Source organism: Hordeum vulgare, chromosome 3H (assembly GCF_904849725.1).
Source record: "Hordeum vulgare subsp. vulgare chromosome 3H, MorexV3_pseudomolecules_assembly, whole genome shotgun sequence".
Taxonomy (NCBI): Eukaryota; Viridiplantae; Streptophyta; class Magnoliopsida; order Poales; family Poaceae; genus Hordeum; species Hordeum vulgare.
The window spans coordinates 387,514,703-387,586,791 of record NC_058520.1 but is presented as its reverse complement, the minus strand read 5'-3'; the positions used below and the strand labels follow the sequence as shown (position 1 = coordinate 387,586,791).

The window sequence follows — 72,089 nt, the reverse complement described above, 5'->3', positions numbered from 1 at the left end:
TACTCACCTCGATCGGAGGAGGGTTGTCCGCGCAGAAATCCCTCACTCGCCGGGACCCTCTGGGGTTCTCGCAGGCGCCTGTGATCTGGAGCACCCACGACGCCACCTTCTCCTCGGTCACGCCCAAGATGTTGGTCCGAGTGGAGTCTTCGGGCCCCGTGTAATGCCACATGGCGTGGTCGCGAGCCTGCAGTGGTTGGATGCGCCGACCGAAGAAAACCTCCAGCAAATCTATGCCGGTGACTCCCCTTCTGACGACATCTACGAGTGCGTCGACAAGAGGCTGGATGTCGATCTTCTCCGCCTTCGTGAGCGCAAGCTGCTTAGGCGGAGCGGGTCGATCTAAGCTAAAAGGAGGCAACCTTGTCGTGGCATTCGGGCAGGCAATGTCCTGGCAGTAGAACCATGTCGACTGCCAGTTCCTAACCGACTCACTCAGCTGAAGAGCAGGATAACTACTTCTACTCTTCTTCTGGAAACCTAAGCCTCCGCAGAGCTGGAGAAGGTGTGTCTAATCATCTGACTGGTGAAGTCGTTTGATAGTTTGGGATCTAGCAGAGAAAATATGTTTGAAAAGCCCCCAATGGGGGGACAGCCAATGAAGCACTCGCACAAGACTATGAAAGCAGAGAGGTGAGCTATAGCATTCGGGGGAAAGTGGTGAAGCTGCGCCCCGAAGTGGTTCATGATGCCTTTGAAGAAAGGATGCGGGGGCAGGGAGAAACCTCGATATACGTGGCTGAGCAGCAGGACGCGCTCCCCCTCCCGGGGCGCCGGCTCGATCTCATTCTCCACCGGCAACCTCCACGACTTGTGCATGATCATCCCGTGCTCCACCAGCTCCAACAGATCCCCCTCTGTCACCGTGGAGGGGAGGAAGTCCCCCCGGATCCACCCCGCTGGCAACGCTCGCTGCCGCCGCTGAGCAGGAGCCGCCGCCTTCCCCTTCTTCTTCTTCGCCTCCAGCTTGCTAGTCTGTCCCTTGGTCATGGCGGAAGCTGCGGGTCCGCGGAGGAGAAGGAAAAGGAAGGAGCTTGGGTGCGCAGGAGGAGGCGAGAGGAGCGGAGCTATCAAAGGCAAGAGATCCTGCGAGCATAACGAGAAAACCCTCGCCGCTGAGGTTTAAGTAAGGTTCCGACTGCGTCACTGGCAGGTGGCCCCGAAACCTTATCCCCCGACCAACGGCGGCAATATTAGTGGAGAAGATGAAGGCACGGGAATCGAGGCGTCAGGCGCTACTCGAGCGCGATGTCGTCATCCCCGCTGAGCTCGGGGTAACCGAAATTCGAGGATCCCGGAAAATCCGCCGCTGTCAGTTGACTGGTCACGTCAGGAGATACCCTGGAAGCACTCGGTTTCCGACAGTTTGTTCCACCAATACTTCCACTCGAATCGTTGGTCAGAAAAGATAAAATGGATCGAGGCAAGCAACGCCAAAGTTACATCCGTTCCAGTCGGATCCAAACTTCAAGCATCGCTTCGTCGTTCCCACCCCAATCCATTCGGGGACTAATGATGGGGTTATAGTCCTAGGGTAGGGTCATAGGCCTGCCCTGAAGGTCCAACCCAAGGACTACCCCTCATAAGGGACAAGGCCCTTAGTCAGTTCCGACTGAACTAAGGAGTTCCCTTCATCCAGTCGGTAACAGATCCTCGATCGTCTAGTCGGAGATTAACATTCGGAGTTTATCAAACTAACCGACTGGATTCCACTCTGTGCATCATAACCCCCCTGGAGGGAAACGGTCATACGTTTCCATGTGCCTTTATTATCATTTAAGACATACGTTACCTGTAACATAGGCATTTATTCGCCACTACTCCACCCCTGTGCACCGAACCGTTGTGGAGGGCAGCGCACTCTATATAAGCCACCCTCCCCCACTAGTGCAGGGGTTAGCAATTCACTGTATTCTATATTCCACTCGACAACAAGCTCCCTGAGCACTGAGACGTAGGGCTATTACCTCCACCGCAGAGGGGCCTGAACTCATACAACCTCGCCGTAGCTAAGGCTCTGCCCATCCTTTCGTACCCTACACATCTACTGTCAGGCGTATACCCACGACAGATTGCCTCAGCAACCTTGATCGAGTATTACAAAGATGTAAAGACACCAATCTTGTCTTGAGTTGGGAGAAGTGCCACTTTATGGTTAATGAAGGCATCGTCTTAGGACATAAAATTTCTGAAAGAGGTATTGAAGTCGATAAGGCTAAGGTTGATGCAATCGAGAAAATGCCATTCCCCACAGATATCAAAGGGATAAGAAGTTTCCTTGGTCATGCTGGTTTCTATAGAAGGCTCATTAAAGACTTCTCTAAGATTTCTAGGCCTCTTACCAATCTCTTGCAAAAGGATATTCCTTTTGTTTTTGACGATAATTGTGAGGAAGCCTTCGAATAACTTAAGAGGGCTTTGATAACTGCACCTATTGTTCAACCACCTGATTGGAACTTACCTTTTGAAATCATGTGTGACGCTAGTGATTATGCTGTTGGTGCTGTTCTAGGGCAAAGAGTTGATAAGAAGTTGAATGTTATTCACTACGCTAGTAAAACTCTAGACAATGCCCAAAGAAACTATGCGACTACGGAGAAGGAGTTTTTGGCAGTCGTGTTTGCATGTGAAAAGTTCAGGTCTTACATAGTTGATTCCAAAGTCACTATTCACACTGATCATGCTGCTATTAAGTACCTTATGGAGAAGAAGGACGCTAAACCTAGACTTATCAGATGGGTTCTCTTGCTACAAGAATTTGATTTGCACGTTGTCGACAGAAAGGGCGCTGGTAACCCAGTAGCAGATAACTTATTTAGGTTGGAGAATGTTCTTGATGACCCACAACCTATTGATGACAGCTTTCTCGGTGAGAAATTGAAGGTCATCAACGCTTCACGTAGTGCACCGTGGTATGTTGATTATGCAAACTATATCGTTGCCAAATACATAGCACCTAGTTTCACGTACCAGCAAAAGAAGAAATTCTTCTTTGACTTGAGACATTACTTTTGGGATTATCCTCACCTTTATAAGGAGTAGATGGTGCTATTAGACATTGTGTACCTGAACATGAACAGGGACAGATCCTACAGAAGTGTCACTCTGAGGCCTACGGAGGACACCATGCGGGAGATAGAACTGCACACAAGGTATTGCAATCAGGTTTCTATTAGCCCACTCTCTTCAAGGATGCCCGTAAGTTTGTCTTGTCTTGTGATGAATGTCAAATAGTAGGTAATATTAGCAAACATCAGGAAATGCCTATGAACTATTCACTTGTCATTGAACCATTTGATGTTTGGGGCTTTGATTATATCGGACCTTTTTACAAAATCCAATGGGTATACTCACATCTTGGTTGCTGTTGATTACGTCACTAAGTGGGTAGAAGCTATCCCCACTAGTAGTGATGATCACAACACCTTTATCAAGATGCTGAAAGAAGTTATCTTCCCTAGATTTGGAGTCCCTAGATATCTGATGACCGACGGTGGTTCACACCTCATTCATGGTGCTTTCCGTAAAACGCTCGCTAAGTACGATGTCAACCATAGAATTGCGTCTCCCTATCATCCTCAGCCCAGTGGTCAAGTAGAGCTAAGTAATAGAGAGATTAAACTGATTCTGTAAAAGACTGTCAACAGGTCTAGAAAGAATTGGTCTAAGAAGCTCGATGATGCACTGTGGGCTTATAGAACTGCCTATAAGAATCCCATGGGCTTGTCTCCGTACGAAATGGTGTATGGGAAAGCATGTCATTTACCTATTGAGCTAGAGCATAAAGCTTATTGGGCAATCAAAGAGCTCAACTTTGATTTCAAACTTGCCGGTGAGAAGAGGTTATTTGATATTAGCTCGCTTGATGAGTGGAGAACTCAGACATATGAGAATGCCAAGCTGTTCAAAGAGAAGGTTAAGAGGTGGCATGATAAGTGGATACAAAAGCGTGAGTTCAATGTAGGTGATTATGTCTTGCTATATAACTCTCGTTTAAGATTCTTTGCAGGCAAGCTTCTCTCTAAATGGGAAGGTCCCTATGTTGTTGAGGGAGTATATCGTTCCGGTGCTATCAAGATCAACAACACGGAAGGTAATTGTCCTAGAGTGGTAAATGGGCAGAGAATCAAGCATTATATCTCAGGTACTCCCATAAATGTTGAAAGCAACATCATCAATACCATAACTCCAGAAGAATACCTAAGGGATATTTATCAGCCTGTTTTAGACTCCGAAAACGAAGAGGTATGTGATTCGGTAAGAAAACAGAGTCCAAAACTTTTCCAGTAGGAAATTTTCTCCGTTTTGGAATATTTGGAAAAATACAAAAATTGGAAATAGTCCGGAAAGTGCGCGAGGAGGCGACAAGCCTGCACGGCGTGGGCCCACCCCCTCGCCGCGCCGTGAGGGCTTGTGGCCACCTCGTGCGCCTCCAGGACTCCGTTTTCGTGCAGGGGACTCCTTCTGGTCTGGAAAAAATCATTATATATACTTCCGTTTGGTCTGACCGCTGCATCACGCAGATTTCCTCTGTTTTTCGTTTCGAGCTTGTTTTCTGCCGCAGATCTAGGTCAAGATGTCGTCCCAAGAATTTGTGGGGAATACAACCTCTGTCAAATCTATGGAGAAGTTCATGCTGATCTAAAAAGGATGGAGGTCATGGAGGCTAAGGAGAGGCTACCTAAAGAAACCAAGGGCAAAGCTAAGGAGAAGGATCAGGCATGGGACGAAGTGCAATCTGTGCTCAACAAGGAAGAAGTTGAAGAAGTGGATTTTCTCCAACCCTACCTCCACCTACTGTCTCCATCTTTGATTGAACTCTTGAGGTTTTGTGAAACAACTCGTGCTCGCAATACTTGTCTCACTCATGAAGTTGTTTTGCTGGAGAAACATATCACATATCTCCAAAGTATAAATCGAAGACTGATGGCCCTCTTGGAATCAAAGGTTGCAACCACTCCTCCACCATCACCACCAAAGGAAGACAACTGAGCATTGGTATGTGCAATCCCCTTGGCTTGTGCCAAGCTTGGGGGAGTTGCCCCGGTATCATATCACCATCACATCGTTTGCCTTTACCTTTCTTTTAGTTTTCCTTTTCAGTTTTCTCTTTCTCTAGTAGTTTAGAAGTCTTAGTGTTTTAGTCTTGAGTTTTGGTTTGTGTCACCCCCAATGTATTCTTGATCATGAGCCATATAATAAAGTGTGTCTTAGTTGAAGGGCTTTGCCTCTTGCCATGATCAAAAGAGTGAGAATAGAACAAAAACATGAAAGATCATGTAATGATCTTATGGGAAGTGATGGCTTCACATATAAAAAGAATGAGGATTGAAACTTGTTGAGGGTAGGCAAATGTAGACCTTGGTCATGGTTGCAATTAATAGGAAGTGATAAACAAGGAGAGGTTCACATATAAATATATCATCTCTGACACCATCTATGATTGTGAACACTCACTAAATTATTACATGGCTAGAAGTAGATGTTGGATAAGGAAGACAACATAATGAATTGTGTTTGCTTGGCTCTGAACAATGTTATATGATTAGAGATCCCTTAGCATGTGACGATTGCTTCCACCTCATATTAGCCAAAACTCCCGCACTAAGTAGAGATACTACTTGTGCATCCATAAACCTTCAAACCAGTTTTGCCATGAGTGTCCACCATACCTACATATTGATTGAATAAGATCCCTCAAGTAAGTTGTCATCGGTGCAAGCAATAAAAAGTGCTCTCTAATATGTATGATCTATTAGTGTGTGGAAAATAATCTTTATACAAACCTGTGATGAGGAAGACATAAAAGCGATAGACTGCATAATAAAGTTCTTTATCACAGGAGGCAATATAAAGTGACGTTCCTCCGCACTAAGAGGACACGCATACAAACCTCAAAAGCGCATGACAACCTCTACTTCCCTCTGCGAAGGGCCTATCTTGTACCTTTACTTTTTGTCCCTGAAAGAGTCATGGTGATCTCCACCAATTCCTTATTTTGCCTTTGTCTTGGCTACCGTCACATGCTTGGGAAAGATCTATATTCATATGTCAACTTGGAGGTAAGTATTCATGAATTATTACTGTTGACATTACCCTTGAGGTAAGCAGTTGGGAGGCAAAACTATAAGCCCCTATCTTTCTCTGTGTCCAGCTGAAACTTTGATCTCATGAGTACCACGTGAGTTGTAGCAATTGTAGAGAACGAAAGAATGATTGAGTATGTGGATTTGCTTTACAAGCTCTTATTGACTCTTTCTGATGTTGTGATAAATTGCAATTGCTTCAATGACTAAAGGCTATCGGTTGTTACTTCTCGGTAAGGTTCTTGATCCATGCTTTACTTTGTGAAGGAAAAATCACTTTAGCATGAGAGATTATATGTTAGTATTGTTGTTCTGATCATGATCATGATGCATGCATGTTCGTATCTTGTTTCGTCGACACCTCTCTCCCTAAACATGTGGACATATTTATTGAGCTCGGCTTTCGCTTGAGGATAAGCGAGGTCTAAGCTTGGGGGAGTTGATACGTCCATTTTGCATCATGTTTTCATGTTGATATGTATCGCTTCTTTGGCTGTTATTTCACTTCACGATACTATTATTTTGCCTTTTCTCTCTTATTTTGCAAGGTTTACATGAAGAGGGAGAATACTGTTGACGTGCAACTATTCCTGACTTGATGCCTCCACGGCAACGGAGCCAGAAAAGAGCTTGTCCCAGTTGCTCAACAATTAGCAATTGTCTTGCAATGGCCCACCAGCGCGTGGGATCGTGGTAGTTTTCGAGGGTAGAGTATTCAACCTAAATTTGCTGGTTCGCGCGATGGGAAGTGAAAGAATATTCTCAAGTATTAGCAGCTGAATGTGTCAGATTCAACCACACCTGAAAGATTAGTGTCTGCAAGCAAAGTATCAGTAGCAAAGTAGTATGATAACAACGGTGCCAGAAACGATCTGTTGACAAGGCAGACTATTCCTAACTGTCATATCAATGGTGCCAATAAGTTACCCGTGGACGGGAAATATTCTTTCCCGGCAACGGTGCTAGAAAAATTATTGTAGCAGGTAGCAGCAGTGTAACGAGTAACAATAGTGGCAAGGACCAGCAGTAGTGAGAGCAGTAGCAAGTAGCAGCAGTAGCAAGTAGCAGCAGTAGCAGAAGCAGTGGGACAAACTCGTAGGCAATGGGTCGGTGATTTGCTTGGATGACATTCATCATGCAACACTTATAACACGGAGAGATATGTGGCTAGCTCCCATTCGTCAATGTGATGTAGGCATGCATTCCGTGTGTAGTCATACGTGCTTAGGGAAAAGAACTTGCATGACATCTATTGTCCATCCCTCCCGTGGCAGCGGGGTCCAAATGGATACTAAGGGATATTAAGGTTCTCCTTTTAATAAAGAACCAGACCAACGCATTAGCACTTGGTGAACACATGAACTCCTCAAACTATGGTCATCATCGGGAGTGGTTCCGGTTATTGTCACTCCGGGGTTGCCGGGTCATAACACATAGTAGGTAACTACAACTTGCAAGATCAGACCTAAAACACACATATATTGGTGACAACATAATAATTTCAGATCTGAAATCATGGCACTCGGGCCCTAGTGACAAGCATTAAGCATGGCAAAGTAGTACTAACATCAATCTCAGAACATAGTGGATACTAGGGATCAATCCCCGTCAAAACTAACTCGATTACATGATAGATCTCATCCTACTCATCACCGCCCAGCGAGCCTACGAATAGATTACTCACGAACGATGAAGAGCTTCATGGAATTGGAGAGGGAAGAAGGTTGATGATGATGATGGCGACGATCTCCTTGATCCGGAGCCCAAAACGGACTCCGGATCTGCCGTCCAGATGAAGAACAGGATGTGGCGGCGCCTCCATGTCGCAAACGCGATCAAATCTTCTCTCCTGATTTTTTTTCGGGACGAAAGGGAATAAATAGAGCTGCAGTTGGGGCGGCAGGGCCACGTGGGCCCCACAAGCTTGGTTGCCGCGGCGACACGGCTGGTGGCCCACTGGCCTGTCCCCTCCGGTGGATCTTTGCGCATGTATTTTTCATATTCTCCAGAAATATTCTCCATAAATTTTCCGGACGTTCCAAGAACTTTCATTTCTGGACAAAAACAACACCATGGCAATTCTGCTGAAATAGCGTCAGTCCGGGTTAGTTCCATTCAAATCATGCAAATTAGAGTCCAAAACAAGGGCAAAAGAGTTTGGAAAAGCAGATACGATGGAGACGTATCAAATACCGGCAACTGGAATTCTGGCCTGAAAGTGGAGCAAAGTTGAGATACCTATTCTGCGCAACTCCAAACACCGTGAAAATCAACGGGGATTTTTTCCCAATTTATCAAAAATACTGGGCCGAAGAAGTGCCAGAAGGGCACCAAGGGGTGCCCACAAGCTTGCACGGCGCGGCCACCCCCCAAGCCGCGCCATGGGGGCTTGTGGGCAGCCCACTGGCCCACTGGCCCCCCTCTTTTGTTCTATCGAGGGTTTCGTCCAGGAAAAAAAATCAAGGAGGAGCTTTATCATGGTTTCGCCGCCGCCACGAGGCGGAACTTGAGCAGAACCAATCTAGAGCTCCGGCACGACAATCCTGCCGGGGAAACTTCCCTCCCGGAGGGGGAAATTGTCGCCATCATCATCACCAACACTCCTCTCATCGGAGGGGACTCATCAGCATCAACATCTTCATCAGCACCATCTCATCTCCAAACCCTAGTTCATCACTTGTAACCAATCTCTGTCTCGCGACTCCGATTGGTACTTGTAAGATTGCTAGTAGTGTTGATTACTCTTTGTAGTTGATGCTAGTTGGATTATTTGGTGGTAGAGTTTATGTTCAGATCCTTGATGCTACTCATTATCTCTCTGAACATGATTATGATTATGCTTTGTGAGTAGTTACTTTTGTTCCTGAGGACATTGGATAAGTCATGCTAATAATAGTCATGTGAATTTGGTATTCGTTCGGTATTTTGATACGTTGTATGTTCTTTTTCCTCTAGTGGTGTTATGTGAACGTCGACTACATAACACTTCACCATTATTTGGGCCTAGAGGAAGGCATTGTAAAGTATTAAGTAGATGACGGGTTGCTAGAGTGACAGAAGCTTAAACCCTAGTTTATGCGTTGCTTCGTAAGGGGCTGATTTGGATCCACTAGTTTAATGCTATGGTTAGACTTTATCTTAATTATTCTTTCATAGTTGTGGATGCTTGCGAGAGGGGTTAATCACAAGTGGGATGCTTGTCCAAGTAAGGGCAGTACCCAAGCGCTGGTCCACCCACATATCAAACTATCAAAGTAACGAACGCGAATCATATGAACATGATGAAACTAGCATGACAGAAATTCCCGTGTGTCCTCGGGAGCGTTTTTCCTCCTATAAGACTTTTTCGAGGCTTGTCCCTTGCTACAAAAGGGATTGGGCCATTTTGTTGCACCGTTGCTACTTTTGTTACTTGTTGCTCGCTATGAATTATCTCACCACACAATCACTTGTTATCGACAATTTCAGTGCTTGCAGATATTTCCTTGTTGAAAACCACTTGTCAGATCCTTCTGCTCCTCGTTGGGTTCTACACTATTACTTATCGAAAGGACTACGATTGATCCCCTATACTTGTGGGTCATCAGTCATCAAGAACATTCTCCAACCTAGACAAGTTATCTGCTACGGGGTTATCAGCACCCTTCCTGTCGGCAACGTGCAAATCAAACTCTTGTAGCAAGAGAACCCATCTGATAAGTCTAGGTTTAGCATCTTTCTTCTCCATGAGGTACTTAATAGCAGCATGATCAGTGTGAATAGTGATTTTGGAATCAACTATGTAAGACCTGAACTTTTCACATGCAAACACGACTGCTAAAAATTCCTTTTCAGTTGTGGCATAGTTTCTTTGGGCACTGTCTAGAGTTTTACTAGCATAGTGAATAACATTCAACTTCTTATCAACTTTTTGCCCTAGGACAGCACCAATAGCATAATCACTAGCATCACACATGATTTCAAAAGGTAAGTTCCAATCAGGTGGTTGAACAATAGGTGCAGTTATCAAGGCCTTCTTAAGTATTTCGAAGGCTTCCTCACAATCATCGTCAAAAACAAAAGGAATATCCTTTTGCAAGAGATTGGTAAGAGGCCTATAAATCTTAGAGAAGTCTTTAATGAACCTCCTATATAAACCAGCATGACCAAGGAAACTTCTTATACCTTTGATATCCGTGGGGTATGGCATTTTCTCGATTGCATCAACCTTAGCCTTATCGACTTCAATACCTCTTTCATGAATTTTATGTCCTAAGACGATGCCTTCATTAACCATAAAGTGGCACTTCTGCCAACTCAAGACAAGATTGGTGTCTTTACATCTTCGTAATACTCAATCAAGGTTGATGAGGCAATCATCAAAGGAAGAGCCATAAACGGAGAAGTCATCCATGAAAACCTCGACAATCTATTCACAAAAGTCACAGAATATAGCCATCATACATCTTGGAAAGGTGGCAGGTGCATTACATAAGCCAAAAGGCATACGTCTATAAGCAAAGGTACTGAAAGGGCAGGTGAAAGTGGTTTTCTCCATATCAGATTGTGCAACAGGTATTTGGGAGAAACCAGAATAACCATCTAGAAAGCAGAAGTGTGTGTGTTTAGATAGTCTTTCTAGCATTTGGTTGATAAAAGGGAAAGGGTAATGATCTTTCCTATAGCCAGTAATAATCCTCTGTGGGATCAATTTATCCTTATCATTAGGGACAACGGTAATACCTCCCTTCTTAGGGACGCAATGCATCGGACTCACCCAATCACTATGAGCAACATGATAGATAATACCTGCTTCGAGGAGCATTAGTATTTCTTCTCTTACTACCACTTTCATCTTAGGATCTAATCTCCGTTGATGATCAGCAACTGGTTTGGAATTAGGATCAGCCTTAATCTTGTGCTGGCATAGAGTGGGACCAATGCCCCTAAGATCATCAAGTGTATATCCAATAGCAGCACGGTGCTTTCTCAAAGTTTTTAGTAACTTATTTTCTTCATGCTCTGAGAGGCTAGCACTAATAATAACAGGATATATCTGTTTTCATCAAGATAAGCATACTTAAGAGTATCAGGCAACTGTTTAAGCTCGAACACGGGATCACCCTTTGCTGGGGGTGGATCCCCAAGCAGTTCAACAGGCAAGTTATTCTTAAGGATAGGATATTGTTCTAAGACAACTCTTCTATCTCATCCCTTTCATCCATATGCATTTCATTTTCATGCTCAAGCAAGTATTGCTCTAAAGGATCAGTAGGAGGCACGGCAATAGAAGCTAAGGCAATAGTTTCATACTTACTAGGCAACTCTTTTTCATGAGGTTGTCTTCCAAACTTGGAGAAATTGAACTCGTGTGACACACCTTCAAAGCCAACAGTGACAGTTTGCTTCTCACAGTCAATATGAGCATTGACTATATTGAGAAAAGGTCTGCCAAATATGATGGGACAAAAGCTATCTTGTGTAGTAGCAAGAACGAGGAAATCAGCAGGATACTTCGTTTTACCACACAAGACTTCAACATCCCTAACAATTCCCACAGGGCAGATAGTATCTCTATTGGCAAGCTGAATAGTGACATCAATAGGCTCTATCTCAACAGGTGCAATCTCGTCTTTGATTTCATCACATAAGGATTGAGGTATTGCACTAACACTAGCACCCACGTCACATAAACCATGATAACAATGATCTCCTATCTTAACAGAAACAACAGGCGTGCCAACAACAGGCCTATGTTTGTCTCTAGCATGTGGTTTAGCAATTCTAGCAGCATCTTCACAGAAGTGAATGTTATGGCTATCAATATTGTCGGACAGGAGATCTTTGATAATAGCAATGCTAGGTTCAACCACCTGATTGGAACTTACCTTTTGAAATCATGTGTGATGCTAGTGATTATGCTATTGGTGCTATCCTAGGGCAAAGAGTTGATAAGAAGTTGAATGTTATTCACTATGCTAGTAAAACTCTAGACAGTGCCCAAAGAAATTATGCCACAACGGAAAAGGAATTTTTAGCAGTCGTGTTTGCATGTGAAAAGTTCAGGTCTTACATAGTTGATTCCAAAATCACTATTCACACTGATCACGCTGCTATTAAGTACCTCATGGAGAAGAAAGATGCTAAACCTAGACTTATCAGATGGGTTCTCTTGCTACAAGAGTTTGATTTGCACGTTGCCGACAGGAAGGGTGCTGATAACCCCGTAGCAGATAACTTGTCTAGGTTGGAGAATGTTCTTGATGACTGATGACCCACAAGTATAGGGGATCTATCGTAGTCCTTCCGATAAGTAAGAGTGTCGAACCCAACGAGGAGCAGAAGGATCTGACAAGTGGTTTTCAGCAAGGTAATATCTGCAAGCACTGAAATTATCGGTAACAAGTAGTTGTGTCGCAAGGTGATTCGTAGCAAGCAACAAGTAACAAAAGTAACAACGATGCAGCAAAGTGGCCCAAACCCTTTTGTAGCAAGGGACAAGCCTCGATAAAGTCTTATAGGAGGAAAAACGCTCCCGAGGACACACGGGAATTTCTATCATGCTAGTTTTCACCATGTTGATATGATTCACGTTCATTACTTTGATAGTTTGATATGTGGGTGGACCAGCGCTTGGGTACTGCCCTTACTTGGACAACATCCCACTTATGATTAACCCCTCTCGCAAGCATCCGCAACTACGAAAGAAGAATTAAGACAAAGTCTAACAATAGCATTAAACTAGTGGATCCAAATCAGCCCCTTACGAAGCAACGCATAAACTAGGGTTTAAGCTTCTGTCACTCTAGCAACCCATCATCTACTTACTACTTCCCAATGCCTTCCTCTAGGCCCAAATAATGGTGAAGTGTTATGTAGTCGACGTTCACATAACACCACTAGAGGAAAAACAACATACAGCACATCAAAATATCAAACGAATACCAAATTCACATGACTACTATTAGCATGACTTATCACATGTCCTCAGGAACAAAAGTAACTACTCACAAAGCATAATCATATTCATGACCACAGAGGTAATGAGTAGCATCAAGGATCTGAACATAAACTCTTCCACCAAGTAATCCAACTAGCATCAACTAAAAAGAGTAATTAACACTACTAGCAACCTTACAAGTACCAATCGGAGTCGCGAGATGGAGATTGGTTACAAGAGATGAACTAGGGTTTGGAGATGAGATGGTGCTGATGAAGATGTTGATGGTGACGAGTCCCCTCCGATGAGAGGAGTGTTGGTGATGACGATGGCGATGATTTCCCACTTCGGGAGGGAAGTTTCCCCGGCAGGATTGTCCTGTCGGAGCTCTAGATTGGTTCTGCTCAAGTTCCGCCTCGTGGCGGCGGCGAATCCTCCGAAAAGCCTCCTCCTGATTTTTTTCCAGACCGAAACCCTTCTTGTAGCAAAAGGGGGGAGCCAGAGGGCCAGCTGGGAGCCCACAAGCCCCCTAGGCGTGGCCAGGGGGTGGCCGCACCTAGCAGGCTTGTGGCCCCCTGCTGGCGCCCCTCCGACACTTCTTCGGCCTACTATTTTTTATAAATCCCAAAAAAAAATCCAAGCTGATTTTCAGGGCTTTTGGAGTTGCGCATAATAGGCATCTCAAACTTGCTCCTTTTTCAGGCCAGAATTCCAACTGCCGGCATTCTCCCTCTTCATGTAAACCTTGCAAAATAAGAGATAAAAGGCATAAGTATTGTACCGTGAAGTGTAATAACAGCCCAAAAAGCGATAAATATCAACATGAAAGCATGATGCAGAATGGACGTATCATGGCGCGATGAGGTCCGGAGGCCGCCCCCTAAGGTTGGCCGCCGGTCAGACTGGCGCTCCTCTCGGGCGGAGCGGTTGGACAAGCGTCGGGATGAAGGGTCCCCCGGGCGTACGTCCCCGGAGCATCGGTCTGTGGAGCCACCTGCGATGCTGGCTCCGGCGAAGAAGAAGAAGAAGCCTAAGAAGAAAAAGTCGGCTGGTGCGACCCCGGGGGGCTGGGTGCCCGGCTCCAACGGGGGTCCCTGAGCAGGCGGCTCCGGTACCCCCGGCTCGGGTCGGTCGTCAGCGTTCTTGCGAGGACACGATGTGCGACAACTGCGGGTGCGCAAGCCACTTTCGCTTGGAGTGTGAGCCCCCCCCCCCCCCCGCGCGCGGTGCCACACGACCCTTGCCTACCTCGTGTACGGCAGCGAGCGGGGGAGCTTATACTATGTGGATGTGGAGATCGAGGAGGAGGTGGCGCGACCACACCTGGCGATGGTCACCCTGGCCCCCGAGCAGGTCCTCCTGTCTGGGCTGGTGATCTCGACGGACCTCATCCAGACTGAGCTAGCCGCCTACATTGGTGACTTCCGAGACTCCGAGTTTGCTTGGGAGGTGACTGAGACGGCCCCCCTCGTCTTCTCGGTCCCATTCCCCTCGGCCGAACTCCTCCGGGTTTGCTCCCACGACTTCATCCGCTGCCCCATCAACAAGTTCCTAATCTCCGTCCATGCTGCGATGGCGGAGCTTGAGCCTGTGCCATCTCTCGAGAAGGTGTGGGTCCTTGTCTACGGCCTCCCGAGGGGAGGCAGGGCGGCACCGCGGGGAGGCAAGCTTACGCACATCCTCAAGGCGATCTCTGAGCTGGTGGGCAAACTGGTCACCGTGGACTTGGCCTCCTTCGAGAATGATGGCCTCGCCCGCATCGAGATCCTCTGCTCTGCCCCGGCGGAGATTGATGGTTTGTCCCTGATTTTCTACTTTGGCTCCAAGGGGAGGCGCCTCACCTTTGAGCTCGAGTCCCCGGCCTCGGTAGACCTGCTCAGACCGGTCCGTGCTGCCACTGATGGGCGCGATGGGGATGGGGGCTCGTCTGACGAGAGCTCTGTAACGACCAAGATGCGGTCCTTTTCGATCTGGGGATCGAGGCCCCGAATAGGAAAGAAGCGCATCTAAGCGTTTCGCAAACAGGTAACACATCACATACATAATAATAAAGATAGACAATCAGGGATTCAATTGCTTTGTCATAAATATCTCAGAGTACATCACACATACAACCAAGGTAGTTCCGCTACGGACTACAAAACATAGAAATGCTATGCTACCCTGCCTGCAGGCCCACGATCACGACCACGCCTCAATCTTCTGGATAGTTCACGTAAAGGCGGTCTGTCTCCTCGTCGTACTGCCACGCCAGCTGAGTGCCGTCGGGATCATCTGTCTCTGGGATACCTGAACCTGTTGGGATTTTGGAGGAATCCGTGAGCCACGGGGACTCAGCAATCTAAGACCTTGGTGCCAGAACTAGTCAAGTTATTACGTAGGATAAGGTCATGTGTTTAAGGTTGCACCATCCTAAGCTTGATTTAGTGGCTAACTTACGTAGAACATGAATGAGAGTGGACTATACTAGCGATCGAGAATACTTGATCACTAAGTGATCCTGAACACCTACCTACGTCATTCATAACCCCAATGTGTTCCCGATCGAAGAGAGATCTTCGAGGGGACAGTCACGGTTATGCACACAGTTGGCAATTTTAGTAGTTTTTGTTTAAGTTATCTAATACCGGATGTTAACAAAATATTCCAAGTTGCCACATAACTGCGGGCACGGCTTTCCGAAAGATTAAACCCTGCAGGGGTGCTACAACTAGTCCATCACAAACGTACACAGGCCGCAAAGTCATCCTCTATCACGAATCTCGTGATCTCGTCGGATTCCATAGAGGAAAACCTAAACTCTGGGGGCAAACCAAAGCTTCACTGGGATTCCTATACGCAAGATATACCGCTAAGGTAAGTCAAGGCTAGCAGGGCCTCCCGACGTGTCGACGACCCTGATAAGAGCCGCGTATCTCAGTCTCAGGACACGCCGGATGAGCACAGCATACAGTGGCCTGATAGACATCTCCCGAGTTGCCCCGGGTTGGCCCCGCACACGACTCTAGTTGGACCAACACTCATGAGGAGCACTGGCCCGGTTTGTTGATTAAATTCCTCGGGGTAGCTATTCCCTATGCAGTTTATTATTAAGTGATTAGCAAAATAACACCAATGTTGGGTCCTGCCGGACAAGCCTTAGCACTACGCGATTTATCGAGGGGGTCCCCATTACAACCCCGAACGTGTTAGGAGCGATCATTATGGAATCAAACACCGGTAACCGGTAACTAAGGCGGCAATAACGGAACAAAGCACCCGGCAAAAGGCTGGGCCTTCCGTCATTTACCAAGTATATAGGTGCATAAATTAAATAACAGCATATAAGATAATGATATCAAGCTCATGTTGTCACATGAGACAAAGCACCTGCATCTAGCAACGCTAACATTAGTAGCTGAGCAAAGCCTACTTAGCCATTCAAGTTTTGCTAGGAACGGATCAGTGTATGAGTTCATGGCATATCAAGAGGCAATTTAATTCAGTGGTAGGCAGCAAGCAATATGACATGGAAACGCAAACTAGCATAACAAGTCTAGAAATGGAATCAAGGTCATATCATCTTGCGTGTGATATCCTCAGCTTGGAATGGTTCTTGTTCGTCCTGCACATACTCTCCCGAATCCACGTACTCGTTCTCCGATCCCGGTGCTACCCAACATAAGAATAACATCCAATGAACAACAGCACCTCAAGATGCAACAAGGACATGATGCATGAGATGAAAAATGAGCATGCATCACTATTTCTATCACTAGCACAAGCAAGAGAAGCTACTACAAGTTTCTGGACAGAAATGTACCCTAAGCTATTTTGACATGCATGATAATGAAATGATCAGATGTGTCTCGTGTAAACGATGTGAAACCATATAAAGAACATTACAATCGGAGCTACGGATCAACGGGAATCAACGAAACAAGATATGAAGCCTTACGTGTCAAAATCAACACCACACACTCAAATGGCACAAATCCGGTATTCCCAGGTTGCCAAGACATATAACAACCCAACAAGAATGGATTGGAGCAAGGAAGAACACCACAACATCAAAAAAATCACCCCCAATCATCAAAATGACAAAACTACATAATCTGCCAAAATCTGCATCTTAGCACTTTGTGAGCTACATGCAACATAGCTACAGCCCTCCAAATATGACAAATAATATATGTGGTTGTAGCCAACAAATAATACTACAAGCACAAGAAAGAATCACACCAAAAGAAATTAAACACAGGAAGATACAAGGATGCAAACTTTCCCAAAACATCAGATCTCAGGGACTGTGAAAATTCCTGTCCCTGACTTTCTGTCTTTGTTCTGAAGCTTTTTGACAGCAACCAAACCACAACCTACAGGATTCCAAATAGGATGAAATTTAACAGGGAGCTCCACAAATATATCAGGTCCAAATTACTAGCACTAAACTAAGGCTAGATCACAACACAATGACCAGCACAACCTCATCTACAGGAGAAGAAAATGTTTCCAGATTCTCAGACTTAGTGAAATTCCAGATTTCACTAAGCTGGAATTTCCAGCCACATGCCCACTTTGTCTAGGAATAACTTGCACACAAGTAACACCAAGTGATAAATGACACCACCATCTACCGCTACTACCACACGATCTACTGCTACTGCACCGCAACTGCACACCGCAACACTACTGTATCTTCTGCATCTACTAACTGACAGTGAAGGCACACGAGCGCCTCACCGGATCCAGGCCGATCTAAGGGGATAGAAGAGAGGGGCAACCTCACCTTGGGGAGGAAGTAGAGGCTCGGATCGGAGGAGGAGTCCGGAAGGAGGAGGAGGAAGAAGCTTGTAGGAGTCCCTGTCTACGGAACCGAAGAAGAGGAGGTAGACCACCGAGTTCGCGGTGAAGACGTGGTCGGGGCCGTCAGTGCAGTCGTTACCCGCGGCTCCTAGCGCCGGGAATGGAGCGCGGGCATCTTCCCCGAGCTCTCGGACATGGCGGACGGCGCCGGAGACGACGATGACGGCGGGGTAGACGCGGGCACCTTCTCTGGCCTATCTACAGAACTTACCAGAGGAGGGAGGAAGAAGATGAGATGGAGATGGGGAGAGGTGGCGGCGGCAGGAGGGAATGGAGAGGAACCCTAGGCGAGGGGGAAGGCACAGACGCCACGTTATATGGGGGGACCTCGACGTTTGTGCACGGTGTTACTGCTCGCTCTCTCTCTGCCTGACGGAAAAGAACGCACTGGGAGGGAACGGCGTCAGAAGAAAGAAGAAGGAGGCGCGGGCGTGGGCTACTAGCGCGAGGGAGGGGGTACTGGGCCGCCAGGGGGGAGGAGGCCCATCCTGAGCGCCACATAAGAGAGAAGAAAAACCCTGGTGTTTTTCTTTTAACAGAAAAACCAGAGATCAATGAAATGCACAGGGAAAACTACTCGAGATAAAAATACAACAAAAATGCCCCCGTGCTTGGAAAAATCTAACCTATTTGAATAAAATGCAAAAGAATATTAGGGGAAATGAATATTTACAAAAAAGCAATATGTGGGCTGTTTTGTAATTATTTTGCACCTTTTAAAACCCCTTTTAAAACAACAACTCCACATCTACATATCCACCACAAAACATTCTAAAACATGGGCATTTTTGAAACAAGGTTGGGACAAGTGAATATTGGCTTGAGATATAAAAGAGAGAGAGAGGTTTTCAAATATGACAAGCCCACTTCATATAGAACTAGTCACACACACATGCAATCATAGAGCACCCCAACACATACACAACATCACAAAGTAGCTAACCACAAGGCCACCACATCACAAGAAATGCTAAGATCATATAACACAACACAAGACAAGGAAATCAATGATATGCTATGCATGCATGCATGGGAAGGAAGGAAAAAAATACAAGGGACATCACAAGAACTCATGGCACAAATGATATCATCATAACTCTGACAAGGTGGACCCACTTGCATTAGGTTCCAAATAGGGAAGGTTTACACTTGGGGCACTACAAACTCTCCCACACTACAAAGAAGATCTCGTCCTCAAGATCTAAGACTGAAAGAAATCGGGAAATTCGGAACGGAGGTGGTCCTCGCGTTCCCACGTAGCCTCTTTATCGGAATGGTGAGACCACTGCACTTTGAGAAATTTGACAGTCTTGTTACGGGTCTTGCGCTCAGTCGCCTCGAGAACCGCAACTGGATGCTCACGATAACAAAGGTCAGGCTGAAGGTCGATATCTTGAAGATGAACAGTGCGCTGAGGGGTCTTGAAACACCTCCGAAGCTGAGAAACATGGAACACATCATGGACATTTGCAAAGGTTGACGGAAGCTCGAGCTCGTATGCAAGGTCGCCTCTCTTGCCAACCACTCTGAACGGACCAACAAAATGAGGTGCAAGCTTGCCTTTGATACCAAAGCGCTGCATACCCTTCATAGGCGACACCTTGAGATAGACAAAGTCATCAAGCTCATAAGACATGTCACGGTGCTTACTATCATAGTAGCTCTTTTGACGGGACTGAGCTGCTCTGAGGTTGTCGCGAATGATCCGACACATCTCCTCAGCTTCTTCTATCATATCATTCCCAAGGATCTGACGCTCGCCGGTCTCGGACCATTTGAGCGGAGTACAACACTTTCTACCATAGAGAATCTCAAACGGAGCCTTGCCAGAACTAGCTTGATAAATGTTGTTATACGAGAACTCCGCGAAAGGTGGACAATCTTCCCACTTCATGCCAAAAGAGATAACACAGGCTCTCAGCATATCCTCAAGAACTTGATTCACTCGCTCCACTTGACCACTAGTCTGAGGATGGAACGCTGTCCTGAAGCGGATCTTCGTGCCCATAGCAGACTGGAAGGAGTCCCAGAACTTGGAAGTGAAGATACTTCTGCGATCTGACGAGATCATCATAGGCACGTCGTGCAGAGAGACAATCCTGGAGGTGTACAACTCTGCGAGCTGATCTGCTGAAATGGACTCCTTGACTGGAAGAAAATGAGCCACTTTACTCAACTTGTCGATGACGACGAAGATGGCATCATTGCCCTTCTTGGACTTCGGAAACCCGGTGAGGAAATCCATCTCAATGTGATCAAACTTCCACTCGGGAATCGGCAAAGGCTGCAAGAGGCCTGCTGGGCGTTGATGTTCTGCTTTTACCCTTCGACATACATCACACTCATTTACGAACTGAGCAATTTCACGTTTCATACGAGTCCACTAGAATTTCTGCTTCAAGTCATGGTACATTTTGGATCTTCCAGGATGAATAGAGAGCACAGAGTTATGAGCTTCTTCCATGATCACCTTCCTGGGATCACCTTTCGGGACGACAAGGCGATCCTCAAAAAACAACGTGTCCCTGGCATCAACAGTGAAGCACTTATACTTGGGGAAACTCTTTACCACGCCAATCTTGACCTTCTTCACCATAACGTCAAGAAGCTGAGCTGCTCTGACCTGATCTTCCAAGGTAGGAGTGATCTGAAGGTTCGCAAGAAATCCCTAAGGTACTAGCTGAAGGTTGAGCTTCCTGAAAGACTCACAAAGACCCGGCTAGAGAGGTTGCAGAATCAGACTGTTGCAATATGCCTTCCTGCTCAATGCATCCGCCACAACATTTGCCTTGCCTGGCGTGTACTCAACACTCGGATTAAAATCCTGGAGCATTTCCACCCAACGTGTTTGCCGAAGATTCAAGATAGGCTGAGTGAAGATGTACTTGAGACTCTTGTGATCTGTGAAAACTTCAACCTTACGTTCCAACAAGAGATGTCTCCAAGTCATCAAGGCGTGTACCACAGCTGCTAGCTCAAGATCATGCACAGGATAGTTCTTCTCCGCAGGCTTCAACTGCCTGGAGGTATAAGCAACCACCTTCTTATCTTGCATCAAGACTGCACCAAGACCCTGGAGAGAAGCGTCGCAAAAGACCTGGTACGGCTTGGAATCATCCGGAGGGGCCAAGACCGAAGTGGAGATAAGCTTCTCTTTGAGTGTATCGAAGGCCAGTTGACACTCTGGAGACCAAGCATACTTAACACCCTTCTGAAGAATACTAGAGAGCGGCTTGGCGATCTTGGAGAAGTTCTCAACGAACCTTCTGCAATATCCAGCAAGCCCGAGAAAGCTTCGAAGCTGCTTCACATTCTGCGGAGGCTCCCATTCAACAATGGCTTGAACCTTGGACGAATCAACCTTAATGCCCTCGGCAGAGATAATATGCCCAAGATAAACCACTTCTTTCAGCCAGAACTCGCACTTGGAAAACTTAGCATACGGCTTGTACTCTCTGAGTTTATCAAGCACCAATCTGAGATGTTTTTCATGTTCTTCCTCAGTCTCAGAAAAGACCAGAATGTCGTCGAGATAGAGCAAGACAAATTCATTCTTGTATGGGGAGAAAATATAGTTCATCAATCGACAAAATGTCGGAGGAGCATTAGCCAGACCAAAAGACATGACCGTATACTCATACGAGCCAAAACTAGTCCTGAATGCCGTCTTCGAAATGTCTTCCTCGCGAATGCGAATTTGATGATAGCCCATTCTGAGATCAAGCTTGGAGAATACTTTAGCACCTTTCAACTGTTCGAACAACTCAGTTATGTTCGGAAGTGGATATTTGTTCTTGATTGTCTTCTTGTTCAATGGACGGTAATCGACACACAGACGGTCCGAGCCATCCCTCTTCTTGACAAATAGAACACCACAGCCCCACGGAGACGAGCTCGGTCTGATCAAACCCAAACGCTCTTGCTCATCGAGTTGCCTCTTAAGTTCCTTCAATTCTTCTAGACCCAGCTTGTACGGCCGTTTGCACACTGGCTCAGTGCCTGGCTCAAGCTCAATGACAAACTCAACTTCAGGGTGCGGAGGCATGCCTGGCAGCTCTTCAGGAAACACATCTTGATATTCGCAGACCACTGGAACTTGCTCAATAGGATTGATCTCACCCTTTTCATTCAAGGAGAACAGACGGATTGTATCATCGCACGCCGCGAATATAATCACATCCTCCGAAGAGTGGGTAAGCTTCACTTCTTTGGCTTCACAATCAATTGACGCCTTGTTCATATCCAACCAGTTCATACCAAGAATCAAGTCGATGTCGGAATTGCCCAAGACAATAGGAGATGCCAGAAAAGCATAAGCACCCATCTTGACAGAAACATCCGGAACCAGACAATTGGAATTCATCAATCTACCAGGAGACACTATAGACATAGGCTTAACCAAATCTTGACAAACAAACTCATGCTTTGCAAAGAATGGACGGGACATGAAGTAGTGTGAATCACCAGAATCAAATAACACTTTAGCAGGAATATCATTGACGAGGAGGTTACCCATGATCACATCAGAGGAGTTGTCTGCTTTAGCTGCGTTCACCATGTTGACTCGAGCTGATCTGGGGTTGAATTTGACAAGAGCGTTGCTTGGAGGTTTGCCTGGAGGAGGAGGCGGCAGTCGGAGCTGAGAAGTACATTTGTTGGCATAGTGACCCTTCTGCCCACATTTGTGACAAGTGACATCTGCTGGCTGCCGGTACTGAGTCTGAGGAGGCCCTTGCTTCTGATGCTGGTATCTCTGCTGAAAGCCAGGGTTGGGTGGGTGGGAAGAACCACGACCACCTGAGTGCTTCAGCTGCTGTGAGTAGCGAGGAGGAGGAGGAGAAACCCAAAACCTCTGTTGCTTCTGAACCTGCTAAGTCGAGGAAGAGCTGGAATCTCTGAAGCGCTTCTTGGAATTTTCCACCCTGAGCAAGGTTGCCTCTGCTCTGAGAGCTAGGTTGTAGAACTTGTCAAACTCCTCAGGATCGTGCAAGGCAAGAGCTAACTACAAGTCTTCCTTCAAGCCACCCCTGAACTGATAGATCTTGCTCTTCTGATCCGGGATATCCTGCAGCGCGTAACGGGCCAGCTCGTGGAACTCGACATTGTACTTGTACACAGAGTTGCTGCCCTGCTTCAAACGCCTGAACTTCTCACGCATCTCCTTCACAAAAATGGAAGGGATGTAGTGGGACCTGAAGTCACGACAAAACTCGTCCCAAGACATCACCCTGGCGCCTTTGGAGTCCTTGAGCTGCTGCCACCATATAGAAGCATGTCCCTTCAACTGAAACGTAGCAAACTTGACATAGTCCTCCGGACGCACACTTCTACACCCTAAATGTTTGTTCATATCACGGATCCAATCTTCTACATCAAATGGCTGGTCGCAATAAGTGTACGTCTTAGGCTGGTTTGACAGGAACTGGCTCAGACTCGCAAACTGATTTCCACCCTGTTGAAAATTGCCTGGCTGTTGCTTGGTTCTCTCTTGCAGCAACTGAATCAGCATCTGGGTGTTTGCATTAGTAGCTGCCATCATCGCTTGCCAGGCCTCTGCAGGAGGAGGCGGCGGCGGAGGAGGAGGAGGAGGTGGTGGAGGCATATCCTCACGCCCTGGGGTCTGACGAGTCGGTGGAGCCATCCTGAAGACGGACAACATATTAGTCCACAGAATAATTGAAGATATTGTTGAATCAAAGACAGAATATCTGAATAGAATTTAGCAATTGCACTTGAACATCATAGCAAGAATGCATCCTCAAAGTGACGGGCGAAAAAATTCCGATAAGGACCACTGCAAACAAGTGTGAGCAAGAACTGCTCGGAACAAACATATGATCGGGATTCCCCAAACCTCAATCAAGCGTCTGTAGGAAGATAGTCCTATAAGATACTAATTGATATCCCACCTATGAATTCCCGAAATAACTGGTCATGCAATCTGGTACACGGATACAAGGAGTATTTCACACAACTCCTAAACTAACCCGTCACCTATATCACATCCTTCAACACACGACCAGCATCTCGGACCTTCATCTACAACAGATCCTCGTGATCACAACGATACCAAGTGTGGTAGTACCCCCGAACAATCTACACCAGTACTGGGGACATCGGGTTATCTCACCACTACCAGTATTGAAGCAATAACGAACATCCTTCGTTCTTAGATACTCAGAAATCTAAATGATGGCGATGTGCGCAAGAATCCCCCGGAGCTCAACTCCCCTAATACTTAGAGCAGATAGGAGGCACCAGGACAGGATTCCGTCACATCGAAATCATATAGATTTCACAAATACCCGCGTGATCCTAAAAAAAATTTGAGCGACAAAAGGAGTAGAGTTAAAGATTTCCTAAGCCGGGAACCTCACCAGAGCATAGAAGAGGAGAAAAAAGAATCCTACTCTCCGATATAACTAAGACTCAAAACATTTTCTAGACTCGACTCGGCCAAGTACGATCACACAACGGCTCCTATGGTCGTAAGGCTCTGATTACCAACTTGTAACGACCAAGATGCGGTCCTTTCCGATCTGGGGATCGAGGCCCCGAATAGGAAAGAAGCGCATCAAAGCATTTCGCAAATAGGTAACACAGCACATACATAATAATAAAGATAGACAATCAGGGATTCAATTGCCTTCTCATAAATATCTCAGAGTACATCACACATACAACCAAGGTAGTTCCGCTACGGACTACAAAACATAGAAATGCTATGCTACCCTGCCTACAGGCCCACGATCACGACCACGCCTCAATCTTCTGGATAGTTCACGTAAAGGCGGTCTGTCTCCTCGTCGTACTGCCACGCCAGTTGAGTGCCGTCGGGATCATCTGTCTCTGGGGTACCTGAACCTGTTGGGATTTTGGAGGAATCCGTGAGCCACGGGGACTCAGCAATCTAAGACCTTGGAGCCAGAACTAGTCAAGTTATTAGGTAGGATAAGGTGATGTGTTTAAGGTTGCAGCATCCCAAGCTTGATTTAGTGGCTAACTTACGTAGAACATGAATGAGAGTGGACTATACTAGCGACCGAGAATACTTGATCACTAAGTGATCCTGAACACCTACCTACGTCATTCATAACCCCACCGTGTTCCCGATTGAAGAGAGATCTTCGAGGGGACAGTCACAGTTACGCACACAGTTGGCAATTTTAGTAGCTTTTACTTACGTTATCTAATACCGGGTGTTAACAAAATATTCCAAGTTGCCACATAACCGCGGGCACGGCTTTCCGAAAGATTAAACCCTGCAGGGGTGCTCCAACTAGTCCATCACAAACGTACACTGGCCGCAAAGTCATCCTCTATCACGAATCTCGTGATCTCGTCGGATTCCATAGAGGAAAACCTAAACTCTGGGGGAAACCAAAGCTTCACTGGGATTCCTATACGCAAGATATACCGCTAAGGTAAGTCAAGGCTAGCAGGGCCTCCCGACGTGTTGACGACCCTGATAAGAGTCGCGTATCTCAGTCTCAGGACACGCCGGATGAGCACAGCATACAGTGGCCTGATAGACATCTCCCGAGTTGCCCCGGGTTGGCCCCGCACACGACTCTAGTTTGGACCAACACTCATGAGGAGCACTGGCCCGGGTTGTTGATTAAATTCCTCGGGGTAGCTATTCCCTATGCAGTTTATTATTAAGTGATTAGCAAAATAACACCAATGTTGGGTCCTGCCGGACAAGCCTTAGCACTACGCGATTTATCAAGGGGGTCCCCATAACAACCCCGAACTTGTTAGGAGCGATCATTATGGAATCAAACACCGGTAACCGGTAACTAAGGAGGCAATAACGGAACAAAGCACCCGGCAAAAGGCTAGGCCTTCCGTCATTTACCAAGTATATAGGTGCATAAATTAAACAACAACATATAAGATAATGATATCAAGCTCATGTTGTCACATGAGACAAAGCACCTGCATCTAGCAACGCTAACATTAGTAGCTGAGCAAAGCCTACTTAGCCATTCAAGTGTTGCTAGGAAGGGATCAGTGTATGGGTTCATGGCATATCAAGAGGCAATGTAATTCAGTGGTAGGCAGCGAGCAATATGACATGGAAACGCAAACTAGCATAACAAGTCTAGAGATGGAATCAAGGTCATATCATCTTGCATGTGATATCCTCAGCTTGGAATGGTTCTTGTTCGTCCTGCACGTACTCTCCCGAATCCACGTACTCGTTCTCCGATCCCGGTGCTACCCAACATAAGAATAACATACAATGAACAACAGCACCTCAAGATTCAACAAGCACATGATGCATGAGATGAAAAGTGAGCATGCATCACTATTTCTATCACTAGCACAAGCAAGAGAAGCTACTACAAGTTTCTGGACAGAACTGTACCCTAAGCTATTTTGTCATGCATGATAATAACATGATCAGATGCGTCTCGTGAAAACGATACGAAACCATATAAAGAACATTACAATCGGAGCTACGGATCAACGGGAATCAACGAAACAAGATATGAAGCCTTACGTGTCAAAATCAACACCACACACTCAAATGGCACAAATCTGGTATTACCAGGTTGCCAAGACATATAATAACCCAACATGAATGGATAGGAGCAATTAATAACACCACACCATCAACTAAGCACCCCCCTATCATCAAAATGACAAAACTACATGATCTGCCATAATCTGCATCTTAGCACTTTGTGAGCTACATGCAACATAGCTACAGCCCTCCAAATATGACAAATAATATATGTGGTTGTAGCCAACCAAGAATACTACAAGCACAAGCAAGAATCACACCAAAAGGAATTAAACACAGGAAGATACAAGGATGCAAACTTAGTGAAAATTCTTGTCCCTGGCTTTCTGTCTTTGTTCTGAAGCTTTTTGACAGCAACCAAAACACAACCTACAGGAATCCAAATGGGATGAAATTTAACAGGGATCTCCACAAACATATCAGGTCCAAATTCCTAGCACTAAACTAAGGCTAGATCACAACACAATGACCAGCACAACCTCATCTACAGGAGAAGAAAATGTTTCCAGATTCTCAGACTTAGTGAAATTCCAGATTTCACTAAGCTGGAATTTCCAGCCACATGCCCACTTTGTCTAGGAATAACTTGCACACAAGTAACACCAAGTGATAAATGACACCACCATGGTGTAAAGCAAAACCCCTACTACTACCACACAAAAGCTCATGCCCTTGGGCTCCACCTATTCCATGGAAACAAAGAGCAAACTTGCAACACATCTGAATATGTCCACTCCATAAAGTATCCTAATGGCAAAACTAACTTCACCACTGGATTCCTTGGGAGATTATACCCCAAAATCATAAATAATATGTGGGCACCTACTATCGACAAATGACCACAAATTAAGGAAGAGGAAACTACTCCAAATCATGCCTAGTGAATAGGGCATCATTTCATGTAGTTCCACTATATCCACTACTACATGGTTGAGCTCATGTGCACAATGACAAAGTGACATGGAGGTTTCAACCCCACGTTTGTGTCATGCACATCAACTTCACCACCACTTCTCTCACTAGATCACCCACAGACACACACATCATCATGCCCTCTCTCATATTAACATGAGGAGGTGCACAAGTTGCAACTGGGGCTGGTTTTCCACCCACATACATCATCACACACACTTCACAAGCACTTGAACCAAAGTATAACATGAAGGTATAATCTTCTAAACAAGTAAACTTGGAAACAACACATATATGCACTCCACTAAATCTATACATGCAAATAAAACTACAAGCACAACATAGCCCACACTAAAGCTCATGAGATGTGGCTACACATGCTGCCCTAGTGCAAACTCACCCATCATAATGCAAACCAACTTCAAGTGACAAAACAACATACATATGCTCCTATCAAGGGTATCTACACTCACACAAGTGCACCATCAAGGGCTCACATAACTAGCAACTACCACCTCACTTGCTGGTTTGAGAAGGGAAAAAAATAAGGTTCTCATGTGCAAGCACACCACAATGCTATAATGAACAGGGGTGCAAGAAATTAAAATCAGCAAAGGGAACAAGGGAAAAAATGATAAAGGGAGGTACTGGGGGTCGAACCCCAGACCTACTGCTCTATCACACACATGCACAAGGCAGCCACCACTCTGCTACAGTCACTGATCTGACCAAAGAGGGGGTTCTCTCCACGTATGGTTAACCTGTCTGCTACTGTGCCGAAGAAATAAACGAGAAAAAAGGGGGTTGTCGAGGGGAGGGATCGAACCCACGCCCTCCTACAGGCAACATGCACCACTACTACTACCACTACGCTACGGAATGATGACTGATCAGAGGAGGGTTGCGTTCAAGGTCATCTAGCAGTGCTTCTCTGCTCTGCCTACAGAGGCTGCCGGCGACAGGGGGCCGCCGGGCACGCCTGCTGCTGCGTCACTGCAGTAGAACTACCACCCTGCAAGAGCTGCGCCTACTATGCACCACATCTACCGCTACTACCACACGATCTACTGCTACTGCACCGCAAATGCACACCGCAACACTACTGTATCTTCTGCATCTACTAACTGACAGAGAAGGCACACGAGCACCTCGCCGGATCCAGGCCGATCTAAGGGGATAGAAGAGACGGGAGGTGCAACCTCACCTTGGGGAGGAAGTAGAGGCTCGGATCGGAGGAGGAGTCCGGACGGGGGAGGAGGAAGAAGCTTGGAGGAGTCCCTGTCTGCAAAACCAAAGAAGAGGAGGTAGACCACCGAGTTCGCAACGAAGACGTGGTCGGGGCCGTCGGTGCAGTCGTTCCCCGGGGCTCCTAGCGCCGGGAATGGAGCGCGGGCATCTTCCCCGAGCTCCCGGACATGGCGGACGGCGCCAGAGACGACGATGACGGCGGGGTAGACGCGGGCACCTTCTCTGGCCTATCTACAGAACTTATCAGAGGAGGGAGGAAGAAGATGAGATGGAGATGGGGAGAGGTGGCGTCGGCAGGAGGGAATGGAGAGGAACCCTAGGCGAGGTGGAAGGCACGGACGCCACGTTATATGGGGGGACCTCGACGTTTGTGCACGGCGTTACTGCTTGCTCTCTCTCTGCCTGGCGGAAAAGAACGCACTAGGAGGGAACGGCGTCAGAAGAAAGAAGAAGGAGGCGCGGGCGTGGGCTACTGGCGCGAGGGAGGGGGTACTGGGCCGCCAGGGGGGAGGAGGCCCATCCTGAGCGCCACATAAGAGAGAAGAAAAACCCTGGTGTTTTTCTTTTAACAGAAAAAACAGAGATCAAAGAAATGCACAGGGAAAACTACTAGGGATAAAAATACAACAAAAATGCCCGTGTGCTTGGAAAAATCTAACCTATTTGAATAAAATGCAAAAGAATATTAGGGGCAAATGAATATTTACAAAACACCAATATGTGGGATGTTTTGTAACTATTTTGCACCTTTTAAAACCCCTTTTAAAACAGCAACTCCACATCTACATATCCACCACAAAACATTTTAAAACATGGGCATTTTTGAAACAAGGTTGGGGCAAGTGAATATTGGCTTGAGATATAAAAGAGAGAGAGAGAGGTTTGCAAATATGACAAGCCCACTTCATATAGAACTAGTCACGCACACATGCAATCATAGAGCACCCCAACACATACACAACATCACAAAGTAGCTAACCACAAGGCCACCACATCACAAGAAATGCTAAGATCATATAACACAACACAAGACAAGGCAATCAATGATATGTTATGCATGCATGCATGGGAAGGAAGGAAAAAAATACAAGGGACATCACAAGAACTCATGGCACAAATGATATCATCATAACTCTGACAAGGTGGACCCACTTGCATTAGGTTCCAAATAGGGAAGGTTTAGACTTGGGGCACTCCAAGCTCCTTCTGTGAGGAGGATGATGTTGATGGAGGGGTCCCGCCAGCCGCGTCTGATGGCCGGCGTACCCCGATCTCCTCTGCTGCTGGCCCTTCCGGTCCTGCCGGGGCGGCCTCCCGGGTGACGTCAGGGATTGAGTCTGTGGTCTTCGCCGGGCCTTCCCATGTCGCCACTGACCTGGTGGTCGTGGACGGGGATGAGGCCATGGTCGGCTCCCCCTGTTGCTTCCACGGCGGCTAACCTGGAGATCGTGGAGGCAGATGTGCTAAGTGTGGGGATGGAGGTGTGCCCTTCGTCATCGCCGCGCTCACTGGGGGTGGTCTGCTACTCACGCTCGCCGGGGTCCCCCTCTCCAGCCCTGGAGTCCCCGGATCGGGAGCCGCCACCGCCCCTGGACCTGGTCTTGACGGTTGTGACCCCTGCGGCAGCCGGCCCCAAGGCTCGGGTGGGACTTCTCCGTTGGTGTCAGCACGTCAGAGTGCGAGGCTCAGCCAGTCGCGGCTACTCCTGGATGGTTGTGTCCCTACGATCCAGGAGAAGGCCACCCTGCGCGCGACTGCTCGAGACCTGTCCCCAGGTAACTCCACCATCCCTCCCGCTCCTTCTCGCTCTGACTCTCGGTTTTCTATTCTTGGTTGCAATTCGGTGTCTCATTTAGCAGAAGTGGCTACCGATAGTGGCATTGTGTTCCGTGGTGAGAAGGGGCCCATCCTGGAGCAGATCTCTGCTATTTGCGCCAAGGAGAAGCTTGAGGGGGCGCTGGCGGAAGCTCGTGCCTGTGCTACACGTGGTGAACCCAGCTCCATGAGCCCACTGACCCTGGTCATAGAGAGACCACGGGTGGTGCGGCCCCCTCGATGGTGACTGTGGCTGGGACCTCCCCTCCAGTTCCCTCCTCGCTGAGGGCGCTACGCGGACGCCCCCCCCCCCCCCCCACACACACACGTCTCAATCCCACTTAACACTGTCTCAAGGTGCGTGGATCTAGCTCCAGGCCCGCCTCCCTCGGTTCGGGGGCCACAACTGCCCCCTCTACACGGAGGCGACGTGGCCGCCTGTCTAAGGTTCTTCCCCAACCCACGATTGACGGGCGGGCTAGCTCAGCCCCGCTTGCGAGGCCTAGGAACCCCTCTAAGGTTATTAAATGAAGCTCCTTTATTGGAACATCAGGGGCTTCGGCCTCACTGGCCGGCGACGGCAGCTCATCGAGTATGTGCGACAGGAAGAGATTGACATAGTGGGATTGCAGGAGACGATTCGCCAGGATTTTAGCGTGCATGAGCTCCAGAGGCTTTCCCGTCACCAGTTTGCCTGGCAGTGGTTGCCTGCTATGGGCCACTCTGGGGGCATCCTCCTCGGAGTTAGGGAGGATGCGTTCTCGATTGAGGATATGGACCGTGGGGAATTCTTCGTGAGCATGTCCGTCACTGACCGACGAGTTCACCTCAGTTGGGAGGTGATTATCGTCTATGGTCCGACGGACCATGGCCGCTCTGCTGACTTCCTCGCCGAGTTGAAAAACAAGGTGGAGAGGTGCACCACTCCGATGGTGGTGGCCGGTGACTTTAACCACATTAGGTGGGCTTCGCATAAAAGCTCTCCTAATGTGGATCGGGCCAGAATGTGTCTCTTCAATGACTGCATTGCTGACCTGGCGCTCCGTGAGATAGCCTGCGTTGGGGCTAGGTTCACGTGGTCGAATAAACAGGCGGACCCCATCCGGAGTGTCTTAGATCGGGTCTTTGTGTCGGCTCAATGGGAAGTGATGTTCCCACTATGCTCCCTCAAGGCGGTCACGCGGATTGGCTTCGACCATACGTCCCTGATTTTCTCATCGGGGGAGGGTTCCCCCTAGACCCCGTCGCTTCCGCTTTGAGATGTTCTGGTTGGAGCAACCAGGTTTCTTTGAGCTGGTTCGCGACCACTGGCGTGAGGCGGCCTCGTCCCCGCCTCGTGTGTTCTGTGCGGTGGATGTATGGCATCACTGTGCTAAGTTGGCTCGCCAGACCATGAAGGGCTGGGGGACGAACTTGGGCGCTGACCTCCGGGCCCGTAAAGGGGCCTTGCTAGATCAGATTAAGGTGCTGGATGACCTGGTGGACGGGCCGGGACTGTCTCCTGACGACTGGATCAGGAGATACTCCCTCGAGGCCTCGCTCATGGATATCTTAAAGAGCGAGGAGTTGTTCTGGCAGCGTCGAGGGGACCAGAACTGGCTCCTTAAGGGGGATGCGAACACTGCCTACTTTCAGACGATTGCTAATGGCCGTAGGTGGAAATGTGCCATTCCTTTTCTCTGGGATGGGGATGCTCTCCTGGAAAGCCCAGAGGACATCTCATCCCATATCTACTCCTTTTATAAGGAGTTGTTCTCGGTTGAGCCGCGTGGAGGCACCTCCCTATGTGAGGACTTCTGGCCGCTTGCTGCTCAGGTATCCGACGTGGATAATGCGGAGCTTACTCTCCCGTTTTCCCCGGAGGAGGTGGGTCGGGCGATTGCCTCTATGAAGGCTTGCTCGGCCCCGGGGTCGGATGGTCTCCCGGTAGTTTTCTTCCAGAAATTATGGGAGATCTTGCGTCCGGGCATCATGCCCATGTTCCATGAGTTTTATATCGGCACCCTGGACATGGGGAGGATCAACTTTGACGCCATTGCTCTCATCTCCAAAGTAGTTGGCGCGTATCTTTGCAAAGGTGTGCGCGACTCGTTTGTCCCCCATGGCGAAACGGATTGCCCACCCCCTTGAGTCCGCGTTCCTGAAGGGCAGATGGATCCATGATGGGATTCTTGCCCTTCACGAGATTGTGCAGAGGTGACGTCGAAGGTAGTTGCCCTTTACTTTTCATCTTCATCAAATTTATTTTAAACGCTTCTTCTGGATAGAGATCCAATACGCGTCATTCGTGTGCTATTGGAGAAGACACACTTGTTTCTAAACTTGCCAAAGTTCCTTTTCTTGACAATTCAGTGCTTCCTGGAGCTGTTTCTGGTACTCCAAACCTACTTCTCAGAGAGCGTTCAACACACGGGCCGTTTCTTCTGCATATCCAGAAAGCATCCACGTAATGGTGAGCCACCTGGTAGGGCTGTTGTATGCAGCTTGTAGTGGCCACCTCCGTTGTTGTTGTTGCTGCTGCCAACGTATATGCATGGCACCACGTTGGCCGTCTGCTCGTACGCGGCGCAAACTACCTCCTTTACACACGGACTGACTGAAGCTGTCGTATCACAACTTGTGTCTTGGTCTCCTAGCACTTGTGTCACCTTCCTGCCGCACGCGACATTTGTGTTTTTCGTTACACCACTTGTGTATGCGTCATGCTCGCCTGGCCCGAGTGTAGCTTGCCGCGTATCGCGGTCATGTGGTGCCACATCCTCGCCTGCTTCTAACACGATCACACCATCACGCCTTGTTTCATGGTCTTCTAACGCCATGACTTTACTTGGTTCTAGCGTAACCACACCGTCACGCCTTACGTCATGGTCTTCTCGCGTCAAGACTTCGCCTAGTTCTGACGCAACCACATCGTCATGCCTTGCGTCATGGTCTTCTGACGCCAAGACTTTGCCTGGGTATACTGACACAGATGCACTCACCGGACATGTGTCCAGCTGTTCGTGATCATCTGAATCTCCTCGTCCACTAGCTTGTACATTAACATCATATCCCCATCGTCTCCTTCCTCGGCGATGAGTTCCCGTTGCTTTGGTGCTTCCTCGCAGTCAGCCTTGAAGTGATTGAGCAGGCCACATTTATGACACCTCACTCTCGTGATGTCAAACTTCCTCCTCGATGGTGTAGGTGCAGCCTCGTCGTCCGAGTTGGCGAAGTTCTTTCTCGATGAGTGCTGCTTCCCTTTCCCCTTCTTGCTGCTGCTCATGGATCCGCCCTGCTGTTCTTTTGACAGAGCAATCCATTGCACCTTTGTCAGCATCAGGTGCTCACTCGCCTTCGCGTCGCCAAAACTGAGACGGATTCTTTCGTCATGGGCCTTGAACCTTTCGACGAGATCCTCGACCGTGAGAGTCTTTAGGTTGAGTCATTGCTCGATCGATGTGACGATCTGTATGTAGCATGCCGGCGCGGCACGCAAAAATCGTTGGATGATCGCAACTTCTTCTAGGGTTGAACCATAGCCGCGTATGCCATTGACGAGGGTCTTTAGACGGGCGGTGAACTGATCAACCGCCTCACTTTCCTCCATCTTCAGGCACTCGTAGCTTCTCATTACGGACTGAAGGTATGCTTCCTTGACATGGTCATGACCCTACTGCAGGATCTTGTTGGTCTCCCATGCCTGCTTCCCCGTTTTATTTCCGACGAGGTGCTGCAGCACATCCTTCAGCATGGCGGCATAGATCGTCGTTAACACCTGACGATCCGTCCGGTACTTCGCCGTGCCCTTCACGTACTCGCCGCCGCTGGGGTCAACGGCTTCCGAGAACTCCGCTCCCTCTATCTCGACCTTTATGTTCATCACCCATAGTGCGTAGTCCTCTCGATTCAGCCGGGGAAACTGCGACACCCCCACCATCGGCATCGGTGCTCCCGCTCCTGCTACAACGATCTTCTTGCCCGGGATCAATATGATCCTTCGATTGCTTTCCGAAGATCACGCCAGTAAACCAAGCTCTGATACAAATTGTTGGCGTAGGTCCCCTTTGTATGTCCCTCATAGACGAGTTCTTTCCGTCTAGAGCACTTCCACAGTTGTCGAATCGACCGAGCATACAAAACTAAGCAAACATGCAGAGAGGTGGATTGATCCTCTGTCTTACTCCCTCCGTTTCTAAATATAAGTCTTTCTAGAGGTTCAACTAATGGACTACGTATATGGACATACTTTAGAATATAGATTCATTCATTTTGCTTCGTACGTAGACATCTAGTGAAATATCTTAAAAAACTTATATATAGGTATGGAGGGAGTACATAGCTACCACATGCACGTATCGAAAGAACAAGCCGCCGAGCCGCCGCCTTATTTGATCAATACTACGAGCTAGCAACACGTGGAAACACAACAAGCCGTATGTTGGCCATAGGTGCTAGCTGTCGCACCCGTCGATTACTTTCTATTAATCTGAGTTATTCAATTACAAGGGGTATACAAATGTATACTGTATATAGCAACTAGGACCAACGTACACTAGCCTACTCGGTTACGTATTCTAATCCTAATACTACCGATGATTGTTCCAGTCCGAGCCGGACAAGGACTTTACATCATGATTAATTCCAACAGTCTCATTAAAATCACCACAAACAAACCATGGTACCTGTGAGTTGGCCCATAGATTTTGTAAGGTGATCCCACGTGCGATGACGATGCTCCACCCATGGTTCGTCATAAACAAAAGTTGCTTGCCAATACATATCAGAACTAGCATCTATCACTTGCACGTCAATATAGGGTGCACACGCATCAGAATCGTCACTTGGAGACTTTCATCCTCCATTGCCGTTCTTTCCTGCTTTTGATAGACAAAAACAAGATTGTACAACTGGAGTGCAGGAATGGGCAGAGACGCGGTTGGGTATAGGGCTGGCCTACAGCCTGAAGTTGGAAAAGCCTTCTTCAGAAAGTTTGTTACCTTTCCTTCTATGAAAGAGTTTTAAAAAATTATTGACCCGATCAAAATTGGATGATCCAGTTTTAATTGAAGACCTCAATAGAATGTGGGTTTTCTAGAACTAGGGAGCTTAGACTAGTACTACTTCCGTCCCGAAATTATTGTCTTAGATTTGTCTAGATATGAATGTATCTAGTCACGTTTTATTACTTAGATACATTCATTTGTAGGCAAACTTAAGACAAGAATTTTGGAACGGATGTATATCACAGCGTCGTTCATTTGTGGCTGTTGGTGGCCAGTATAATTGTGGGACAAAGTAATTGCATGCATTGTTGGCTTTATATATTTGTAAGTTTACCAGCTTTGCTAGTTTTGAGCGAACCATTTGGTTTTCCTCCATTGCCGTTCGTTCCTGCTTTTGATAGACAACAACAAGATTGTACAACTGGAGTGCAGGAATGGGCAGAGACGCAGTTGGATATAGGGCTGGCCTACAGTCTGAAGTTGGAAAAGCCTTCAAAAAGTTTGTTACCTTTCTTTCTAAGGAATTCTTCTTTTTTTTTTTTTTTGCGGTAGTCTTCATATGTTCTTTAGACATGCCATTAACATGTTGATGATCGATGTCGACTTGATTCAAAACGGTTGAACAGTGGACAGTGTAGCAACATTGAACAGAAGGTGTATAAATTTTGTCTGAGTTCAAACGGTTCAAGTAACTTGGTTAACCTTTGCATCTTCTTTTTGAGCAAGTAATCGAGATTTTAAGTCTACGAAGTACGTGAGCCGTTGGATATCTTCTGAGCCATCAATCAAAAAGTAAGAAAAACTAACTGAAACTCACTGATGAGAATGAACATGAACTCAAGACGCCAAACAAACACAGGAACCCCGATGCTGATACCCCAACACAACCTTTTCTGTTCATCAGTTTATTCTCCCATGGTTACAACCTTTCCATACGTACTACTACGTGACAACGACGATCAGATCAGACGGCTAAGAGCTCGTGGTGCATTGCATTCCGTGGGAGCTCGATCGGCTGGAACTCGATCATGGGCAGAAGACGACCTGGTAATCTCTGTAGGCCGGGCAGGCGCGGTACTTGCCGTCCCCGGGGCGGTGGTTTCCGTCGGGGCAGCCCGGGTCCCTGCACCGGATCACGCCGCCGTCCCCAGCTCCGCTGCAGGAGAAGTCCATGGGCAGGGTGAAGCCGTCCACGACCGATATGCCGTACCTCCCCGGGGCGCCGCCGTTGGCGAGGTTGAACTCGGCCAGCGTCGCGGGTGGCTTGCCCGAGAGCACGCAGCGCAGGGCGCCGCCGCAGTCGCCGGTCTGGCAGCCCCCGCGACCCGTGGCCGGGTCGAAGGAGCAGCCCGTGCGCGGCCAGATCCTGCCGGCCGTCCCGCCGGCCGCAAACGTCAGCGTCCACGTCTCGCCGGGCGCCAGCTGCGCGCCGCCGCCGCCGCTCACCGGCATCGCGGCTGCGCACACCGGGAAGGGGCACCGGTTGGTGATGCTGAAGGTGGCCGCGCCGGCGCCGGCCGTGAAGGCCACCAGGAGCAGGCCGACGGCGAGGGCCAAAGAGGTAGCTGCCGGAGTTGCCATTGCAGTTGACTACTTGACTTTGTAGTTTGTCCCCGTGGAGCGAGCGAGCGAGCTGGGCGCGAGTGTGTGTTCGCACAGTGCAATGGCCGGGCGTATTTATAGAGGATGGACGTGCCCGTGCGAAGTTTATTTTTACTTTTTGCCCGTGCGAAGCAATAATTGCTACATCTACAAAAATTACAAAGGTTTACTTAACCTTCCAAACTAATTCTTCTCTTCCCCCTAATTTTCAGTGAAGGTGGGGCCCCTCATCCTTAATGACCAATTACAACCCTACACGTCAGTTTGTACGTAAAATCTTTAAGTAAGCTTTTGTAGATGTAGCATTACTCCCGTGCGAAGTCCTCAAGGAAATTCATCGCTATTGTCTATTCCTTGAGACCAAACTATTAGCGAGAGCTTCTTCACCAGCCTTACACGAAGCCCTCTCACGCATCACTATTTGGCGTGTTATCAGTCTTCCTCACGTGTCATGCTTTAAGTTTCTTTAAAAAAAAAATTATTTTTTCACACGCATTTTTGGTTTTTTAGATTTTTTTTGGTGTTTTGGTTTTTTACCGATCTTTCTTAGTTTTTTGACAAAAAAGTTATTTTGTTTTGTGCGAAAAAACGTGTTTTTCGTTTTCTGTTTTCGTGAGAGGCACGATTTTGTCTTCACAAGAGGCACGGCCGTGCTTCTCGAAAACAAAAAAAACGTGTTTTTTTCACGAAAGCCATAATTTTACTTTTGCGAGAGGCTTGATTTTTTACTCCGCGAGGGGCACATCCGTGTCTTTTGGAAAAGAAAAACGCATTTTCTGGTTTTCCGGCGAGAGATATGGGTTTGCCTGCGTGAGGGCCATGCCCGTGCCACTCGAAAAGGAAAAACAATTTTTTTTTGTAAGAGGCATGATTTTGGTTTCGCGAGAGGCACAATTTTGCCTTCGTGAGGGCCACGCCCGTACCACTCGGAAAGGAAAAACATTTTTTTTCGCGAGAGGCATAATTTTGTCTTCATAAGAGGAACGGTCGTGCCTTTCAAAATGAAAAAAATACGAAAAAATGTGTTTTATATATTTTTTCTATCGGGAGGCATGGTTTTTTGTGGTCTGGTATTTTTCGTGAAAAAAAATCGTTAAAACCTATAAAGATGGGATTTAGTTTTGAAGATCTCAACCCTAGAAACCCTATAGTGAAAACGATTCGAGATTTAGACGCGGAGTTTAGGAGATAAAACACTTTGAAAATACGAATCTATGAAAAAAGGAAAAACTTCCAAATTGCGACAAGTGACACACATGCGATGTCCCACTTGTCGCAACCTGGAAAGTGAGGGTGATCTTCAAAAGGTATACTTCTCAATTAGTGATTTCCCTATTCCCTCCGTCCATGAATGAATGTACTTTTATCTTTTGTATTAAATTAAAGATTTAAATTTCTAATCAACTTTATAAAAATAATAATAACATATATGACATCAAATTTGCATATTATGAAAGTATATTTCTGCCATAAATGCTGGTACATTTCACATGAATTTTGTCACAATGGGGCATCTACAAACTAGTTTGTCAAAATTTACAGCTAAAGCGGTAGTTGCACCTCGTCGTCGGACAAACTAGAGGCGAAGAGCTCGTCTATCTCCGCCCTTTGTTGTTGGATGACGCGCGAGTTGGCCTCCATATAGGCCTCTCCTGGATGGACTCGAAGATGGCAGCCTGCTACACCATCTCCTTTGCATGGGCGAACTCGAACTCCGTCATAGCGTCCTTCATGGTGAAGCTCGCGGTCGGCTCTACTACCTCCTCTAGATCCGCCGTGTCACCTGCTATTGGCTGTTGATGCCCATCATCTCCCTCCTCCTCCCCCTCCACCTGCTCTGACGAATCCGAAGGCAAGTCGATTGCGACACAAGCAGCGTGCATTGCCTAGATCTTCTCCTCGAGCTACAGCCGGCTAGAATGTGAACATGGCTTAGGTGGTGATCCTTTGCCATGCCATGGCTAGCAGCTAGTTGAGAGCGTATGGAAGCCGGCGGCGCTGGTGGGAGCAGAGGGAAGTAATGTGGACGAATGGGTTCGGCTGTCGCCATTCGCCTTAAATAGTCGAAGTTACTCCCTTGAGCGGCACATCAGAGTAGCACCATGCGTTAAGGAACGCAAGAAGCGCCCATCGGACCAACTACCGCTTTGTGTCCACCTGTGGGTCGTGTAGTTAGTCCGACATCGCGTCCGCATTTGAGTGTACCCATATCCCCTCACATATGGCCACGGTATGGGTAGTGTCGGTCAAGCCCAACGTTTGGGCAGGATGTGGGACGTTTGGTTGGGTGCCAAATTTCTGTTCGAACAGTGACCGAGCAGCCCTCCCGAGCATTTGGGACCGGTATGTGGCGGTACGTTTGTAGATGCTCTTAGGGGGCACAAGGTCTCGGGATCCCATTGTTTAGCAAGTCCACGGACAACTGCAAAATGGGCCTGCAGAACTCCAAATGCCTTCTCGACATCCTTTCTAGCTACTTCTTGTCTTTGGGGCAATCTCGAACTTTTTCTAGTCAACTGTGTTAGAGATGGTGTTGACAAAGGTAGCCTATGGAGGATAAATACCGTCGACAATATAGTAGCCCATGTTGTATTCATGTCTAGTGACAGTATAGTGGCAAGGAGGAGCTTTTCCTCCAATTAGCCTCGCAAACAACTATGATCGCTACAGCACATTGATGTCATTGTGAGACCCATGCATGCCAAATAAAGAGTGCTAAATCCAAAGATCATGTGATGCAACTTCTTCAAGAATAATAGTGGGCTTCTTAACATGACCTAGATATTGCCCTTGTAAAGATTTTTGGGCAATTCTTCCATTTTTAATGCATGCAGTCACTCGCCACCCTCTTGCTTGTGAGATTGCCAAGAACTTCTCGGTGTCTGCCACACTTGGTTCTCTCAGGTACTGAGGTCCAAATACCTTGACCACAACAGTTGCAAATCTGACCATGGCACCTCCACATGTGCTCTCAAACATTCGTAGGTACTCGTCCCATGAATCAGCGGTCGTGCACTTCTGGTTACTAGAGAACCCAATCCGTGTCCTTCTTCAAGATGAAGTAGTCATCATAGGACCAAACACCTAGGTACAAATGATTGAATATAGCCTTACACATCTGAAAACGCCGACGAAAATGGTCGTAGAAGAGTGCAGCAGGGGCAAAATACTCGTGCATTATTGTCAAATAGCCGTGCGTCCTGTTGCGGTTGAGTACTCGATGGCCCTGGACGGAACCCTTTATTAAGAACAAGCTACTCTGCATATCATCAAGGACCGCATGAGTCATCATCGTCTCATCTGTGTAGTCAACCTCGTCGGACGACTCAACATAGTGTTCGTATATGTACTCCGAATCTGAATCCATTTCTTGAAAGAAGAAGGGGCATTTTTTAGTTTTGGAAATTCATCGAGCAGTTGTAGGCATGGTGAGTATAGCAGTAGATGATGGTACCTGGGAGGGCAGTCGAAGGAGGATGTGGGGCGTCAACGAAGGAGAAGCGGGTGGAGTCCGGATGGAACACTGGAGGTGAGGAAGACGTAGAGTTTCGGCAGCGGTGTGGCGTGGCGGACGGGATGGTGAAGCGGCGAAGAAGGCGAAAGGGAAAAAAGTAAGGAGAGAAAATGGAAAAGATGAAGGTGTAGGGTCCGGAAAGATGGTCAGCGTGTTGGAGGGTTACATAACTGTTGTCCGAACTCCGGAAAAAGCCCCGAGGTTTGGACAGCTCGGTGTACCGATACATGTCCATGTTTGGGTTGCGGGCTATTTGAGAGCCCTTAGAGCATCGACAACCGGACCCCTCATACCCGTCTAAAATGCCTGGGCAGGCCACCGGTTCACTAAATGGTCATGAAATTTTGATCCAATCGGGCTCCTCAAACGGGCCTCAAACGCTCGGGCTGACCCGCACCCCTCATATCCAGCCCAAATATGGGGCAAATATGGGGGCGCCCGGGCATGCCTCGGCACGCCCGCCACGTCGTCCTGGCCTGCGCTGGCCCACATCGACCCCACATATATCCGTCCCCATCCGCTCATCGGACCCGATCCTAGCTAGTTCACTCCACTCCCCTCCACTCATGTCCGTCACCTAAGCTAACCTCCGACGATCTTCGTCCTTCTCCGACATGACGGTCAGCGAATCTGAGTCCTTCACCTCGAGATCCATCGACCACGAGCTCGTCCCACACGGCCCCGAGGAGGAGATGGCCGTCCGACTTGCACTCCATCGCTCCCGGGAGTCAGCCGCCCGACGGGAGCACTCAGACTCGCAACGTCGGGAATCCATTGCATCAGCACAACCGGTGCTTGGATCCGGCGTCGTTGCCTCACAAGAGGCGGTAAAGTCCGTCTGGCGTCCGGACATCATGGCGGATGTGCAACCCCCTTCGCTGGCGCGTTGAGGATGCAACATTGTCGTCCTAGGACGCTGACATGGCGTGGCGTGCCCGCCATGCGAGGCAGTGGGCACGGGAGGCGACGGAGGCACTTGCGGCGGTGGACGTTGGTGAGGCTGAGTCACACTCTCCGGTGCCCCTTATAATGCACGGGCACGGGGCGCCACAACCACGTCGTTGTGGACATCATCTCCTTGTAGAAAGGATCCGTCATCAACGTGACGTCCACCGACACCGTCCGGGTTACGGGCTCCGACGAGGAAGAGTAGGGCATGGGAGACGGCGGGAGCTTGATTCTCGTGAGCCGGCTAGTGTCTCATGTCCTACTCTACCTTGTCGGCGCGCGGACTGACACTACGAGGGGCGCAGCCGGCCGCCGGACATGGGCACGACGGAGATGGACGAGCTTCGCTTGTATTAGGTTCACGTCGCATGTTATAATATGAATTTGAGATTTCTAATTTAAGGTATTCGATTATAGAATGTATTATTTAAGTCGTGACCGTACAATGTTCGCAAACACGCCTCGACGCGTCCGTGGGTGTTTGAGGTGTCGGATTTACCAAGTTCGGCTCGGATGCTCATACTAACTCATTAAATAGTTCTTATTCAAAGAACCCATGCTTAGACTTTGACATTGTGCCTTTTGATGCGAAGAAATGAGCGTAAATAAGGTTGTCCGTAATGGTAGTATCATAGGTAGTATCATGCATGCCAACTAGACAATTTCAATGAGGTGTCATAGAATTAAATGAAAAAAGAGAGGGCTGAGTATCATATCATGATACCGTATCGTATTAAATGATGTGCTACTATATGTTTTGCATGGCATAATGAACTAACCTATCATACTAACATATGATACTATGCATTACGGATATGGTATCATACACTAGTATCATATGCATGATACTAGTATATGATACTACCCATTACAACCAGCCTAAGTGGCTCGACACGAAACAACATGGTGTTTGCTCAATAAAGTTCCTCCCGTGGCAATCATGGTCAGTAAGTAGAGTAGATAGGTGTAATGAAATGCATTTTGCAAAATGCGTCTTTTTAGGGGAAAAGTTCCAGTCTATTCATAACATCATTGAGGTAAATAGAAGATAAGAAGCAATAAAAAATATATCTATGTCCATAAACCATCTAAAGATGACTACAAGCACTAAGATGAGCCAAAGGCACGCCGTTTTAATCATCCCTTCTTCATCGGAGCCCGAAAAACCTTGTTGTAGTAGACAGTTGGAAAATCATCATGCTCAAACCCCAAAGAACCATTAAACCAGAACGACAACCGGCGCTGATGAAGAAAAGTGTAGATCGAAAAGATCCAAGCTGTAAACATACGAACACAGACGGACAAAGGCCTGATCCAAGCAGATCCATCAAAGAGAAACCCTCACCGAATACCGCAAGATTCATTGAAGACATACACCCACACGCCCGTTGACGACGCTTGACACACTGTCGAGACGAGAGCTAGATAGGGAAAGCCTTATTCCATCTTCAAAGAGGCATCGCGTCTCTATGACCCTAAGGCCACAAGAGATGAGGTAGATCAGTGGCAACGCCAGGGAGGCGAGGAAACTCTAGAGCGGGAGTCGCTCATGGAAGGAGCAGCGTGAAAATGTTTCGTGGCTTGTATAAAGGGGTCTTCTCAGACACCGAGGGTGTGGCTCGCTAGATTCCTATAAACAAAAAAATTCCTAATTTTTTTCTTTTGGATATTGTCGGTGTCAAAAGCGGCGGATCTCGGATAGGGGTCCCGAGCTATCGACCTTGGATCAATGGTAACAGTAATAGGGGACATGATGTTTATCTAGGTTAGGGCTTTCTTAATAGAGGTAAAACCCTATGTCTTGCTCTTGTTTATACTGATGATGGAGTATCAAGTACATAGTTGATCTACCTCGAGATCGTATGTTGTGGTCTAAACCCTAGGAGTAATGATGTTGTGGATGATCTCTATGAACTAAAACCCTCTGTTTTATATAGATACCAGGGATACCCAGGGTTACATATGGTCGGTTACATCAGGACACAAAGATGTCGATGTTATCATCTTGGTTGGAGCACACATCAAGGCTTCGAAAGTTTTTCATCCTGAATGTGGCGTCATCTTGTAGTCTGGCCCTCCGATGATAGTCATAAAATGTCCCATAAGTCCAGTCTGTAGAGATAGGCCAGCGGCCCGAAGACTCCCTAGTCCTGGAATTTGTGAACTATAGAGAACAAAGCAACCATAACATAATTAGTTCTCTGTTACAAATAAAAAAACATGTAAATAATACAATATAGTAAAAAAATGAAACCTCATAAACAAATCATTTATGGAGACCTGAAACAAATTTAAGAACTCATGTCACATGAACCCACCACCCGCGCTCATTTTCGGCTGTTGGTAGCCAATAAAGTTTGAAGACAAATATGGATGCGTGCACCAATCCTTGCTGAGGCAGTGGGATTATCTCAGTTTTGAAGAAAAATAAATATGGTTTGCTTGATACACTATAAGTTTCCAGCTTTGCTGTCCAACGTCCACTGCCAGCTGCCAGACTTTCCTGCTTGTGATAAACAACAAAGGTTATACAAGTCCCTTTCCTGGTTTTGATAAACAACAAAGGTTATACAAGTGCGCGCAGTGCACGAAGGTGACACGTTAGTGCAGTCTCAAACCGGAAAGCCTTCGTCTGAAAGCTCGTAATTTTTCCCTTGGTGGATTTTTTAAGTTTTTTGGTCTGATGGTGACGAACAATAATTAAGAGTAAATTATGTGGTCTCTCATAAGCCATTTTGTCAGGGGAAGCATGGTGACGGCCGATCGTCAAGGAGCAGTCATGCATCAACTTGTAAGCAGCCAGTGTAGTAGTAACCGATATTTTTTGTTTCCCGTGTGAGCCGTTGGATCTTTATTGGTTGGATCATAAAAAAATGAAGAAGAAAACTAAATTTTTTACCTGGCAAATTAGAGGCGAATCTCAAGGACCATCTCTCGTTCAATCTAACAGTGCAGCATATAACAAGATCATCAAGCATGAGATATCCAAAGTTCAATTCATCGTCAAATTTATTTCCCATACATCATGATCAGATGGAGTGCATGAGCGATACACACCCTAGGGGCAGTCTGAAACTGGAAAGCCATGGTCCGATAGTTTGTTATCTTTCCTTCCATGGATTTCTTCAGCTCTTGGAGCTGTCCTTTACATGTGTAGATGGTTATAGAAAGGGGAAAATATCAAAACAATGTGCCGTCTAAGAAAAACATGTTCATGTTTAAGTGAAAGCAAACATAAACTCTTTATCTACCCTTTTCTTCTCTTCCAGGTCAGCAATTATCTTACGTGATTTCTTTTCTGAAGATAAGGCTAAAGTCAGCACATTATACACACCCTCACCTTACATTTAGGACATTTATGTGCATGTCTACTTGTGAGATATTCACGAGACAAGTTCTCGTGATCGAGGTGTTCCAAAGTTGCCAAAAGAGTTTAGTATCCACAAAAGGATGACATGAGAGTTTGCACCGATCAGCTGACGCACCCTCCACTCCGCAGTCCACATATATAAAATCCATCCCGCCTGCACCGAATGGCACGAACGCGATCAGCCTGCCTTGAGGTTGAATCATCGGGAGAGATGTTAAATCGCGTCAACTCGGCGGCCAGGGTCGCCATACTGCTGGCACTGCTCTGCTCTTGCTATGCCCCCTCTTCCTGCTCTTCCTCCGACGACGCGGCCGGTGCCAGTGGCATGGCCATGGCGGCCCCGACTAATCTCCTCACGCTCACGGTCGACCAATCCGGCAAAGGCGATTACAGGAAGATCCAGGATGCGATCTCCGCCGCCCCCGCCAACAGCACCACCCGCACTGTCATCCTGATCAAGCCCGGAGTCTACAGGCAAGTAACCGCAAATGACCATTACCTTCTGAACTCTGAAGACAGTACGTGGTGTCGTGCTCGTGCATGCCTGATCTTCTGGAATTGTTGCAGCGAGAAGATAGTCGTCCCCAGGGACAAGTCCTACTTAACACTTATCGGCACGAGCGCCAACGCGACCGTCATCACCTCGAACGAGAGCTGGAAGTCGACCGACACTTCCCCTACCGTATCCGTTCTGGCCTCCGACTTCGTCGCCAGGCGCTTAACGTTCCGGGTAAGTTTGCCATCCATAGTAACTTCGTGATTGCACAGAAAGATGGAGGGTTCGGCGCGCATGTTGACAGTTTCTTGCTAAATTTCTCCGGGTTTTAGAACACGTTCGGGACCAGCGCGCCGGCCATCGCGGTGAGAGTCGCGGGAGACAGGGCGGCCTTCTACGGGTGCAGCTTCTTGTCGTTCCAAGACACGCTCCTCGACGATGAGGGGCGTCATTACTACTACGGGTGCTACGTCGAAGGTGGCACCGATTTCATCTGCGGAAACGGCCGGGCTCTCTTTGAAGTAAGTATACATGTTTACCGTTGTCATGAGCATTAGCAGAGGTAGACCATAGTTGGTAGTACGTACAGAGGCTGCTGCCAAGATCAACTAACAATAAATAGTTCGTGTGCAGAAATGTCACCTGCACTCTACGTCGCCCAACGGCGGCGCGTTCACGGCGCAGAGGGCATCCGAGCCGGACAGCACGGGATACAGCTTCGTCAGGTGCAAGCTGACGGGCGTCGGGGCCGGCACCTCCATCCTGGGGCGTCCATGGGGCCAGTACTCCCGCGTCGTGTTCGCTCTCACCGACATGTCCGCAGCGGTGAACCCTCGAGGCTGGGACCACTGGAACAACACCAGCAAGGAGAGGTAAACTTAGTCTTGCTCCGCTGCCATTTCCCCGCCAAAAGAAGACTAATACTCTATATGACGCTTTTGCCCTGGTATTGCAACTTTGCATGCAGAACGGTGTTCTACGGGCAGTACCAATGCTACGGCGAAGGGTCGAAAACTGATGGCAGGGTTAAGTGGGCTCGCAACCTCTCAAAAGCCGAAGCAGCCCCCTTCATGACCAAGGCTTGGATTGGTGGACAGCAGTGGCTTCGGTAGAAAACAGTCGGTGGTGCGGGTTGTCATATATACTTGACACATATGAATGTTATTAGTGTTCTCATTTGAAAGGATACAAGTTAACCGAAAATACATGGATGAATCCGGATACATATGAGACCACTTCTAAATATACATTTCTAAATGCCAAAAAGTGTTCTATGTGCATGTGAAAAGTTTCGTGAAAAATAACTTTTTGTTTGGCCTGCGCAAAAAGAATAAAAAATGTGTCGTGGAACGCTATTGAAAAGCACTAAAACTTATCTTTTCTCCGGAGGCGAAATAAAATATATTTTTCGGTCAAACGTTGTCATGGGTGCATATTTTGGAAAAAAATATCCTTTTACATTTTAAAACACGCTTAAAGAGCATTTTTTTTAAAAGAGGGTTCATATGTACCCGGGTTTAGGGTGTGGCAATTGAAAAAAAATTGTCCAACATCATGTGAGATGATTTGAACATATTTGTGCACGCCTTTAAAAACGCAGTGCATATCACGTGGACGGTTAAAACGTGTTCATAATATCAAGAGAGATCGGGTAGATCGAATTTGACATGAGAGAAGTCCATAAAGAGAGATCTGAAGGACTAGAGTATCGTCAAAGAACTAGCCATGGATAGAAACGCGTGGAACCTTAATATCCATGTGACAGAACCATGAGTTGGTTGTAAGATCTTACGAGTTTCACCTCTAGCCAATTCCAACTTGTTTGGACTAAAGGCTTTGTTGTTGTTGTTGTTGTTCATATGAACAACATGCACTCATATTGTTTCGTATTACCACATCAATATCATTAACCCACAATTTTAATTTTATGTGATACATGTGGTTTTAATCACGCACTCCTTGAATAACTATTATTTTTGGACTAGTCTTATGTCACAGGCCTAGAATATTGCTTGTAGTTAGTTGCATTATAATCATTCATGCATGCATTTAAATTCATTTGAATTGAACTGAGGGTTTAGCAAGCCTCAGAGGATCATTTTTCTTTTCAAAACTGACCAAGATCAAAATTCTTCAAATATCTCCAAGAAAATGTTTGTACGGTTCTGTGAAAATATTGTAAAGAGGAAAAACCTAAACCAGTATTTTTGGAATCACATAATCATGTATTTTGTGGTTTTGACACAAAACAATAGATACTTTAGTCGGATTTAATTCTGCTACAACAGAATTAGAATTCCAATAAATCTAAAAATTTGTGAGTGGCTATGAATGTATGTTATAAAGCCACATAAAAATTGCAAGGAGCTATAAATCTGATTTGGTTTTAAATCAAATCAAAACAGAGTTTAAATAAATAGAAAATAAAAAAGAGGGAAGAACCTCACCTGGCGCTCACCTGGCCCAGCCCAGCTCACCAGGGGCATCCCTGTCTTCTACCTCTTACGAGAAGGCAGAGGAGAAGCAGAGGACGAGCTCGCCGTGCGCGGCCACGCGAGCAGCCTGCCTGTCCTCCCCTGGCCAACGCGACACCAGGGATTAGCTACCCGCTGTAGTATAGATCGAGAGGACCCCTCCATTTCTCCCCTCTTCTCTCCCTCGCTTCCGTCGCCATGGCCGAAAACCACCGGAGAGCGTCGTTGTCACAGTCGTGGCCATTGTCGCCCCCTCGCTGTGTTTCCTTGTCCAGAAGACCGGTCGTGCTCCACCTCATCTTAGTGCCCAAGGAATCAAGCCCGGAAGCCTTTCATCGCCATCATCGCCGCCGTTCTCAACTGCGACCGCCGTAGCTTCTCGTCGTTGATTCGCCAGCTCCGGACCGTCCGTGAGCCGCGTGACCAACCCGTTGGACTCGCGGCGAGCTATCGAAGCGAACCCCTCTCATCCCCTACTCGTTCTCGCCCTCGAGGCCCTGGCTCCGCCGTGGCCGAGCCGCCATCCGCCATTGCCATCGCTCCTGTAGCGCCCGAGCTCCTCTCATCTACCTTTTGTGTCCATCGGGGTCCTGGCGATTCTAGGAGGCCGTAGAACCCCTTTGTCCGGCTCCCCGCGCCCTGCAGCCTCACCCACCGCACCACCCGAGCTCCGACCGCCGCTGACCTCGTCGTCGGCGTCGACTCCGGCGTCCCCATGACCAACCGCGTGCATAAGTCGACTCGGCTCACTCCCAGCTCCCCGTAGAGCGCCTCCGCGCGCAAAACCGTCGTCCGTAGGCGAAACCCGAGCAACTTCGGCGTGCCACTTTCGCGGTTTGTGGTCGCCGGCGACTAGCCGCCGTTTAGATGACGTGGCGCCCTTAAGTTAGAGTTAATCCCGCTTAATTAGAGCATGTGACACTGACATGTGGACCCAATGGGCTAATAAAACCCCAATTTAAAATTAAACCCTTTTAATTAAAGTTGAGCCACTCACATGTGGACCCCACCTGACAGGATTTGGCCTCACCACGTGAGGGTTGACTGGCCCCACTAGTCTGTGAAAATGACCCTCAGCCACTGACCAGTGGGCTCCACTGGTTAGATTTGACCCTCGGCAGCTCAGTTGACCTACTGACTCATCCTGACATCATGTTGATGCAGTAAATGATTTAGTTATTTCAGAAAATGCTTAAAACTTCTCAAAATCATAGAAAATAAACTATAACTTGGATGAAAATAAATTATATATGAAAAATTATCAGAAAATGCAAGAAATCTGTTTATGACATGTTCATGCATGTTTGAACAAGTTAACATCACCAAGTAGGGAATGTGATGGTTAGGACAATTTGATAAATAATGTTGGAGTTGGAATTTAGTATATATTTGAATTCCACTTCACTTAATATGACTATCTATTGCATTAGATCAATTCAATGCTTTAACATGCCATATCATACATCATGTTTGCTGCATCGTATTGAATGTGTTATTTTCTTGTTTTTTCAGTGTTGTTCCTTCTCGGTAGACGATGGTTCCGACGATGTGACTGTTGATGTTAATGAAGAGAAGTACTATCTTCAGAACTGTCAGACAAGCAAACCCCCTTGAGCACTCCGATACAATCCCACTCTCTCGCTCTTGCTCTCAATTATTGCATTAGGACAATATACTTCAACTGTTACCTGTTCGAGTAATTGAACCCATTCCTTTGCATGACCTATCATTGTCACAGTAAATAGCTGAACCAAGCAACCTAGCATACCTGATAGATGCGTGAGCCATGATATGCCATTTCCTTGCCATGCTTGCTATGCTTAGAGTCGTGTCAGGTCTGATCCATATGGGTGATGGTTTGGAATGAATGTGATCATGTTCTAATGATGAAAGCTAAGTGTGTGAACCCCATTTGGTAAAGGTAGCAATGAGAGGCCATGTAAGAGTACATGGTGGGTTTTCTCATTCAGACCATCCTTAAGAACTGAGTCATGTGTATGTTATCCAAATACTAGCTACTACCGCACATTGGGATCCTTAATTGAGTCTCCCGACTTATTAATCACTTAGATCTGTGTCCAGGAGTTGCAACTAGTTTCTGGTGTTTGTAGGTCATACTAGTAGTCTACCGAGTGGCACCCCGTACAGGTGGACTTGGGACCTACTAGGCATCGTGGCCCGGTGTAACAAGCATAGTACCATCCTCGAGGTGGGCTTGGGAACCCTGTATCATCGTTTGGGGCCGTAGAGGAAACTTTGGCTGGACTTCCTTGCGGGTTCAGTCTTAAATAGGTGATAAACCTGGACTAGGGTCTTGTGTGGTTAACGGTCGTGGCCGACGCCCACGCTAGTACTTCCGCTTGAAGGTTGCCGAGATGCATGACGTGCATATGGTGATAAGTGGTGAGGGCGTGTGTGAAGAAGTATACCACTGTAGGGTGAATTAATCTGTTCAAATAGCCGCGTCCTCGGATATGAACTACTTGGAAACATTACATGGTACATAGAAAACTTGAAATGGACACTCTAAAATGTGCAAGATAAGCGTGAGTGCTATGGATGGCCTTCTCGTAGGGAGACGGGGTGGATCCATAGTGGTGTATTGTTTTGGTGAATATGTGGACTCGTGTGTGCTACCCCACCTCAAAGAAAGTGTTTGTGGTTGTACTACAGGTTAGCCAAGAGTCAAATCTAGCTTGCTGCAATTAAACTCCACAACCCTGCTGCGGCAACAAAAGTCCTTCCTTGGCGCTAGGAATTCTTCTTGTTACTTCTCTGGTTTGCGTCGGTTTTTCCCTTGAAGAGGAAAGGGTGATGCAGCACAGGAGCAGTAAGTATTTCCCTCAGTTCGAGAACCAAGGTATCGATCCAGAAGGAGGGCCTCGTCAAGTCCAGAGTACCTGCGCAAACACAAACAAGCTTGCACCCAACGCTTCAAAGGGGTTGTCAATCCCTTCAAGATTGTTTGCAAGTGAGATCTGAAGGCGGAAAATGCAACGAAGTAAAAAGTGTAAGGCTGAAAATATGGTGTGGAGTAGACCCTGAGGGCCATAGTGTTCACTAGAGGCTTCTCTCATAATAGCAAATATCACGGTGGGTGAACAAATTACTGTCGAGCAATTGATAGAACCGCGCAAAGTCATGACGATATCTAAGGCAATGATCATACATATAGGCATCACGTCCGAGACAAGTAGACTGATACTTTCTGCATCTACTACTATTACTCCACACATCAACCGCTATCCAGCATGCATCTAGTGTATTGAGTTCATGACGAACAGAGTAACGCCTTAAGCAAGATGACATGATGTAGAGGGATAATCTCAAACCAATGATGAAAACCCCATCTTTTTACCCTTGATGGCAACAACACGATGCGTGCCTTGCTACCCCTTCTGTCACTGGGTGAGGTCACCGCACGATATGAACCCAAAACCAAGCACTTCTCCCATTGCAAGAATCATAGATCTAGTTGGCCAGACAAAACCCACAACTCGAAGAGAATTACAAGGATATGAAATCATGCATAAGAGAGATCAGAAGAAACTCAACTAAGATTCATAGATAATCTGATCATAAATCCACAATTCATCGTATCTCGACAAACACACCGCAAAGGAAGATTACATCGGATAGATCTCCATGAAAATCATGGAGAACTTTTTATTGAATATCCAAGAGAGAGAAGAAGCCATCTAGCTACTAGCTATGGACCCGTAGGTCTATGGTCAACTACTCACGCATCATCGGAGAGGTGATGGTGTTGATGAAGAAGCCCTCCGTGTCCGAATCCCCCCTCCCGCAGGGCACCAGAACGTGCCCCAGATGGGATCTTGTGGAGACAGAAGCTTGCGGCGGTGGAAAAGTAATTTCGATGATCTCCTGATTGTTTTGGGATTTTAGGGAATTTATAGGCGCAACCCCTAGGCTAGGGGGCGCTCAGGGGGCCCACAAGCCTGTGGGTCGCGGCCTACCCCCTGGCCGCGGGGTGGGGGCTTGTGGGGCCCCTGAGGCTCCCCTGCCTTGGCTCTCAAGCTTCCCGATCTTCTTCCGTTCCGTAAATTATCTTTTCGGGGATTTTCTTCCGTTTGGACTCTGTTTCGAAATCTCCTTTGATAGGGGTCAAAAACATGGAAAAAACAAGAACTGGCACTTGGCACTGAGTTAATAAGTTAGTCCCAAAAAACATATAAAAGGCATGCAAAACATCCAAAGTTTGACAAGATAATAGCATGAAACCATAAAAAATTATAGATACGTTGGAGACGTATCAAGCATCCCCAAGCTTAACTCCTGCTTGTCCTCGAGTAGGGAAGTGATAAAGAATGAATTTTTGATGTGGAATGCTACCTAGCATAGTTGTCCTTTGCAACTTCTTTCACGTGACATGAATGTTTAGATCTGTAAGATTCGAAACAATAGTTTGCTATTGACATGAAAACAGTAATACTTCAAGCAAACTAGCAAAGTAATCATGAACTTTCAAAATGACAAGGCCAAAGAAAGTTATCCCTACAAAGTCATATAGTCTGGCTATGCTCCATCATCCTCACACAACTAATGTAAATCATGCATAACCCCGGTATTGGCAAAGTAATTGTTTTTGCACTCTTACTTTCTCAAACTTTTTATAACTATCACGCAATACATGAGCGCGAGCCATGGATATAGCACTATAGGTGGAATAGAGTGTGGTGGTGGTTGTGAGACAAAAAGGGAGGAGATAGTCAAATTGACTCGGTGTATCAATAGGCTATGGAGATGCCCATTAATAGATATCAATGTGAATGAGTAGGGATTTTCATACAAGAGATGCACTAGAGCTATAAGTATGTGAAGGCTCAAAAGGAGAACTTGTGGGTGTGCATCCAACTTGATTGCTCACGAAGACGTAGGGAAATTTTGAGGAAGCCCGTCATTGGAATATACAAGCCAAGTTATATGATGAAGATTCCCACTAGTATATGGTAGTGACAAAGCAAGAAGCTTTCAATCATGAAGAACATGGTGCTATCATGAAGCACAAGTATGGAAAAAGATAGTAGCATTGTCCCTTCTCTCTTTTTCTCTCTTTTTTTCATTTGGGCTCTTAGGCTTCTTTTTTTTGGGCTCTTTGGCCTCTTTTTTTTTATTTCCTCACATGGGACAATGCTCTAATAATGATGACCATCACACTTTTATTTACTCACAGCTCAAAGATCATAATGATGATGACTCCATAGGAAATGCCTCCGACAGTGTACCGGGATGTGCAACGATCTAGCATGGCGTATGACGTTGAAACATCTCGCTAGCTATCTTACGATCATGCAATGGCAATATGAGTGTGATGGCACAAGTCATGATATAGAACGGTGGGAGTTGCATGGCAATATATCTCGGAATGGCTATGAAAATGCCATAGTAGGTAGATATGGTGGCTGTTTTGAGGAAGGAATTTGGTGGGTTTGTGCACCGACGAGAATTGCGCGGCACTAGAGAGGCTAGCAATGGTGGAAGGTGAAAGTGCATTTATACCATGGGCTCACATTAGTCATGAAGAACTCACATACTTTTTGCAAAAGTTTTTATTAGTAATCGAAACAAAGTGCTAAACGCATACTCCGAGGGGAAGGGTTGGAAGGTGTAAACCATCGCGCGATCCCGACCTCAACACAAAGGATGACAATCAATAGATCAATTATGCTCTGACTTCCTAACATAGCGGTTCACCATACATGCATGCTACGGGAATCACTAATTTCAACACAAGTATTTCTAGATTCACAACACCCTACTAACATAACTCTTAATATTACCAAATCCATGTCTCAAAACTATTTGAGAGGAATCAAAACTTCTCTTTCTACTCAATGCACATGAAGATGGAGGTTTTTTGCATCCTCTTTGGGTATCTATAACTTTTGGGACTACTTTCATAGCATAATCCAACTACCAAATCACGCACCGCCGTGCTCTAAAAGATATAAGTGAAGCACATAGAGCAAAGTATCTAGCTCAAAAGACATAAGTGAAGCACTATGAGCATTCTAGCAAAATCACGATGAGTGCATGTCTCTCTCTCTCTCTCAAAAAAGGTGTGCAGCAAGGATGATTGTGACACAACAAAAGGAAAAGACTCCTACGATACAAGACGCTCCAAGCAAAAACACATATCATGTGGTGAATAAAAATATAGCTCCAAGTAATGTTACCGACGGATTGAAGACGAAAGAGGGGATGCCTTCCCGGGGCATCCCCAAGCTTAGGCTTTTTGGTGTCCTTGAATTTGGCTTGGGATGCCTTGGTCATCCCCAAGATTGAGCTCTTTCCACTCCTTATCTCTTTGTCCATGAGAACATCACCCAAAACTTGAAAACTTCACAACACAAAACTTAAACAGAAACTCATGATAACATTAGCACAAGAAAACAAACTTCCACTTCTTTTGGTACTGTAGAAAACTTGAATTGTATCTATATTGATGATGGGCTACTGTATTCTCACTTTTCCATGGCTAGTACCCCCCCGATACTAACCATAGTTTCATCAAGACAAGCAACCAACTCAAGAAAAACAGAATCTGTCAAAAACAGACTAGTCTGTAGCAATCTGTATACTTCGTATACTTCTGGTACCTCAAAAAATCTGAAACATTGCGACGGCCTGGGCAAAGCGCATATCAACCAGAAGCAAAAAGAATCAACTCAAAATATCTTTCTGAATAAAAATGAAAAATCATCTCGTGAGCGAAAAGTTTCTGTCTTTTTCCAGCAGGATCAAACAACCATTACCAAGACTAGTCATAAAGGCTTTGCTTGGCTCAAACACAAAAAGAAACACAAAAAAACACAATCACAACATAATTATGAAAGTGTGGACGCAAAAAAACAGAAAGGAAAAGATAAATTCATTGGGTTGCCTCCCAACAAGCGCTATTGTTTAACGCCCTTAGCTAGGCATAAAAGCAATAGAATCACGTATCGTCGTCTTTGGTGCTCAAACCATAAGTGGCCCTCATCATGGATTCATAAGGCAATATTATTTTATTTCTAGGAAAGTGTTCCATGCCCTTCCTTAAAGGAAATTGAAATCTAATATTCCCTTCCTTCATATCGATGATAGCACCGATAGTCCTTAGGAAAGGTCTACCAAGAATAATAGGGCATGTAGGATTGCAATCAATGTCAAGCACAATGAAATCCACGGGTACATAGTTCATATTTGCAATAATAAGAACATCATTGATCCTTCCCATGGGTTTCTTGACAGTAGAATCAGCAAGATGCAAATTAAGAGAACACTCTTCAATCTCATTAAAACCCAGAACATCACATAAAGACTTTGGAATCGCAGAAACACTAGCACCTAAATCACACAAAGCATTGCACTCATAGTTTTTGATTTTGATTTTGATGGTAGGTTCCCACTCATCATGAAGCTTTCTAGGTATAGAGACTTCCAATTCAAGTTTCTCTTCAAGAGATTTTATCATAGCTTCGACGATATGATCGGCAAAGGCCTTGTTTTGGCTATAAGAGTTTGGTGAGTTCAACATGGATTGCATAAAGGAAATGCATTCAATCAAGGAGCAACTATCATAATTGAATTCTTTGAAATCCACGGTAGTAATTTCGTTACTACTCAAAGTTTTAACATCTTCTACTCCACTTTTAATGCTTTTAGCATCAAGATAGATGGACTCCGAATCATTGGGGCACTTTTCAACCAAAGTGGATTCATATCCAGCCCCATAATCATTAGGTTTGACACAAGAAAACAAATATTCAATGGGAGTCACACCAAGCACTTTAAGATCTTTGTGATTCTCATCACGAGAACACGCCTTTTTAAGCCATTCATGTCCAACACGAATTTGGGCGGTTCTTTCTTGGCTCTCAATCATGGAAACACGCATAGCTTTCAAAGTTTCATCCATGTTGATTTTGGGAGGAGCACATCTAACTTTCAAAGCATCAACATCACAAGAAATTCTATCAACGCTCTTAGCCAAATTGTCAATTTTGAGTAGTTTTTCCTCTATGGACGGATTGAAAATCTTTTGAGAGTTGATGAACTCTTTGATATTACTCTCTAGATCAGAGGGTAATCTATAGTAATTTCCATGAGTATTGTTGTAGGAGTTGCCAAAGTTATTAGAGGAGTTACTAGGAAAAGGCCTAGGAACATAGTTTCCTCTAAAAGCATTGTTGTTTCCAAAGTTATTCCTACCAACAAAATTAACGTCCAAGCTAGCGTTGCTACTCTCAATCAAAGAAGACAAGGGAATATCGTTAGGATCCAAAGGAGCACTTCTACTAGCAACCAAATTCATTAACTCATCCATCTTAGCACTTAACGAGTTAATTTCTTCTATAGCGTGTACCTTCTTACTAGTAGGTGACCTTTCAGTGTGCCACTGAGAGTAGTTCGTCATGATGTTGTCTAAGAGCTTTGTGGCTTCCCCTAATGTGATTTCCATGAACGTTCCACCCGAGGCGGAGTCCAAGATATTTCTCGAAGCGAAATTCAAGCCAGCGTAAAAGATTTGAATAATCATCCAAAGACTCAAGCCATGAGCGGGACAATTTCTAATCATTAATTTCATTCTCTCCCAAGATTGTGCAACATGTTCATGATCAAGTTGCTCGAAATTCATGATATCATTACGAAGAGAGATGATCTTAGCTGGCAGAAAATAGTTGGATATATAAGCATCTTTTCACTTATCCCAAGAACCGATACTATTTTTTGGGCAAAGAAGAAAACCAAGTTTTTGCATGATCTCGCAACGAGAAAGGAAAAAAGCTTCAATTTAATCACGTCATTGTCCACATCTCTTCTCTTTTCCATATCGCAAAGCTCAATGAAGATATTGAGATGGGATGCGGCATCTTCACTAGGAAGGCCAGAGAATTACTCTTTCATAACAAGATTCAGCAAAGCGGCATCGATTTCGTATGACTCCGCACTAGTGGCGGGGGCAATCGGAGTACTAATAAAATCATTATTATTAGTATTCAGGAAGTCACAAAGTTTGGTGTTTTCGTTCATGGTGACTTCAGCAAGCAAGCAAGCACACAAGCGAAAAAAGAGCACGCGAGAAAAAGGGCAAACAAAAAGGCAAACAAAAAAAGGCAAATTGGTGAAGTGGGGGAGAGGAAAACGAAAGGCAACTGGCAAACAAAGTAAATGTAAGAGATGAGTTTGCGACACCTACTTGGATGAGTCCTTGACTTGATCTTCCTCCCCGGCAACGGCGCTAGAAATTCTTCTGCTGCGGCAACAAAAGTCCTTCCTTGGCGCTAGGAATTCTTCTTGTTACTTCTCTGGTTTGCGTTGGTTTTTCCCTTGAAGAGGAAAGGGTGATGCAACACAGGAGCAGTAAGTATTTCCCTCAGTTCGAGAACCAAGGTATCGATCCAGAAGGAGGGCCTCGTCAAGTCCAGAGTACCTGCGCAAACAAAAACAAGCTTGCACCCAACGCTTCAAAGGGGTTGTCAATCCCTTCAAGATTGTTTGCAAAGTGAGATCTGAAGGCGGAAAGTGCAACGAAGTAAAAAAGTGTAGGGCTGAAAATATGGTGTGGAGTAGACCCTGGGGCCCATAGTGTTCACTAGAGGCTTCTCTCATAATAGCAAATATCACGGTGGGTGAACAAATTACTGCCGAGAAATTGATAGAACCGCGCAAAGTCATGAGAATATCTCAGGCAATGATCATACATATAGGCATCACGTTCGAGACAAGTAGACCGATACTTTCTGCATCTACTACTATTACTCCACACATCGACCGCTATCGAGCATGCATCTAGTGTATTGAGTTCATGACGAACAGAGTAACGCCTTAAGCAAGATGACATGATGTAGAGGGATAATCTCAAATCAATGATGAAAACCCCATCTTTTTACCCTTTATGGCAACAACATGATGCGTGCCTTGCTACCCCTTCTGTCCCTGGGTGAGGTCACTACACGGTATGAACCCAAAACCAAGCACTTCTCCCATTGCAAGAATCATAGATCTAGTTGGCCAGACAAAACCCACAACTCGAAGAGAATTACAAGGATATGAAATCATGCATAAGAGAGATCAGAAGAAACTCAAATAAAATTCATAGATAATCTGATCATAAATCCACAATTTATCGGATCTCGACAAACACACCGCAAAGGAAGATTACATCGGATAGATCTCCATGAAGATCATGGAGAACTTTGTATTGAAGATCCAAGAGAGAGAAGAAGCCATCTAGCTACTAGCTATGGACCCGTAGGTCTATGGTGAACTACTCACGCATCATCGGAGAGGTCATGGTGTTGATGAAGAAGCCCTCCATGTTCGAATCCCCCCTCCGGCAGGGCACCAGAACGTGCCCCAGATGGGATCTTGCGGAGACAGAAGCTTGCGGCGACAGAAGTAATTTCGATGATCTCGTGATTTTTTTGGGATTTTTAGGGAATTTATAGGCGCAACCCCTAGGTTAGGGGGCGCTCAGGTTGCCCACAAGCCTGTGGGCCGCGGCCTACCCCCTGGCCATGGGGTGGGGGCTTGTGGGGCCCGTGAGGCTCCCCTGCCTTGGCTCTCAAGCTTCCCGATCTTCTTCCGTTCCGGAAAAAATCTTTTCAGGGATTTTCTTCCGTTTGGACTCCGTTTCAAAATCTCCTCTGAAAGGGGTCAAAAACATGGAAAAAAAGGAACTGGCACTTGGCACTGAGTTAATAACTTAGTCCCAAAAAATATATAAAAGGCATGCAAAACATCCAAAGTTTGACAAGATAATAGCATGAAACCATCAAAAATTATAGATACGTTGGAGTCATATCAGACCTCTTCATTGATATTGATGCATATGTAGATAGTTGTGATGTAAGTCTTGCTCAGTACCCTTGTACTCATAGTTTCTCATTTTATGTTTTTGCAGAGGAGACATTAGTCTCACTGTTGGTTCTATGCTATGTGTTCGATGTTGACCGGAATTTCTTGGGAATACCAGACAGAGGTCTGGCTCCTTTGGTAGTGTCTTTGTAGATTTTTAGGCTCCTCCAGCCACTTTTAGTAGATGTTTGTAGCCAGACATGTTATGCTTCCGCTTGATGCTTGTATGACTTGAGTGTTTGGTCATGTGACCCCTGTTTGTAATATCATACTATGTTGACTCTTCTGAGTCTTTAATAAATGCTTGAGTCGTAGAGTTATGTTGTGATGCCATGTTGTATCTACATTTATTGTACATATTGTGTGTATCTTTTGAAATGCATTGTATGTGTGGGGTTCGACATCTAGTTGTATGCCTTTAGTAGCCTTCTTTACGGGGAAATACCTCTTTGTGCTTCCACTGAGCCTTAGTAGCTTGCTACTGCCCGGGACACATTGATTGACCATCATGTATCCTTCTTTGCTGTTGTGTCTGTCCTCACGGGGAAATGTCACACGGTGTAATGGAGTCTATGTAGCTTGCTACGACTCATCTACACACGCTCATGACCGACACCTGCATTGCTGGGTTTCGTATGCATGTCCTTGTACGGTTGTGCCACTTGGGTCTATTAATAGTCATGTAGACCCGGGTTCTCTGACATATGATTGCTAGCGACACATTCATATACGTGAGCCAAAATACGCAAGCGGTCCGGGCCAAGGTAAGGTGGTAGCCGTGGAGTTTACCATGCGTGAGGCCACAAAGTGATGTGATGTGTTACATGCTAGATTCGTATGGCTTAGCATCGGGGTCCCGACATCTTACAACCCATGCAAATTACCATTACTATTTATAAACTCTCAAACAAATTTAAGTGAAGAACAAGAGTGAAATTATTTCTATAAAATCTATGCACCGTCATGCTGTAAAAGATATAAACGAAGTAGTAGAGCAACTGCTTAGCTCAAAAGCTATAAGTGAAGCACAAGTAATATTCTAACAAATCATGGTGAATATGTGTCTCTCTCAGGTGGGTGTGTCCAGCAAACAATGGTTGTGAAAACTAAAACAAAAGCAAACGATGCTCCAGGAAAAACTCATAGGTGATGAATAAAAATATAGCTCCAAGTGACATACCGATGGATTGATACGAAAGAGGGGATGCCTTTCGGGGCATCCCCAATATTAGACGCTTGAGTATTCCTAGAATATTACCTTGTGGTGCCTTGGGAATCCCCTTAGGCTTTTGCCACTCCTTATTCCTTCATCCATCGCGAGAACACCCAAAACTTGAAAACTTCAGCACATAAAACTCAAAAAAAACTCATGGGATACATTAGTAGGCTAGGCGACCCATAAGCATTAGTGTCGGTGTTTACTCACGACATAAGCCATGGGTAGGCTAAAGATATGAGGTGGATACCGAAAGGACACCGACGGGCTCTGGGAACGGGGTTGGTACAAGCGAGGAGCGCACGATGTACCCAGGTTTGGGGCTCTCCGTAGAGATAATACCCCTAGTCCTGTCAGAATGTATAATGCACCAGAGTGGTTACAATGTGCTCCTGGAGATGTTCGACGGAGGAGGAAGAAGGAGCTGCCGGCTCGCTACTACCTCTCCTGTATGGGTGTGTGTATGAAGAATTGACCGACCCTATGCATGGAGGGGGGTCAGGGGGTTTTATAGACGAACCCACCGACCTACAATAAGGATAAAAGTACAAAGATGGGACCCGGCTGGCATCCTCGCCGACTGGCGAGGGGGTCCACAGTGGTCTTGTCTTGTCGCTGGAGAGGCCCGCCGGCTGCAAGGTCCCATCTGGCTATGGGACCCGCCAGCCAGCCAATGAAGCTATCACGTAAGGCCAACGCATGACACGTGTAGTACGTCCGGCGTCGTCTTGCGAGATTCGTCATGGGTCGCCTGTACGGCTATCTCCACTGTTCCCACACCGAGTGTGGTAATGGAGTGGGTGTTAGATGGGCTGATACTGTGCATGGTTGACGGATCGGAGCCGGAGTAGGTCAGCGGTATGGCCGCTGACTCTGTACCTGTCGTGCGCTCCATTCTTGTACCCTTGCTGACGCGTATTCACCTTTCACCATAGGGTCTCGTCATGACCTATGATCTGATGTGACTTGAGCTCCCTGGCCAGCTAGCGGCCTCGCTAGCCCGCCTAGGAACGGCAGTCTCGCCTCCAGTCGGCAGACGCATCCCAGACGGCCCGAAGGAGGTATCCGTCTCACTCCTAGCCGGCAAGGGCTTCCTAGCCGGCCAGGGGGATTTGGCCGTCTCGCCCCTAGCCGACAGGGGTTTCCTAGCGGTCAGGGGGATTGGGCCGTATGGAACGAGTTGTGCTTTTCCTTCAATATAGAAGGCAAAGGAGTAGGCTAGATAAGCCTACCCCGGTTTATCCCCCCGTTAGTAGTCCCCGAAGTAGGGGAGGCCCGCCGCTGCGGAGCGGGAGGCCTCGCCGGCTTGAGTTTTTTTGCTGATGATCTTCTTAAGCCGCCTACGGTAGGAGGCGCCGGGTCGGAAGCCGGCTAGCTTCCAAGGGACACCTCGGCTTCGCCCCAAGTTGCACTGTGGTGCCACATGCCAGGCCCCGGCTTGACGTGATGATGAATTGATGAGATGACGGGACTAGACCTGAGCCCTGGGTCCCGCCACGACGCCCCCTCGGCCCCCGTGCGAAGGATCCTGTGCGGATTACTCCGCGACGGTTGGGCTCCAAGGGGCGTAAATACGCTCGTAATAATCGGAGGAGGTGGGCATTATGCGCACCGGATCCCCTCCCCACGATCTATCGTGGGGGTTTAAATAGGGTGTAGGAGCGTCGAGGAGGCCATTCACCCCCTTCTCGCCCCGCACCAACGTCCCTTCCTTCCCTGACCTTAGAGAAAGAAGAAGCCATGCTTCGTCCTCGCCGTCTCACAAGCCATCACCGCGAGGCGCTTCTAGGATCATCCTAGCCTTCGCCATCAGCCACCATGTCCAGCAGTGCCCCTAAGAAGGGGCAGCACAGTGGTGCTTGGGTGGGCAGCGACATGTGCGACGACAATATTGAGGTGCTCCGCCACCGCCGCATGCTGCCTCCCGGAACCCTTGTGGCGGCGTGGGTGCCCGGAGTCGAAGCAGCCCCGACTCCGAAGGAGGGCGTGTTAGTGGTGTTCGAAGAACACTTCTACCATGGGTTCGGGCTCCCGGCGGGCGATTTCTTCGCCCGCTTCCTCGCCTTATTCGGCTTGCAGCCGCATCACCTAGCGCCCAGAACCATACTCTAGTTAGCCTCCTCTTGAAGAAGCTGTTCTTCTTCAAACAGCAGTCCGTGAAGATGGACAAGGCCGAGGCGGTGAAGCTTAAGGGCCCCTGACCGATGACCCCATGCAGTGTGGCGCTGGTGCATCACCGGACGACGTCCGGCTTCCCCCAAATGCCGCTGCAAGACTCCATCAAGATGTGGCAGAGGGGGTTCTTGTACGTGAAGAACGTCGACCCCTCCCACAATTGCATCAATTTGCCCCGCTTCGCCATCGCTCCTCTGACGGCGAAGAAGAACTGGAAGGCGACGCTTCCAAAGCCGATTGCCGAGGTGGCGCAGATATGCACCCACCTAGACAACATGAAGATTTGCGGCCTTCTGGGCCATGACCTGCTCACCACCATGGTGTCTCGCCGGGTTGTGCCTCTGCAGAGACGGCCGCATCTGTTTTGCCAGATGGGCGGCCGACGCGACCCCTGCCGGATGTCCACCAAGAACTTCCGACCCGACGCGGTGGCCCAGAATGTGAACATGATCTCCTCCGCCAACATGGATGAGGGCGAAGACTGGGAATGGGGAATGGCTCCCTACGACCGTGCCCATTTGGCTCCGGTGGTAAGTACCTCCCCAAATCCCCTTTACTTATTTTGAAGTTGTTGTTCTCTTTTTGAGCCGGACGCCGACTCCATTATCCAGATGTTCGAGCGCCTGCAAGTGCTTGAGCCGCCAGCCGACGACGTGGAGGTGTCGGACCCTTCGGAGATAGAGGATGAAGGGGTGATAGAGCCTCAGGCCGCCGCCTCTGAGGACCTAGAGGATGCACTGGAGTCGGAGGGCTCCGAGCCGCGTGGTGAGCACCTAAAGCCTTCCCTTCTTGACTGGACGGACGATGACGAGACGCCGCCTACTCTTCATGGTGTAGCCTTCGGGGAGGACCCAGAGGACTTCGAGGAAGTCTCTAGTCCTCCCCTGACGCGAGGCGCCTCAATGTTGGCAAGACGACGACGCCTGGAGAGGCGGCCCGGAAAAAGGGCAAGTGGGTTGCCACAGCCAAGATGGCTCCCAAGCGTGCCGCAACGGGACCTCCATCCGGAGGCCGAGGTGTGATAACACACAAGTATAGGGGATCTATCGTAGTCCTTTAGATAAGTAAGAGTGTCGAACCCAACGAGGAGCAGAAGGATCTGACAAGTGGTTTTCAACAAGGTAATATCTGCAAGCATTGAAATTATCGGTAACAAGTAGTTGTGTGGTGAGATGATTCGTAGCAAGTAGCAAGTAACAAAAGTAACAACGGTGCAGCAAAGTGTCCCAATCCATTTTGTAGCAAGGTACAAGCCTGGACAAAGTCTTATAGGAGGTAAAACGCTCCCGAGGACACATGGGAATTTCTATCAAGCTAGTTTTCATCATGTTCATATGATTCGCGTTCGCTACTTTGATAGTTTGATATGTGGGTGGACCGTCGCTTGGGTACTGCCCTTACTTGGACAAGCATCCCACTTATGATTAACCCCTCTCGCAAGCATCCGCAACTATGAAAGGAGAATTAAGGCAAAGTCTAACCATAGCATTAAACTAGTGGATCCAAATCAGCCCCTTACGAAGCAACGCATAAACTAGGGTTTAAGCTTTTGTCACTCTAGCAACCCATCATCTAGTTACTACTTCCCAATGCCTTCCTCCAGGCCCAAATAATGGTGAAGTGTTATGTAGTCGACGTTCACATAACACCACTAGAGGAAAAACAACATACAACACATCAAATTCACATGACTACTTATAGCAAGACTTATCCCATGTCCTCAGGAACAAAAGTAACTACTCACAAAGCATAATCATATTCATGACCAGAGGGGTAATGAGTAGCATCAAAGATCTGAACATATAATCTTCCACGAAGTAATCCAACTAGCATCAACTACAAAGAGTAATTATCACTACTAGCAACCTTACAAGTACCAATCGGAGTCACGAGACGGAAATTGGTTACAAGAGATGAACTAGGGTTTGGAGATGAGATGGTGTTGATGAAGATGTTGATGCTGACGAGTCCCCTCTGATGAGAGGAGTGTTAGTGATGACGATGGCGACGATTTCCCCCTCCAGGATGGAAGTTTCCCCGGCAGGATCGTCCTGCCAGAGCTCTAGAATGGTTCTTCTCAAGTTCCGCCTCGTGGCGGCGGCGAATCCTCCGAAAAGCCACCTCTTGATATTTTCTGGAACGAAACCCTTCTTGTAGAAAAAAGGGGAAGCCAGAGGGCCAAGTGGGAGCCCACAAGCCCCCTCGGCGCGGCCAGGGGGAGGCCGCACCTAGCAGGCTTGTGGCCTCCTGCTGGTGCCCCTGTGGTACTTCTTCGGCCCAATATTTTTTATAAATCCCAAAAAAAATCCACGTTGATTTTCACGGCTTTTGGAGTTGCGCAGAATAGGTATCTCAAACTTGCTTCTTTTTCAGGCAAGAATTCTAGCTGCCGGCATTCCCCTCTTCATGTAAACCTTGCAAAATAAGAGAGAAAAGACATAAGTATTGTACCGTGAAGTGTAATAACAGCCCAAAAAGCGATAAATAACAACATGAAAGCATGATGCAAAATGGACGTATCAACTCCCCCAAGCTTAGACCTCGCTTGTCCTCAAGCGAAAGCCGAGAACAATAAATATGCCCACATGTTTAGAGAGAGAGGTGTCAACGAAACGAGATACGAACATGCAGGCATCATGATCATTGTCAGAACAACAATACCATCATGTCATTTCTTATGCTAAAGTGACAATTCCTTCACAAAGTAAAGCATGGATCAAGAACCTTACCGAGAATTAACAACCGATAGCCTTTAGTCATTGAAGCAATTGCAATTTGTCACAACATCGGAAAGAATCAAATAAGAGCTTGTAAAGCAAATCCACATACTCAATCATCTTTTCGTTCTCTACAATTGCTACAACTCACGTGGTACTCATGAGATCAAAGTTTCAGCTGGACACAGAGAAAGATAGGGGCTTATAGTTTCGCCTCCCAACCATTTACCTCAAGGGTAATGTCGACAATAATAATTCATGAATACTTACTTCCAAGATGACATATGAATATAGATATTTCCCTAGCATATGACGTTAGCCAAGATAAAGGCGAAATAAGGAATTGGTGAAGATCACCATGACTCTTTCAAGGGCAAAAAGTAAAGGTACAAGATAGGCCCTTCGCAGAGGGAAGCAGAGGTTGTCATGCGCTTTTGGGGTTTGGATGTGCGTCCTCTTAGTGTGAAGGAATGTCACTTTATATTGCCTCCTGTGATAAAGAACTTTATTATGCAGTCTGTCGCTTTTATGTCTTCCTCATCACAGGTTCGTACAAAGCTTATTTTCCACACACTAATAGATCATACATATTAAGGGAGCAATTTTTATTGCTTGCACCGATGACAACTTACTTGAGGGATCTTATTCAATCCATAGGTAGGTATGGTGGACTCTCATGGCAAAACTGGGTTGAAGGTTTATGGATGCACAAGTAGTATGTCTACTTGGTGCGGGAGTTTTGGCTAATATGAGGTGGAAGCAATCATCACATGCTAAGGGATCTGTAGTCATATAACATTGTTCGGAACCAAGCAAACGCAATTCATTATGTTGTCTTGTTCAACATCTACTTCTAAGCATGTAATAGTTTAGTGAGTGATCACAATCATAGATGGTGTCCAAGATGATATATTTATACGTGAACCTCTCCTTCTTTATCACTTCCTATTAATTGCAACAATGACCAAGGTCTACGTTTGTCTACCCTCAACAAGTTTCAATCAACATTCTTTTTATATGTGAAGCCATCACTTCCCATAAGATCATTACATGATCTTTCATGCTTTTGTTCTTTTCATTCTCTTGATCATGGCATGAGGCAAGGCCCTTAACTAAGACACTCTTTATTATATGGCTCACGAGCTCGAATACATCGGGGTGACACAAAGCAAAACTCAAGCCTAAAACACTAAGGACTTTTAATCTACTAGAGAAAAATAAAACAAAAAGGAACAAACTAAAACAAAGGTAAAGGCAAAAGATGTGATGGTGATACGATACCGGGGCAACTCCCCCAAGCTTGGCACAAGCCAACGGGATTGCCCGTACCCATGCTTAATTGTCTTCCTTTCGAGGTGATGGTGGTGGAGTCGTTTTGTCCTTTGATTCCAAGAGGGCCATCAATCTTTGATTTATACCTTGGAGATCTGTGATATGTTTCTCCAGCAAGACAACTTCACGAGTGAGATAAGTATTGCGAGCACGAGTTGTTTCACAAAACCTCAAAATTTCAATCAAGGATGGAGACAGTAGGTGGAGGTAGGGTTGGAGGAAATCCACTTCTTCAACTTCTTCCTTGTTGAACACAGATTGTACTTCGTCCCACGCCTGATTCTTCTCCTTAGTTTTTCCCTTGGCTTCCGTGACTTCCACTCTTTTCAGATCAGCATCTACTTCTTCATAGACTTGAGGGAAATTGTTCTCCCCGACAGATTCCCGAGACGGCATCCTTGCTCTATATGTGCGGCAGAAAATAGGGTCGAAACAAAAACACAGGAAAATCGCGTGATACGAGGGTCAGACCTTACGGGGGAATATATAATGATTTTTTTTCCAGACCAGAAGGAGTACTGGCAAGAAAACGGAGTCCAGGAGGCTCACGAGGTGGTCACAAGCCCCCACGCGCGGCCAAGGGGTGGCCCGCGCCTGGCAGGCTTGTCGCCTCCTCGTGCGCTTTCCAGACTGCTTTAAATTTTTCTATTTTTCCAAAATTCCAAAACGGAGAAAATTTCCTACTGGAAAAGTTTTGGAGTCTTTTTACTTACCGAATCACATACCTCTTCGTTTTCGGAGTCTGAAACACGCTGATAAATATCCCTTATGTACTCCTCTGGAGTTAAGGTATTGATAATATTGCTTTCAACATTTATGGGAGTACCTGAGATATAATGCTTGATTCTTTGCCCATTTACAACTCTCGGAAAATTACCTTCCGTGTTGTTGATCTTGATAGCACCGGAACGATATACTTCCTCAACAATGTAAGGACCTTCCCATTTAGAGAGAAGTTTGCCTGCAAAAAATCTTAAACGAGAATTATATAGCAAGACATAATCACCTACATTGAACTCACGCTTTTGTATCCTTTTATCATGCCACCTCTTAACCTTTTCTTTGAACAACTTGGAATTTTCATATGCCTGACTTCTCCATTCATCAAGCGAGCTAATATCAAATAACCTCTTCTCACCAGCAAGTTTGAAAACAAAGTTGAGCTCTTTGATTGCCCAATAAGCTTTATGCTCTAGCTCAAGAGGTAAATGACATGCTTTACCGTACACCATTTTGTACGGAGACATGCCCATGGGATTCTTATAGGCAGTTCTACAAGCCCACAGTGCATCATCGAGCTTCTTAGACCAATTCTTTCTAGAACTGTTGACAGTCTTTTGCAGAATTAGTTTAATCTCTCTATTGCCTAGCTCTACTTCACCACTGTACTGAGGGTGATAGGGGGACGCAATTCTATGGTTTACATCGTACTTAGCAAGCGTTTTACGAAAAGCACCATGAATGAAATGTGAACCACCGTCGGTCATTAGATATCTAGGGACTCCAAATCTAGGGAAAATAACTTCTTTAAGCATCCTGATAGAGGTGTTGTGATCAGCACTACTAGTTGGGATAGCTTCTACCCACTTAGTGGCGTAATCAACATCAACTAGGATATGAGTATACCCGTTGGATTTTGGAAAAGGTCCCATATAATCAAAGCCCCAAACATCAAATGGTTCAATGACAAGTGAATAATTCATAGGCATTTCCTGACGTTTACCGATATTACCTATTCTTTGACATTCGTCAGAAGACAAGACAAACTTACGGGCATCTTTAAAGAGAGTGGGCCAATAAAAACCTGATTGCAATACCTTCTGTGCAGTTCTATCTCCCGCATGGTGCCCTCCGTAGGCCTCGGAGTGACACTTCTGTAGGATCTGTCCCTGTTCATGTTTAGGTACACAACGTCTAATAACACCATCTACTCCTTCCTTATAAAGGTGAGGATCATCCCAGAAGTAGTGTCTCAAATCAAAGAAGAATTTCTTATTTTGCTGGTATGTGAAACTAGGTGGTATATATTTGGCAACGATATAGTTTGCATAATCAGCATACCACGGTGTACTAAAGGAAGCATTGATGACATTCAATTGCTCCTCGAGAAAGCTATCATCAATAGGTTGTGGGTCATCAAGAACATTCTCCAACCTAGACAAGTTATCTGCTACAGGGTTATCAGCACCCTTCCTGTCAACAACATGCAAATCAAATTCTTGTAGCAAGAGAACCCATCTGATAAGTCTAGGTTTAGCATCTTTCTTCTCCATGAGGTACTTAATAGCAGCGTGATCAGTGTTAATAGTGACTTTGGAATCAACTATGTAAGACCTGAACTTTTCACATGCAAACACGACTGCTAAAAATTCCTTCTCCGCAGTAGCATAGTTTCTTTGGGCACTGACTAGAGTTTTACTAGCATAGTGAACAACATTCAACTTCTTATCAACTCTTTGCCCTAGGACAACACCAACCGCATAATCACTAGCATCACACATGATTTCAAAAGGTAAGTTCCAATCAGGTGGTTGAACAGTAGGTGCAGTTATCAAGGCCTTCTTAAGTATTTCGAAGGCTTCCTCACAATCATCGTCAAAAACAAAAGGAATATCCTTTTGCAAGAGATTTGTAAGAGGTTGGCGGCGGCGAATCCTCCGAAAAGCCTCCTCTTGATTTTTTCTGGAACGAAACCCTTCTTGTAGCAAAAATGGGGAGCCAGAGGGCCAAGTGGGAGCCCACAAGCCCCCTAGGCGCGACCAGGGGGGAGGCCGCGCCTAGCAGGCTTGTGGCCTCCTGCTGGCGCCCCTGTGGTACTTCTTCGACCCAGTATTTTTTATAAATCCCCAAAAAAATCCAGGTTGATTTTCACGACTTTTGGAGTTGCGTAGAATAGGTATCTCAAACTTGCTCCTTTTTCAGGCCAGAATTCCAGCTGTCGGCATTCTCCCTCTCATGTAAACCTTGCAAAATAAGAGAGAAAAGGCATAAGTATTGTACCGTGAAGTGTAATAACAGCCCAAAAAGAGATAAATAACAACATGAAAGCATGATGCAAAATGGACGTATCAAGGTGGCGGCGCTAAGAAGCACCGAGCCGCCGGCGGCAGGAGCGGGTGCCCGTCGTGGCTGGGTAAGCGCTCTTTATTACCCTTTTTTGAATTCTTGTGTGAGGATAGATTCCTCATTAGTTTGTACTTGGCAGGGATGCCAAAGAGGTGGAGGAGGATACTGCTTCCGTCGCCGAGCGAGCCGCCTGGGCAGCTGCTGACGCTGCCAAGAATGCACTGGACGATGAGTCCACCCTTCGTTGGGAGACAACGGCTCGGAAGGCGGCCGAAGGCCAATCTCACCCCAGCCAGGCCGAAAAGTTCCCCAAGGAGAAGCGGTCGAAGGCAAGGCACGACCCCGCCAAGCGGGCGCGTGTGGAGGAGCCAACTAGCGAGGCGGCGCTGAACCGCACCCAGGGAGCCTAGCCAGCCAAGTCCGCCGAGCCGGCCGCCTCCACGCCGGTGGATATTGACGTGGTCCCCGACGCGCCTCAAGCTGATGTAAACGGCGCGCCGGAGATGACCATGGAGGCGCCGGAGGCGACGATGGAGGCGCGGGAGACGGCCAATCCACCTCCATCTGCGGAGACGATGTCGGCCGGAACATTGAGGGAGCCAGCCGCGAGCCCACCACCCGGAGACGGCACCATTGTCATGGTCAACCGCGGCCCGGCCGCTCCAGGAGCCGGCCCCATATTCGGGAGCCAGCCCATGAAGACCTGGCACGCGGCCAATGTCAAAAGCGCGACACTGCCCCTAGGCACCGAGCTCATGGGCATCCCGGCGCTGGTGGCATTGTTCTCTAGCAGCCGCGACAAGGTGTCGCAGGCATCCTTGGTGGCCAAGTGCGACCTGGACCGCCTTGAAGACCGAACCAGGGTGAGTCTTCAAACCTTTGCATTTTCTTTGCTTCATTTCGGGTTTTCTTCCTTGTTCTTGAACCAGTGGGGGCGCGCCAGCGCACCCACTGGGTGTAGCCCCCGAGAATCGGCCGGCCAAGCATTGGTCGGGCCGAATCTCATTGTGTTATGCTTAGAGTTACTTTTTTAGTGGGAGCGCGCTAGCGCACCCACTGGGTATAGCCCCCGAGAATCGGGCCGACTGAGAGTTAGCCGGGCCGAATCTTACTTTTTGCGTCGCTTGTATTATTCGTAGGAGCTTCATGATGCCCAAGTGCAGGTGTATAATGCACTACAGGACCAGATCCAGGTGGCCGAAGGCCGAACCGGCGATCATCAGAGCTGGCTGGATGCTGCCGTCTCGGAGCAAGACGCCTTGTGTGAGGCGGACAAGCAGCTCCACCTGCAGCTGGATCTTCTCTAGACGGAGAAGAAGGACCGCGAGGCGGCCCACCAGGCAGAGCTAGAATAGCTGCACGCCGCCCTTCATGAGAAGGACACCTCCCACACTGCCGACACAAATCGCGTGAAGACGGTCCATCTCGAAGAGATGAAGCATAAGGACGCTGCCATGAAGGAGAAGGAGGTCGCCCTGACCAAAGTGCAGGCACAGTTGGCGAAGGAGATGGAGGCGGCCCAGGCCCTCCGAGGCGAGCTCTCCCGCATGGCTCAAGAGAGCATGACACGGGAGCACGAGTCCATGGAGGAGGCCCGTGAGACCGACATTCACTCCAATCGTAAGTTTCCTTCGTCTTGATTTGATCTTTGTTTTTGGTTGGCATCCTCCCTCATTCCTCTTCTTACCACCCCACACCCCAGGGTTCTTCCCTGGGACACGGGAAGCAGCAGAAACGGCTATGGAGACCAGCCGCGAAGAGCGTCGCCCTGCTGGTGAGGAGGTGGACACCGACGTCGCGTGGTCCGTGGAGGAGATCGCCACCGGCGTCAAGGCCCGCCTGCACGTACTAACCCGCTCCCTGGAGCGGCTCCAGAGTGCAGGTCTGGAGATGGTGAGGGCGTTGTGGCCCGACGCCGTGGAGCCGGCATCCATGAGCCGGTTGTCCCGCTGGCTTGAGGCCGGCAGCTCCCGCCTCGACGCCTGGCGCGCCTTGGTTGCACGCGCTGGCGCATACCTCGCGCTCCGCCTGGCCAAGTCCTGGTACCGAAACTTGGACTTGGGCAAGCTCGCAGCGCAACGCGCCGGCTTGGAGGGGGAGCTGGTGGCCCTGGAGGACCAACTGCAAGTGAGGGACAGTGGCATCGCCTCCTTTGGCGCCTGGGACGAATACGGCCTGGAGCGCGATGCATATGGCAATGTGGTCCCTGAGGACCTGTTCCATCTACAACCTTACAATGCCGAAGGCAGTTCTGCCGAGGCGGCCCTTGAGGAGGAAGCCGCCGACTCCAGCAGAGAGGCCTATGCGGACTTGACCGTGAAGGACGGTGCCGAAGGCGCTCGAGGCCAAGACGACGCATCCACCTCAGGCGTAGCCGGCGATGGTGAAGCCACCACAACAGGAGCTGCAGCCGGGGCCGCAGATGGAGCCCCCATCCCTTAGCTTTCCCTCTTTGTCTTTTATCTGCGTTTTGTTGTCAAGTGGGGGTGTTTTATTGTAATGAACTTCGGTCGTGAGCCTATGAGTGCTTTTGAATGTAATATATGCTATCTTATTCTGCGTTGAATTCGTAAGCACTATGCCTGTTGACTCGCATTTTTATCTTTTGATTCCTGTTTGATTCCTTTTCATCCAACTCCTTTGTTCTCTCTAACATCCACCTCGCCAGCCCGACAGCCGAGAGCCGGTCTGTGACTGGGACGAGGCTTCTGCCTTTGAGAACATTGGACTTAGACTTTTCGAAGCCATCAAGAATTTTAGACTCAAAAGCGAGCGAGCAGAGGCCGACTAGAAAATAAGATCGAAAGCGATCAAACCGCCCCGAGCCGGCAGCCTTCTTTGTAGTTGAGCTTTTCATGCAGCCTCCCTTCCCTGCCACCGTCTCGTTAGCTGGACAGCCGGGAGCCGGACTGTAGTTTGTGCCAGACAGCAAGGGTTCGACCCATCGTACACTATATGCTCACCTACAACTAAGAA

General features: G+C 47.1%; 2 protein-coding genes across 2 annotated transcripts; one reads left to right on the top strand and one right to left on the bottom strand.

Moving 5' to 3' along the window:
* Positions 1-36,129: 36,129 nt before the first annotated feature.
* On the bottom strand, positions 36,130-36,978 carry LOC123440005 (thaumatin-like protein). The gene has a single exon (XM_045116599.1). The coding sequence runs from the start codon at positions 36,919-36,921 to the stop codon at positions 36,367-36,369; it is 555 nt and encodes a 184-aa protein (XP_044972534.1). The 5' UTR covers positions 36,922-36,978; the 3' UTR covers positions 36,130-36,366.
* Positions 36,979-44,645: 7,667 nt separating this feature from the next.
* LOC123440004 (putative pectinesterase 11) lies at positions 44,646-46,493 on the top strand. The gene is made up of 5 exons (XM_045116597.1): positions 44,646-45,248; positions 45,342-45,504; positions 45,603-45,791; positions 45,904-46,142; positions 46,238-46,493. The coding sequence occupies exons 1-5, from the start codon at positions 44,938-44,940 to the stop codon at positions 46,380-46,382; spliced, it is 1,047 nt and encodes a 348-aa protein (XP_044972532.1). The 5' UTR covers positions 44,646-44,937; the 3' UTR covers positions 46,383-46,493.
* Positions 46,494-72,089: the final 25,596 nt, after the last annotated feature.

Bases quoted from the DNA above. Each gene is read 5' to 3' on its own strand.
- LOC123440004 (XM_045116597.1), top strand. From the start codon at position 44,938: ATGGCACGAACGCGATCAGCCTGCCTTGAGGTTGAATCATCGGGAGAG. The intron at 45,505-45,602 runs GTAAGTTTGCCA...TCCGGGTTTTAG, and splicing joins CCAGGCGCTTAACGTTCCGG to AACACGTTCGGGACCAGCGC. The intron at 45,792-45,903 runs GTAAGTATACAT...GTTCGTGTGCAG, and splicing joins ACGGCCGGGCTCTCTTTGAA to AAATGTCACCTGCACTCTAC.
- LOC123440005 (XM_045116599.1), bottom strand. From the start codon at position 36,921: ATGGCAACTCCGGCAGCTACCTCTTTGGCCCTCGCCGTCGGCCTGCTC.